The sequence below is a fragment of the Haliotis cracherodii genome, unplaced genomic scaffold (assembly GCF_022045235.1).
Source record: "Haliotis cracherodii isolate W230 unplaced genomic scaffold, xgHalCrac1.p SCAF_20, whole genome shotgun sequence".
Taxonomy (NCBI): domain Eukaryota; kingdom Metazoa; phylum Mollusca; class Gastropoda; order Lepetellida; family Haliotidae; genus Haliotis; species Haliotis cracherodii.
This window is the reverse complement of record NW_027266276.1, coordinates 3,170,666-3,242,754: the sequence shown is the minus strand read 5'-3', so window position 1 is coordinate 3,242,754 and position 72,089 is coordinate 3,170,666. Positions and strand designations below refer to the sequence as shown.

The 72,089-nt window shown below is 41.6% G+C and overlaps 3 protein-coding genes across 3 annotated transcripts; all 3 read right to left on the bottom strand.

Moving 5' to 3' along the window:
- Positions 1 to 410: 410 nt before the first annotated feature.
- LOC139470182 (cerebrin prohormone-like) lies at positions 411 to 16,481 on the bottom strand. The gene is made up of 4 exons (XM_071252491.1): positions 16,394 to 16,481; positions 3,420 to 3,545; positions 2,378 to 2,515; positions 411 to 759 (listed from the first exon to the last, which is right to left on the bottom strand). The coding sequence occupies exons 2-3, from the start codon at positions 3,540 to 3,542 to the stop codon at positions 2,381 to 2,383; spliced, it is 258 nt and encodes an 85-aa protein (XP_071108592.1). The 5' UTR covers positions 3,543 to 3,545; positions 16,394 to 16,481; the 3' UTR covers positions 411 to 759; positions 2,378 to 2,380.
- A 26,806-nt stretch (positions 16,482 to 43,287) lies between these two features.
- Positions 43,288 to 43,653, bottom strand: LOC139470439 (uncharacterized). Its single transcript, XM_071252847.1, has one exon. The coding sequence runs from the start codon at positions 43,651 to 43,653 to the stop codon at positions 43,288 to 43,290; it is 366 nt and encodes a 121-aa protein (XP_071108948.1).
- Positions 43,654 to 50,625: 6,972 nt separating this feature from the next.
- Positions 50,626 to 69,129, bottom strand: LOC139470438 (uncharacterized). The gene is made up of 7 exons (XM_071252846.1): positions 69,102 to 69,129; positions 67,947 to 67,981; positions 64,397 to 64,419; positions 63,679 to 64,183; positions 58,450 to 58,532; positions 57,054 to 57,351; positions 50,626 to 50,712 (listed from the first exon to the last, which is right to left on the bottom strand). The coding sequence occupies exons 1-7, from the start codon at positions 69,127 to 69,129 to the stop codon at positions 50,626 to 50,628; spliced, it is 1,059 nt and encodes a 352-aa protein (XP_071108947.1).
- Between the last annotated feature and the right edge of the window lie 2,960 nt (positions 69,130 to 72,089).

Here is a 72,089-nt window from a genome sequence, read left to right as displayed (position 1 = left end):
TCATAGGTTTCTGGCGTGTCCAAGGGACGCAACTCTGCACAGCGAATTGCGGCGCCTTAGACGACTGGGCCATCCGTGCCCCCGGTTTGCTCGTGACGCTGGGCTGTGATACGTGGTCCTGTGTGCAGCGTACAGGTCCAACATTTAGCCAATTAGGTGACGATGGTTGCGGAGAGTAGGTGTATGGGTGAACTCCTGAGAGTTTTTAAGGCTCTGACCTTGCGCTAGATAAATGCCTCTATTAACCCAGCAGCGAATGGGTACCTGGTAGGATGAGATGATAATGTGACTGTTAACCTTCACACGGCCGAAATGAGCCGAGTGGAGCCGAATGGCAGACATATAGCGCACACACGTGAACAAAGTTCAAGAAATCAGTAACGAACATGACTACAGATGAGATAGTGGTCTTTTATCAGTTTATTCTCAAGAAATTAATAATTACTTGGTCCAGTCATGAAAAAATAAAAGGTCTGAAGTAATGTCAAGTAATGTCACGTGATGCCATGATATGTCACGTGACGTTTATTTCACATGGTCACGTGGTCAGTGGTGCTATTTACACAACAGAATTCCTCGGGGTCAGGCATCAGTCGAGTGGTCTTCACCGATACGTCAACACTCGCCATCTCAGCTGCACATGTCAGTCTCAACCGGAAGTGACGTCAAAGACGGGAAGTAGGCGCTCAAGAGGTCACAAGAGCCATTTGTCGGAAATAACAAAGTCAGTTTCTTTTTCTGTGGATATGTTCGGTTCATCTGAAAGACACACATGTTCATTAGTCAATGGTGACATCTGGTCAATTGTGCTTCGGTAAATGAGGAACATTTCCGACAGGACTGAGAGTACTTGAAAAGCATGGCTGCCAACGTGTATCTATCTCAAGTATGAGCTTGGGATCATCTGCAGCTGAATAAGGATCCCTTGATATGCTGGGATGTTTTCTTGACCGTGGATGCACGAAGCCATTAGTGTTGAGTATTTGTGTAACAGTGAGTGAGTGAGTATGGTTTTACGCCGCTTTTAGCAATATTCCAGCAATATCACGGCGGTTGTGTAAACGTACAATGCATAAATTAAATTATTTCAAACACCACAATCTGTTTTGGGGAATGTTTTGATGATAAATAAATTCTTAGAAACTCTAAGGCGTTTGATTGGCTCACATAAGTCATTATGTTTTGGTTTACGTTTTCATAAATTTAAAACCATGCCACGCCCCTTAGCGGACTTAACGACATCGATTTCGTATTTTTGTGTTCAGTTTGTGTGTAAATGATGAAATAAGCTATGAAGTTATTATTGTTGACATGTATTTATAATAATTGAGTTCAATATGTTTTCTGTTTATAAAAGTATAATTTACGTAAAGCAGCGACGCGGATTTGCAGTGTGAACACAGGTCTCCACGGTTATACCCGCTTAAACGAAGAATGGAATCTTCTTATCGTCATCACTGATTGCCAGCACAATATGACACAACATAACACAATATGACACAACATCTCCAACAGGATGTGACAGAAGCATAATAGTGATTCGGCGACACACTGTTTGTCATTTTAAAAATGCAGTTTGGTATTTTCAATATACAGTCAATCACATTCAACTCACTTAGATCATAATAACAATTATTAAATAGAGACAAACATAAATTAATATTCGTTTTACAAAAGAAGTTCAATATCGTTGTCCTTTTATTGACAAACTTTAGATTAAAACGTATATCAAGTAACCTTTGTAACCATTTCTAGCTATTAATTTCTACTCCTGCTACTCCTCCTCCTCCTCTTCCTGCTGCTGCTGCTGCTGCTGCTGCTACTACTACTACTACTACTACTACCACCACTACTACTACTTCTACTGCTGCTGCTGCTACTACTATCACAACTACTACCACTGCTACTACTACTACTGTTCCTACTACTACCACCACCACTACTACTTCTACTGCTGCTGATGCTACTACTACTACTACTGCTACTACTTCAACTGCTGCTACTACTACTACTACTACTACTACTACTACTACTACCACCACTACTACTACTTCTACTGCAGCTGGTGCTACTACTACCACAACTACTACCACTGCTACTACTACTACTGTTCCTACGACTACCACCACCACTACTACTTCTACTGCTGCTGATGCTACTACTACTACTACTGCTACTACTTCAACTGCTGCTACTACTACTGTTCCTACTACTACCACCACCACTACTACTACTACTTCTACTGCTACTACTACTACTACTACTACTACTACTACTACTACTACTACTACTACTGCCGCTATTACTACTCACTAGCTGCTAGGTAATTCAAACAAATTACTACTATAACTCACATATACTAACTACTGTCACTCACGAGCTAGCGTCCGTTGTCTGAGAGGTCGGGTAGGTTGAAGAGAGAGTCGAGTGTTCCGCCATTGCGTTTGTTGGCCATCTCCAGCCTGGCTCCGTACATTGTCAGCTTGATGATCCGGGCGGCCAGGTGAATCACCTCCTGGTAAAGCAACAACCCCGGGGAGTGAGACGGTGGGTGGTAGAGTGGTTGAGTGAGACGGTGGGTGGTTGAGTGGTTGAGTGAGTGGGTGGTTGAGTGAGACGGTGGGTGGTTGAGTGAGTGGGTGGTTGAGTGAGTTGGTTACTGAGTGGGTTAGTGGACGTGTGAGTGAGTGAGTGAGTGGGTAAGTGAGTGTGTGTGTGTGTTTTGAGGGTGTTTGAGGGTGTTTGACAGTGGATGTTTATATATATTACATTACCCGAGAGGTGTATGTGTGTATATAAATAAAGCAAAATAGTGTTACCGTCGTGATGTTGCTTGAAATATTGCTAAAAGCGACTCAACACCATACTCACTCACGCTCTCGCTTCTATAGAAGCAAAGTACATCATAGCGAACATAAATGCTGTGAGGTTAAATCAAAAATAAAAATTACAGTATTGACGAACGAACGCCTGTCCCAATGGACTACTGTACCCGATCCTTATGTGTCTGTAACTTTCAGTATCATGTAAACGAAATGTTAAAGACATGTTCTATGGATTGACAGCGTCTTTGTTCTATTTCGACGTTTCGGCATAGATCCTTATACCGTTGGAGTGAGTGAGTGAGTGAGTGAGTATGTTTTTACGCCGCTTTTAGCAATATTCCAGCAATATCACGGCGGGGGACACCAGAAATGGGCTTCACACATTGTACCCATGTCGGGAATCGAACCCGGGTCTTCGGCGTGACGAGCAAACGCTTTTACCACTAGGCTACCCGACCGCCCCTTTAAGCAGGAGTAACTATACCGAAACGTCGCATCAGAATTGAATAAAGAAGTTGTCATTTATAAACTATCTTGTCTTTACTGTTACTTACCAACTTCTAAAATTGCCAATCAAATCAAAGAAATTGTTACCTGTCGGGCTTTCTCCTCTAACTGTGCCTGGTAGGGACGGATCATGGCCGCTGAGGAGTCACGTGACACACACGCGAGGAGGAGGAATGCCAAGATGAGAATGTACTTACTGCACGATACCATTTCCTGGAAAAAATATGAAAAAGAAATGAAATAGTGAAACCGACTTGTGACATTAGATGAACGTTATCGAAAACTGCTTCAAGCGCGTGTGGTGCCTCTTGTGACCAGGGGTCAGGGGTCACCGCGGATTGTTGCTCTTATTTCAGAGACATATGTTTCAGTATTATTGTTGTACGCTACTGTTGGCAAAATTCCAGCAAATAGGCGAGGGGAGGTGAAATCGAGCTTAACGTCGCGTCTAAGACAGTTGCACTTATAAAGCGACGTGCATGCACGTGTGTGTGTGTGTGTGTGTGTGTCTGCTTATACAGTCCGGACTAACGCCGAGTTTATGGTGCTAGCTCACTGAGATACCATACCGCAGTTTAACAGGGATACCCCACTCAGACACAGTATACTGACTCCGAACCGACCAGACCTAGTTTCCGTTCCTTAATGCCGAGCGCCAGGCAGGGTAACAACAAGTACCATCTTTTAACGTCTTTTGGAATGACGCGGCCGTGGATCGAACCCCGTACCTTCCGCTTTCACTCTATCACTAGACCACGGAGGCGGCCTCCAGCAAATATCACACATCAGTTATGGGATTCACCCATGCAAGGAACCGAACCCGGATTTTCGGAGCAACGAGTGAACACTTTAACCACTAGACTACCCCACCGCCCCCATAGCTAATGAATAGTCAGCTTAGTGTGCGAGTCATTCGTATCGACACATGGATACTTACCTAATGAGTCGGTCAAAATATAACATTTGGAACTCGAAATAATAATCATTAGGGTTCAACAGTCATTTAAATCCTTTGAATTTTTGAAAACATGAATCATTAAGAAGGGACGACTTGAGTTATTCGTATTTTCAGGCATGACATCCATCGATAGTGGGGCGAGCCTTCTTGCAGGTTACGGAAAGGGGCGAGTGGTTACGGAAAGACACGAGCGGTGACAAATATGTAAAACTTTGAGTGTAAATGTCGAACACGACTGAAGACAATGACAATGAATCAAGTCGTGAAAGAATAGCTACAATCCGTCTTGCAATTGTTCGGGAATTGCTAACCTTTCGACCAGAACATATTGTGAAGTGATCGGGAAAAGATAGCAATAAATATTGATTAGATTCGTAAAGTTGTCATCAGCATTCCACGAGATTTGACGAGATTTCACCCATGGCCTATCCCGCCCACGCCGTGTCATGTGATTGGCTGCAGGTTGGATGCCATTAGGCAGTGGAGATTGCCATTGAGAAGAAAACACAGAGCTAAACATGGACGCGTTGATCCTGTTTTGGACCACTTGATCCTCTCGCTGACAGTTCTCTTGTTTTTTTACGTTATTGTAAATTCCTAAATGTTATGATTTGAAAAAAAATGTGTGGATATTTTGTAACAATGCGAATATTCCGACAAACCTGGTTATGGGGCACGTGGATAAAAATGTTTTAAGCGATTTAAATTTCAAGATCCATATTTGACAACATTGTATTGTATTGTATATTTTTTTAATTTATTGCTTCTTTTTTTCTGGTTTCTTTTTTTATATATTTTGACAGAAATGTAATACCACGAACGCGTTTTCATTTAACCTCTAATTTCTCTCTTCGAACGTTTGTAGGGAGCTGAATTCATGATTGTTTTTAATATGAACTTAATTTTGCTGAAGGTTGAAAGCGTGCGATGTAATGTCAAAGAGTACGATATTGTAATGATCACCATATACTGAATAGTGTTATCCATGTGATAATACAATCCAATAAAACTGGATATCAAGATCCGACAAATATGCATTGAGGTCATCCAACAGGAATTGCTAATCATCTCGGGACAGAGATGCGATACAAACGTGCTCAAAACCTTTGCCTAATGTTCCCAACAATTTAGTCATGTTTCCCGATGTTAATATTAATTTTTGGAGATCCATTCATATGAGTTTCACCGGTTCTTTGCCTTTACGCCCAATGGAATCTGTTTCTTGGGACAATCGATTAGTCTCTAGTGTTGACGTGATATGTTTATGTAAACAAGCATGGCTTCAGCACTATGCGATACATAGGCGTTTCATTCAGGCATTGTAAGCTTACATTATTTCTACAGATACTTCGTTCGCTCGTCACGCCGAAGACCCGGGTTCGATTCCCGACATGGGTACAATGTGTGAAGCCCATTTCTGGTGTCCCCCGCCGTGATATTGCTGGAATATTGCTAAAAGCGGCGTAAAACCAAACTCACTCACTCACTCTAAAGATACTTTGGTCGATGAAAGTATGTCTTCAACTTCCATTATTTCAGGAAAGACATTACATGAAAGAACTTATTGTCCTTGGACACAGGTGGCCCAGTCACAGATGCAGAGCTGCGTCCCCTAGACTTTCAGGGAACAATATTATGGGTTCGAGTCCCAGGTTGGCCATAATTATGCCTGTTGGTGTTTCAGCACGCTATCCGTGCTCGTTAGTTTTACTAAAGTGGTTAACATCGAATTCCTGCACCAGTGCGGGCGTTTCTGCCACATGAAGCGGACACGCCGTGATATAACTGGAATACTGTTCAACTCACTCGCTCACTCATTCACTCACTCACTCACTCGAGTGCATATTCCCTCGTTTCTTGTTCCTTTACTATGGTAAAGAATAGAGTCATATCATACAGAGATTGTGGGATGATGATGATGACGACGTCGACGACGACGACGTCGACAATGTCGACGATGATGATGATATTTCAAAAGTACACAGACTCAACATCCGCCAGCTACATTAATAAGTTATTGTAACGCGCCAACACAATATGAAAAAAGATAAAAGAATTGTTTTTGATTACACAGTTTGCATCGGAAAAAAGCTTCCTTGGCAACGTCTGATTCTGTGACTCGAAGAGCCACGTCGGGTAACCTCTACCCATGAAGGCGACCGTGTTCATTAGTATTTCATTACGACAAGAAAGCGAGGACTATCCCACTGAAAAGGCGATCCACAGTTTGACAAACATACGTTGGGGGAGTTTATTATATATGAGCAAACATGCTGCGTAATAATCCCCCAGCCGTTCTATTTAGGTAAACCTACAATCATCTTCATATTGATATTACACTTTCTAATCACGCTGTCTCCCCCGCGTCAGCGTGGCTGACAATGGGACGCGGTTAACGCGATTGGCAAGGGTTAGTGAGGGAGTCCATTCATGATACATCACGGCGTGTCAGCTGATGGAGTGTTAGGGGGAGGGGGACGGATAGACGTCCATCAGTTTGTCGAAGCCACGAGAAGGAGACACGTGCTGACGAACTCCGGATCATCATCGGGGAGAACAATGGATTTGAACCGCCAAGAAGATTTGAAACTTTTGAATTAATGCCCAGATAGTATGGATGATCTTCTATATCACAATCATAAGTATTATCCTGTCATCAGTTACATAGCCAACTGCTTGATGCCACATCACGCCCGTGAAGACCCGGGTTAGAATTGGTCTTCAGCAACCCGTGTTTGTCGTAAGAAGCCACTAACGGTATCGAGTGGGCAATCACGCTGAATTGGTTGATGCGAGTCATCGTATCCCAATTGCGTTCATGGAGTTTATTATGTCAATCACTGAATTATCTGGTCCAGATTCGATTATTTACAGAACGCCGTCACGTAGTGAGTGCGGCGTTAAATAACGAACAAATGCATCTTAATGACACTCAAGTATCTTGAAACCTATCAGATATCAATAAATGTCAACCGTTCAGTGGTGTAAATATTGAATGTCTTCTGAGATGCATTTCAATCCTATAAACCTTTGAAACATGACTATACAAACTGTCAGTGTTGAACAAGCAGCATGTTAATGACCATGCCCTTTTACCTTAAACCGTAAGTTAGATGACACAGATACCTCCAATTTCAAATTCTGATATAAATAAGACAAACTACTGCTTTGACATTTTATTTGCTAAATGAAATATGAAGAGTTATATTTTTTGATAAACCCAACAACTGAGATTTTGTAAAAGATAAAAACAAAAGAGGCAGGCGATGAATGTTTTATAGTTTGTGTGGAAGATTGCTTAAAATTGCTTCTGTTCAAAGTGATGGCGGTCGGGTAGCCTAGTGGTTAAAGCGTTCGCTCGTCAGACCGAAGACCCTGGTTCGATTCCCGACATAGGTACAATGTGTGAAGCCCATTTCTGGTGTCCCCCGCCGTGATATTGCTGGAATATTGCTAGAAGCGGCGTAAAACAACACTCACTCACTGTTCAAAGTGACGTCGGTCCCAACTTACTCACCCACGACCTGATTTGTATTAAACCGTGTGACGGTTGGGCTACGCTACAGAGGGCCGTGCTCCCAGTATATAAGGGAGGTCCCATGTAGCCTAGTGGTGTTTTTCATGGAAGGATCCGCTCGTAATGGGTTCTACTCCCAGGTTCACCTCGCTTATGATCCTTGGTCTGTCAGTACCATGTTCGGTTGGTCGGGTAGCCCAGTTGTTAAAGCGTTCTCTCGTCACGCCGAAGACCCGGGTTCGATTCCCGACATGGGTACAATGTGTGAAGCCCATTTCCGCCGTGATATTGCTGGAATATTGCTAAAAAGCGGCTTAAAACCATACTCACTCACTCTCTCACTCCGTATCATGCTCGAGTTTGCCCAAGTGGTAAATGTCTACAACTTCCGGGGTTACCTGCCACATTGGGCTGACACTCTAATGGCGTAAAACTTAACTCACTCACTCGCTCGCTCACACAGCGAATAATACTATCACCACTTTATTGCGTAAAACATACGACTACATGCAATCCCAAAGTCCAGGCTAAATAAAAAATATATAAACATTCTGAGGTCTATCTTATTTTTTGTAGTATATATCGTAAGACTTACTAATAAAACGTGGTTCATTGAAACGTGTCTACAAGTTTCAGCTCACGGTGGTGCGAAAGTCGTTACCGTCTACTTCATCACAGTTGATACCCGTGATATAACTGCAATACTGTTCACAGTGGCATTAACCCATCTCACTCACTACCATGGTAACTACCCCGTGAAAAGGATCCAGGTTAGATTTTGTGCCTAGCAGCAATGCTTGTCGTAAGAGGCGACTAACATTATCGGGTGGCCAGACTCACTGACTTGTTGCATGTCATCGTATCCCAATTGCGTGGATCGATGCTCATGATGTCAATCACTGGATTGTCCGGTCGCGATTCGAGTATTTACAGAACGCCGTTGTGTTAAACAAACAAACACTCGAACGGTTAACAAACAACAGGAGTAGAAACCAGGTAACGGTAAAGTCAGTATTACAATATAATCACGAACTCGGAAAAATGTGCATATTTGTAGTTTCATGTGACATGAAACATCATTGTCAGAGACTAACCAGTCCCTATCATCCGGCGGAACAGACAAAATGGCAGTGGAAATTATATGAATGGTTCGCTGAAAATTAGTGATGAAACCAGCTGTTCGCGAAAATGGTAAACATGTCCCGCCCTACTGGTAGCGTACAGCGTTCGACACGTTGCGATTTGCCTTTGTATCTTTAATCACTATTATAGGCATTCGGGGATTTGAATAGCAAGTCTGGAGCGGTGTCATCTTTGGCAACAAAACAATTTCAAATTTATTGATGTGATATTTATTGTCGTGCAAAATGTTTTTCCTTCCTAGCGTTGTCTCGGTTTTAAGAACCCAACTGTATTTTGATTGTATTGGCTGGTTAAGAAATATCGTTTCTTCAATGGAGAGCAGTGAATACTTTATGTGCAATCTCCGGTGGTCCAGTAAGTTAGCGTCGTGGTATTGGAACTTGCCGTGTTAGGTATCAAGTCATACCACGTTGCACATTTGGTTAACCATGTAGACATTTCTTATCGGCCATTTCTAACTCCTTACAGTTCAGTAGAACTGTTGATAACAACGCCGTTATATATAATTATGAAGTATCAAAGTAGCACAAAACTTCAATGTGTGCGTGCGTGCGTGCGTGAGTGCGTGTGTGTGCGTGTATATATATATATGTTGACGTATCAATAAAGGCGACACATGACCATAAGCAATCTAAGAGTACATTTTACGATTCCGACTGTGTCATAAGCATGTGTTTAAGAATCACTTTTAAATAGTGACGATACCAGGTGTTCGCGAACAGGTGAGCGTATTCTGCCTAACCGATGGCAGGCAATTTCTTTATTTTTTTCAACATTGTGAAGAATAACTACTGAGATTTTGTAAAAGATAAAAACAAAAGAGGCAGGCGATGAATGTTTTATAGTTTGTGAGGAAGATTGCTTAACATTGCTTCTGTTCAAAGTGGGGGTGGTCGGGTAGCCTAGTGGTTAAAGCGTTCGCTCGTCAGGCCGAAGACCCGGGTTCGATTCCCGACATGGGTACAATGTGTGAAGCCCATTTCTGGTGTCCCGTGCCGTGATATTGCTGGAATATTGCTAAAAGCGGCGTAAAACCATACTCACTCACTCTCTCATTCCGTATCATGCTCGAGTTTGCCCAAGTGGTAAATGTCTACAACTTCCGGGGTTACCTGCCACATTGGGCTGACACTCTGATGGCGTAAAACTTAACTCACTCACTCACTCGCTCACATAGTGAATAATACTATCACCACTTTATTGCGTAAAACATACGACTACATGCAATCCCAAAGTCCAGGCTAAATAAAAAATATATTACCATTCTGAGGTCTATCTTGTTTTTTGTAGTATATATCGTAAGGCTTACTAATAAAACGTGGTTCATTGAAAGTTTCTACAAGTTTCAGCTCACGGTGGTGCGAAAGTCGTTACCGTCTACTTCATCACAGTTGATACCCGTGATAAAACTGCAATACTGTTCACAGTGGCATTAACCCATCTCACTCACTACCATGGTAACTACCCCGTGAAAAGGATCCAGGTTAGATTTTGTTCCCAGCAGCAATGCTTGTCGTAAGAGGCGACTAACACCATCGGGTGGCCAGGCTCACTGACTTGTTGCATGTCATCGTATCCCAATTGCGTGGATCGATGCTCATGATGTCAATCACTGGATTGTCCGGTCGCGATTCGAGTATTTACAGAACGCCGTTGTGTTAAACAAACAAACACTCGAACGGTTAACAAACAACAGGAGTAGAAATCATGTAACGGTAAAGTCAGTATTACAATATAATCACGAACTCGGAAAAATGTGCATATTTGTAGTTTCATGTGACATGAAACATCATTGTCAGAGACTAACCAGTCCCTATCATCCGGCGGAACAGACAAAATGGCAGTGGAAATTATATGAATGGTTCGCTGAAAATTAGTGATGAAACCAGCTGTTCGCGAAAATGGTAAACATGTCCCGCCCTACTGGTAGCGTACAGCGTTCGACACGTTGCGATTTGCCTTTGTATCTTTAATCACTATTATAGGCATTCGGGGATTTGAATAGCAAGTCTGGAGCGGTGTCATCTTTGGCAACAAAACAATTTCAAATTTATTGATGTGATATTTATTGTCGTGCAAAATGTTTTTCCTTCCTAGCGTTGTCTCGGTTTTAAGAACCCAACTGTATTTTGATTGTATTGGCTGGTTAAGAAATATCGTTTCTTCAATGGAGAGCAGTGAATACTTTATGTGCAATCTCCGGTGGTCCAGTAAGTTAGCGTCGTGGTATTGGAACTTGCCGTGTTAGGTATCAAGTCATACCACGTTGCACATTTGGTTAACCATGTAGACATTTCTTATCGGCCATTTCTAACTCCTTACAGTTCAGTAGAACTGTTGATAACAACGCCGTTATATATAATTATGAAGTATCAAAGTAGCACAAAACTTCAATGTGTGCGTGCGTGCGTGCGTGAGTGCGTGTGTGTGCGTGTATATATATATATGTTGACGTATCAATAAAGGCGACACATGACCATAAGCAATCTAAGAGTACATTTTACGATTCCGACTGTGTCATAAGCATGTGTTTAAGAATCACTTTTAAATAGTGACGATACCAGGTGTTCGCGAACAGGTGAGCGTATTCTGCCTAACCGATGGCAGGCAATTTCTTTATTTTTTTCAACATTGTGAAGAATAACTACTGAGATTTTGTAAAAGATAAAAACAAAAGAGGCAGGCGATGAATGTTTTATAGTTTGTGAGGAAGATTGCTTAACATTGCTTCTGTTCAAAGTGGGGGTGGTCGGGTAGCCTAGTGGTTAAAGCGTTCGCTCGTCAGGCCGAAGACCCGGGTTCGATTCCCGACATGGGTACAATGTGTGAAGCCCATTTCTGGTGTCCCGTGCCGTGATATTGCTGGAATATTGCTAAAAGCGGCGTAAAACCATACTCACTCACTCTCTCATTCCGTATCATGCTCGAGTTTGCCCAAGTGGTAAATGTCTACAACTTCCGGGGTTACCTGCCACATTGGGCTGACACTCTGATGGCGTAAAACTTAACTCACTCACTCACTCGCTCACATAGTGAATAATACTATCACCACTTTATTGCGTAAAACATACGACTACATGCAATCCCAAAGTCCAGGCTAAATAAAAAATATATTACCATTCTGAGGTCTATCTTGTTTTTTGTAGTATATATCGTAAGGCTTACTAATAAAACGTGGTTCATTGAAAGTTTCTACAAGTTTCAGCTCACGGTGGTGCGAAAGTCGTTACCGTCTACTTCATCACAGTTGATACCCGTGATAAAACTGCAATACTGTTCACAGTGGCATTAACCCATCTCACTCACTACCATGGTAACTACCCCGTGAAAAGGATCCAGGTTAGATTTTGTTCCCAGCAGCAATGCTTGTCGTAAGAGGCGACTAACACCATCGGGTGGCCAGGCTCACTGACTTGTTGCATGTCATCGTATCCCAATTGCGTGGATCGATGCTCATGATGTCAATCACTGGATTGTCCGGTCGCGATTCGAGTATTTACAGAACGCCGTTGTGTTAAACAAACAAACACTCGAACGGTTAACAAACAACAGGAGTAGAAATCATGTAACGGTAAAGTCAGTATTACAATATAATCACGAACTCGGAAAAATGTGCATATTTGTAGTTTCATGTGACATGAAACGTCATTGTCAGAGACTAACCAGTCCCTATCATCCGGCGGAACAGACAAAATGGCAGTGGAAATTATATGAATGGTTCGCTGAAAATTAGTGATGAAACCAGCTGTTCGCGAAAATGGTAAACATGTCCCGCCCTACCGGTAGCGTACAGCGTTCGACACGTTGCGATTTGCCTTTGTATCTTTAATCACTATTATAGGCATTCGGGGATTTGAATAGCAAGTCTGGAGCGGAGTCATCTTTGGCAACAAAACAATTTCAAATTTATTGATGTGATATTTATTGTCGTGTAAAATGTTTTTCCTTCCTCGCGTTGTCTCGGTTTTAAGAACCCAACTGTATTTTGATTGTATTGGCTGGTTAAGAAATATCGTTTCTTCAATGGAGAGCAGTGAATACTTTATGTGCAATCTCCGGTGGTCCAGTAAGTTAGCGTCGTGGTATTGGAACTTGCCGTGTTAGGTATCAAGTCATACCACGTTGCACATTTGGTTAACCATGTAGACATTTCTTATCGGCCATTTCTAACTCCTTACAGTTCAGTAGAACTGTTGATAACAACGCCGTTATATATAATTATGAAGTATCAAAGTAGCACAAAACTTCAATGTGTGCGTGCGTGCGTGCGTGCGTGCGTGCGTGCATGCGTGAGTGCGTGTGTGTGCGTGTGTGTGCGTGTGTGTGCGTGTATATATATATGTTGACGTATCAATAAAGGCGACACATGACCATAAGCAATCTAAGAGTACATTTTACGATTCCGACTGTGTCATAAGCATGTGTTTAAGAATCACTTTTAAATAGTGACGATACCAGGTGTTCGCGAACAGGTGAGCGTATTCTGCCTAACCGATGGCAGGCAATTTCTTTATTTTTTTCAACATTGTGAAGAATAATTATATTTTTCAAAATGTTTTGAGGGCAATTTATTTTTTTTCGATATAATTCCATTAATTTCGGCGTTTAACTTTTCTTGCTATATGTCATTTCCCCTTAAATCAAGTTTGTGTTCTTTTCAGATTAGGGGTGTTATTGCAAGGAATGCCAATTAATACGCGTGTTTCCATAAATTGAAAAGATACCTGGACAATCTGTAACTTACGTGAATATCCGTGTCACGGTACGTTACACGTGCTGAGGTGCAAGGGCAAGGTCAGGGGACCGACCAGTGAAGGCCCGAACCTGTTGATGCTTTGGATTAATTTGAATTTTCCTCCCCAAAACAAACTTGAAAAAGTAATCTGTCCACATGTTTTAGCCAAATCATTTGTTCGCTTAACCCACCATCGAATGTCCTGAAAATAGTGTATTGTGGACGCGTTCACAGAAAAAGCGTTTTGAAGCTCTGACCAAAACAATACCCTAACAAAAATCCCAAAGCAGAAAGATATAAATTAGGGGTCCCGTGGAAGACCAAAATCCGTGCGACTGTCAGAGAAAGATGTTTTACACTTAGCTTAAAAAGGTTATTTGTTAATAATTGTTAATGAGTCATTTATATGGTAATGGCAATAGTAACGGTATTCTATTTGAAGGCAGATCGTATTAACGGTAGAAACACTGGCAGAATGGTGTCACATTTTAACGGTAATGGTTAAATTGGACCTTGTATGGCATTCTGTCAAATGTCCATGATTTTGAGAAAAAGCAACGCGTTACAACTGAACGTGTTAGCCCTGAGCCTGTAGCGAGTCGCGGCATTTATTCACCAGGGACAAGAAATCCTAATTCCAAGACCATCGAAGCCTAATCTTCACATTACTCATATTTATATTAAGATACAACATTCAACCCTACAGATACATTTTACAGAAGATAGCCAATGGCGTTACGTGAACAACTTGTGACGTCATGAACAGTGGATGACGTCATACCGTTTTGTTGAAGTGACCAATCAGTATCGAGAATCGCTAAAGTGTATATGTGCAAGTATAGCAAAGTTATTAACTCGATCTTTCTGTTTTTATGGCTAATAGACCGCCTCCGTGGTCCAGTGGTCGAGCGTCCACCCGGAGAGCGGAAGGTCCGGAGTCCGATCCCCGGCCGCGTCATACCAAAAGACGTTAAAAGATGGTACTTGTTGTTACTCTGTCTGGTGCTCGGCATTAAGGGGCTAAAACAAGGACTGGTCGGCTTGGAGTCGGTATACTGTGTCTGAGTGGGGTATTCATGTTAAACTGTGGCATGGTATCTCAGTGGGCTAGCACTATAAATCGGCATCAGTTCGGTCTAGTACAAGCAGCCACACACACACACACACACACACACACACACACACACACACACACACGTACATGCACGTCGCTATATAAGTGCAATAATCTTGGACGCGACGTTAAACCCCATTTCACCTCACCTTTTATGGCTAATATCAAGTATTAACTGTTTGGGGTATTTTTTTAAAAATCTACGCTGCTTTTGTGACGTGGGACGTCAGCTGGAGTTTAATGTTCAGATGGAAATCATAATCACAAAATTTCTGTCGGACTTGCTTGGGTCTGCGAGCTGACGCGGAATAAGTTGGCGTTGTTTCATTCCTTGTGCTCCTTTCCGTGTTACAGGGATGCGGAAATGAAATGAGTGAGTGAGTGAGTGAGTTTGGTCTTACGCTGCATTTAGCAATATTTGAGCAATATCACGGCAGGTGACCCCACGAATGACGTATCGAATCCGGGTTTTCTGTATGACGAGCGCCTGGGACACGGACCTGCTCCCCTACCCCTGGAACCATGAACCTCTGCGGCTGTTGATAGGCAGTAATGCTTCATACCGAATATAAGTGTACGTTGAATCGCCTTTCTTTCTGTTGACACCCCTTCTCATTACACATTACTCATTTTGTTTGTTTGTTTGTTGTTTACCGCCGCACTCAGCAATATTCCAGCTATTCGATGGCGGTCTGTAAATTATGGAATCTGACCAGACAATCCAGTGATTGACATCACGAGCATTGATCCACGCAATTGGGATACGATGACATGCATCAACTTAGTCAGCGAGCCTGACCACTCGATCCCGTTAATCGCCTCTTACGACAAGCATAGTCGCCTTTTACGGCAAGCATGGTTTGCAGAAGACCTATTCTAACCCGGATCTTCACAGGTCCTGTTGCTCAGACCGAACAAAATAACGGATATCGATTTCATACTTCTATGTCATTCTGTATGCATTATTCTTTGTAAATCTATAGCCAATATAAATTTTATGGTCCAAAGTAATAAACAACACACAACCAAAAATTAAACATTAATAAGATATGTAGATATTTAAGAGAAGCTTATTTGCTGAAGGGAAGGAATTTACTGAAGTAGGATCCAGCCGTTACACATTCATATATTGGATTAAATAGTTTGTACCCGTTCACACGACAAGGCAATACCATGGCTTGGATTAATATCAGATCGCATTCATCTAACACTGCATGACATTAGCGTTGTTTAGGTGTAATATTGTCTCAATCAACCAGTTTATATGTCAGTCCTACATTGTCCATAAAAGAGGTCTTTGTCGTGTTTACGAAATATATTTTCAAAATGTTTTCCGCCACAAAATAAAACAAAACAAAACGGACGTGCCGAAAATAGGTACAATTACAAGAGAAGATAATTTACACTATGATAGGGCTTAATAACATGCAAATAAAAATATACAAAGAAATCGATATGTTGGTGTACACGTTATTGTGTTTGAGACACTATTGCTACTAATGAACTAATTCATTCTTCTATTGATGTAAATACTGTACATAAATGTGTAAAAACATATTTAGCTGTAATAATAAATTGATAAAAGATTACTTACCAGAAATTTCACTTTTCGTTCCCGTCCTGCAGAAAGTTCCGGCTACGGATCGTGCGATCTCCGAGTCCCCGTGTAACTTGAGGCTTTCCCCAGCCTTTATAGTCTCAGCCAGTCACCGCCAGGGGCTCCCACTGATGACGTACAACCACGTGACTCCAATTGCAACAGGTTTCAATGGTTGCGTGTAGGGCAACACTGATTAATGTCAAGATATCATTAAAGATATATCAACTCCCACGAAGCACCTGTGTCTGAAGAACTCAGTGGAATGGAAACATTTGGAGGACAGGCATGTCCATGTTCCTAGTATACCGTGCAAGGGTTAGGTTCTGGCGTCACGGACAGTGTTAAAATAGAGGCAATTAACACCATGTTCATATGTAGAATAGACGTATATAGTAAGAAGGGTTTCCCAGCAACGCAGCAGTTTGTAAGTCAGTTTGGTTCTGTTAATTACACATAGAGGAAAATTCAAATCCCGTTAGACTTAACACCCGCCTATCCGGACAATCAGTTGGTCTGGACACCGATGACGTTTACTGTAGGAATGTCATTATATCATTAAATCCTCACAGCAACGAACCCAGATTTAATTAATATAGACATTTGTACATTCGGGCAATGTAACTTAGAAAGACACTGCCTGGGTTAACGGGGTTTCAATGTACTCGAACATCGCACGAGCGATGACGGGGATATTATAGATGTAGCAATGTAGACATATATGTTTCTTTCTATTGGGGAAAAGAAAATTTTCTAACAAACATAACAAATTGATTAATTCCAATTTGCCATACTATTGAAAAAAAGAGGTCATATAAACAGAAGTCCTTGCCACATAACAGAAGGCTTGCTCCCTAAATAAGTGAGTTTAAGTAACTGTGACCTAGTATGTGTGTGATCCGCCCCGGTACGTCACATTTCAACTGATGCCAGCTTAACGCAGATGTCAAAAAGACTTTCCGGATATTCGGATTTCCGTGAAGGGAAAAACCGTGTATCACCTTTTAAAGATTTTGACCTCGCTGTCATATTCCGGATGTGTAACTTCCCTTGTATTGAAGTTTGGATTAGCGAGGTATCAGAAAGTGTCAGTTAGCGTCCGATCTGTCCATTACGCTAAGTAGCGAGCGCGATGTACCTCATGCCATCGTTTAGTGTCATTTCCCAGTTTTTGTTTGTGCACGAACATTAAAAGTTTTTTTATGATTCACAGATATATGTTTTTAGGCTTGTTGTGTACACAGTGTGCTGTAGAATACGGCGTTTCATACTAAAGGAACATAACTCCATATTAAATTATGAAATTAAACTGGTCCCATGCAGGACACAGGACATTTTTGTGTCCAAGGATTTGTCAGCTTTAGCTTCTTTTTAAAAATGTCTTTGACATTTGTGTTATACAAGTTACTTTTCTGTTGGGAAACGCTTTTAACCTCCAAAGCCTTATTAAACTTCATGTGGTTATTTCAATAAATGTCAACGAAATTCTTCAACATTAATTTAATTTAAACTATTTAAGAAAGTGTTTGAGTAGTGGGTATCCCCGTTATTGTTTTCTTTAAGAAGCAGTGTTTGTTTGTTTGTGTGTTGACGTTCTTTACAGATGGCAAGAGAACCCAATGTTAGACACAGCTCGCTAAAATGTCCTTTAATCTGACAATGTGGAGAGCGATCGTTTTGCCCTGGGATTCCGGGGACAAACCTGTCGATTAAGGGACAGACCATTTGATATTCTGGTCTCCGAAAACTCTTGAAAAAGATAATTCAGACTGTTGAAAACAAAGATATTGCCTGCTACAAAAGTGTATTGTTGCAAGGTGTTTTATTTAAAAAAACAAATCAGGCTGTTTGGAATAAAAAATATCTGGTTTTGTAGTTGTAGCTGAATTGTTTTTTTTATCTGGATACAAAATCGCAAAATCAACAACTGCTGAATAACACATGATCGAATGAACCCCAAATGATCTTTTCTTTCATTCTGTACCGTACGTCGTAAATAATGACAGTGAAAGCCGAAGACGTACAAGTTTTAAACTGAATGGTACAATTACCAACCACATCCATTTGCTGGGGACGTGACTATGTACAATGAGGTGTCATATTTCCACCCTTACTGACAACACAATGCAGTTCAATTGAGCTGACCAGTAATTATTCAGAATGAATGTCAACAGCGTGATGATAGAGAGTGGAGGTGTACAAGAACCAGTCAGGCAGTGAACGGTGGGGTTTAGTTTTCTGTGTTAGTGTTGTAGAGAGTCGAGGTGTACAAGAATAGTCCGGCAGTGAACGGTGGGATTTAGTTTTCTGTGTTAGTGTTGTAGAGAGTCGGGGTGTACAAGAACCAGTCAGGCAGTGAACGGTGGGATTTAGTTTTCTGTGTTAGTGTTGTAGAGAGTGGAGGTGTACAAGAACCAGTCAGGCAGTGATCGGTGGGGTTCACTTTCACAGCCATACTTTCACAGCCATGCTTTCATAGCCATACTTTCACAGCCATGCTTTCATAGCCATACTTTCACAGCCATTCTTTCATAGCCATACTTTCACGAGCATACTTTCACAGCCATACTTTCACAGCCATACTTTCACAGCCATACTTTCACAGCTATATTTTCACAACTACTTTTCACGGTGATACGCGAGTTGGCCATCATGGCGGGAGTCTCAAACGATTGGACACTTTTTGAAATAAATGTTTGATGAGCTGAGTCTAGACAGCATTGTAAAATTAATCTCTCGATAAGATAATGACTTTTATTTTTATTTGATATTGATCTGCATAAGACGGAAATATCGTGTCATTATTTGCTCAATATGTCGCCAAACTACTTCACGTCCATTACCTGCTGTATAATATCCGTAACAGTAAAGCTGTATTGCAAACAACTGACCACAAAGGAGTGACCATTCTAACGAGGTCAATGTAATCACATGTATATAACCTGTCCACGGTCAGCTAAGGTGTCAGTCATACGGGCGGTCAAGTAGCCTGAGGCACCGCCATTGGCTCTGCAGAGTTGCGTCCCTTAGATGTTCGAGGATGCACTGATAAGGGGTTCGAATATCAAAGTCGATCGATTATGATACTTTGACTGTCACCCCGTGCTTCTCGTTGCTCACTTTTTGATACATTAAGATACGTTTTAAAACGCTTTGATGCGTTTTGATGCGTTTAGATACGTTTGTATAAGTTTGATACTTTTGGATAAGATTAGATACGTTTTGATACGTTGCGTTTTGATACATTTAGATACGTTTTGATACGTTAGATAAGTGTTGATACGTTTTGATAAGATTAGATACGTGTGATTCGATTAGAAGCGTTGAAACCATAAGTCACCCCTCTTTTAATTGATACTACAGCTGCAAATGTTTAATCAAAATGGATACCTGATATTATTTCAAATGATATATTGTATTGCACGATATATTTCGATGCGCTTGATTCATTTTGATACGTTTGATACATTTTGATACGTTTGATTCATTTTGATACGTTTGATACATTTTGATGCATTTGATACATTTTGATGCGTTTGATTCATTTTGATACGTTTTGATACATTTTGATACGTTTTGATACATTTTGATGCGTTTGATACATTTTGATGCGTTTGATTCATTTTGATACTTTTGATACTTTTGATACTTTTGATTCATTTGGATACGTTTGAGACACTCAGATACGTTTGATACACTCAGATACGTTTGATTCATTTTGATACGTTTGATACATTTTGATACGTTAGATACGTTTTCATACGATAGATACGTTTTCATACGTTTAGATACTTTTGATTCGTTTAGAAACGTTGAAACCCATAAGTCACTCCTCTTTTTATTGATACTACAACTTCAATTGTTTGAATAAAATAGATACCTGATATCATTACTAATAGTATATTTGTTTTTTATTCACCGCGTGAGATTGAATTGGAAAGTCCAGGAATAGTCCAGTTGACATCTTAGCAAGTTTGGTCTTTGTTATTAAAAACCTAGTTGCTTGTCTGGCTAATCAGATATAAATTCTACAGTGTAGATCAATCCAACAGTTAACGCTTGCCAGACAATGTCTCAGCTTCACGTATGGCTCTAATCGTATCGTCTAGACGTTAGACGGCGACAATGGATGATAGTTCTTTTTTGAATTGACTGGGCACCTGTCTTTCGAAAAGGGTAAACAGGCAGTGTCGAATGAAAATTAATAGCGCACTAAAGTTTGTTTGTGAAGTAAATTGCTCTACCGAAAGTAACATCAGCAGAAGAGTTTGTTTCCTTTCCGTCATCCTTTCAAGGTGCAGACATGCCTCCAGGTTTATTTAAATTGCTATTTATGAGCGCTATGCATGCGCACCTATACCCGGATATGATTTGTGCCACTTTTGTAGCTGACAGTGAAAGCGCAAAAACGTGTTGCGCAACCCAACAGTGGCACCAGTTTACTATTCAGACAATCGCAATCTCATCACATACACTCTTTCGTTCGATTTTATTTGTATGGGTGTTAAGCTCAAATTTCAAAACTATAATCACATGCATGCCGTCTGTTTTGACAACCATATATTTAATCAGGTTGAGATGACATGCAGACTCTCATGTTTACTCATATGGACAAACACATATAGACATGACGATAATCATGTATGATTTCCAATTCATATTTCTCTCAATGTAATCAGGGTCCTCGTTGTAAATCACGGAGGTTCGAGATTTTGCGAGATTACTAATCACGTATGTCCGTTCCTTGTCCGCCATTTGCAATCTGTCACCAGGAAGCCTTGTTAGAATCGTCCACGTGAAAACATAGAGATCAGTTGGGAAATTCTTATTGGCACTGACAGCAAAGACGCTCGACTTTCTTATGTCCCACAGACTGATAATTGAGAGAACCCATATGTAGCAGTACAAAGAGAACGCCGCGGAGAGCTGGACCTTTTTCGTTTGTGATAATCACTAGATTCTGAAAATTAATTGCTGAATCCTTTTCTTCGTTTCCTAATCTTATAAGATGAAATTGGAAGAAATGTTTACACCAGTTTGGCCGTTTTTAAACGTGTTTTCTGCCATGTATCGTTGATGTAGACATACGGTTGTATTAGCGGGATGACATGTGAGAAGTGCGAGAAAGGGGAATTACTTTGTAGATTGATAAGCCAGGTTTGTACGGCGAACTCCCGATAGTCCGGACCTTGTTACTCCTGACACAACCCCCTCCGTGGTGTAGTGGACAAAGCGTTTGTCTGGAGACCACCTCCGTTGTCTAGTGGACAGAGCGTTTGTCTGGAGACCACCTCCGTGGTGTAGTGGACAGAGCGTTTGTCTGGAGACCACCTCTGTTGTCTAGTGGACAGAGCGTTTGTCTGGAGACCACCTCCGTGGTCTAGTGGACAGAGCGTGTGTCTTGAGTCCACCTCCGTTGTCTAGTGGACAGAGCGTTTGTCTGGAGACCACCTCCGTGGTCTAGTGGATAGAGCGTTTGTCTGGAGTCCACCTCCGTGGTCTAGTGGACAGAGCGTTTGTCTGGAGTCCATCTCCGTGGTCTAGTGGACAGAGCGTTTGTCTTGAGACCACCTCCGTGGTGTAGTGGATAGACTGTCTGCCCGGAAACCGCCTCCGTGGTGTAGTGTATAGAGCGTCTGCCCGTAGATACCGCCTCCGTGGTCTAGTGGATAGAGCGTTTGTCTGGAGTCCACCTCCGTGGTCTAGTGGACAGAGCGTTTGTCTGGAGACTGCCTGCGTGGTGTAGTGGGTAGAGTGTCTGCCCGGAGACCGCCTCCGTGGTGTAGTGGATAGAGCGTCTGCCCGGAGACCGCCTCCGTGGTGTAGTGGATAGAGCGTCTGCCCGGAGACCGCCTCCGTGGTGTAGTGGATAGAGCGTCTGCCCGGAGACCGCCTCCGTGGTGTAGTGGATAGAGCGTCTGCCCGGAGGCCGCCTCCGTTGTGTAGTGGATAGAGTGTCTGCCCGGAGGCCGCCTCCGTTGTGTAGTGGATAGAGTGTCTGCCCGGAGACCGCCTCCGTGGTGTAGTGGATAGAGCGTCTGCCCGGAGACCGCCTCCGTGGTGTAGTGGACAGACAGTTTGTCCGGAGACCGCCTCCGTGGTGTAGTGGATAGAGCGTCTGCCCGGAGACCGCCTCCGTGGTGTAGTGGATAGAGCGTCTGCCCGGAGGCCGCCTCCGTTGTGTAGTGGATAGAGTGTCTGCCCGGAGGCCGCCTCCGTTGTGTAGTGGATAGAGTGTCTGCCCGGAGACCGCCTCCGTGGTGTAGTGGATAGAGCGTCTGCCCGGAGACCGCCTCCGTGGTGTAGTGGACAGACAGTTTGTCCGGAGACCGCCTCCGTGGTGTAGTGGATAGAGCGTCTACCCGGAGACCGCCTCTGTTGTGTAGTGGATAGAGCGTCTGCCCGGAGGCCGCCTCCGTTGTGTAGTGGATAGAGATTTTACCCCTTTCCGGACAAGTAAATGGTTCGTTAGTCAAGCCTAGGGTGTTTGGTAGTCGGGATGAATTCACCGGAAAGGATTTTGTATTACAGACTGACGTGGTATATATGTGTACAAATTGTCTTTAAAAGAGTAATTTTCTGGTCTCACTATATTCGTTTAATAGTATTCGTATTATTGTCGTAGCACAAACTATTCTGATGTGATGAAATTGAAATGTTTTCTCTTCGACTTTTATTTGAAATATTTAAATTGTCAACATCATTATTCAAGTTGGAGCCATTTTGTTAAGAATCGTTTCTTGGGTGACAATGGTGCTGTGTGACCAATATCAACTACATTCTCCGGTCAGTTGTTTATGTGTGTCTATGTGTCTGTGTGCGCGTCTTTGTATGCGTCTGTATGCGTGTGTTTGTCTGTATGCGTGTCTGTGTGCCTGTGTGTGTATGCGTGTGTCTGTATGCATGTGTGTCTGTATGTAAGTGTGTATCTGTGTCTGTGTGTCTGTGTCGTTGGGTCTGTATGCGTGTGTGTATGTATGTGTGTCTGTGTGTCTATATGTATGTGTGTGTCTGTGTCTGTGTGTCTGTATGCATGTGTGTGTCTGTGTCGATGTTTGTATGCGTGTGTGTATGTGCGTGTGTGTGTGTGTATGCATGTGTGTGTCTGTGTGTCTGTATGCATGTGTGTGTCTGTTTGTCTGTATGCATGTGTGTGTCTGTGTCGATGTTTGTATGCGTGTGTGTATGTGCGTGTGTGTGTCTGTATGCATGTGTGTGTCTGTGTGTCTGTATGCATGTGTGTGTCTGTTTGTCTATGCGTGCCTGTATGCATGTGTTTGTCTGTGTGTCACTTTGCGTGTGTCTCTGTGTGTCTCTCTATGCGTGTGTCTGTATGCGTGTGTGTATGTATGCCTGTGTCTGTCTATATGTCTGTATGCATGTGTTTGTCTGTGTGTTTATGCGTGTGTCTGTCTGTCTGTATGCTTGCATGTGTCTGTGTTTCTGTATGCGTGTGTCTATGTGTCTGTATACGCGTGTGTGTATGTATGCGTGTGTGTCTGTGTGTATGTATGCATGTGTCTGTATACGTGTGTCTGTATGCATGTGTGTCCCTGTGTCTGTATGCATGTGTCCGTATGCAAATGTGTCTGTGTGTCTCTATGCGTGTGTCTGTATGCATGTGTGTCTGTGTGTCTGTATGCGTTTGACTGTATGTTTGTATGCGTGTGTCTGTGTGTCTGTATGCGTGTGTCTGTATGTTTGTATGCGTGTATCTGTATGTAGTGGATTTTGTATGCGTGTGTCTGTGTGTCTGTATGTCTGTATGCATGTGTGTCTGAATGCGTGTGTCTGTTTGCGTGTATCTGAATGCATGTGTGTCTGTGTGTCTGTATGCGTGTGTCTGTATGTTTGTATGCGTGTGTCTGTATGCATGTGCGTCTCTGTGTCTGTTTGTGTGTGTCTGTATGCATGTGTGTCTGTGTGTTTGTATGCGTGTGTCTGTATGCATGTGCGTCTCTGTGTCTGTTTGCGTGTCTGTACGCATGTGTCTGTGTGTATGTATGCGCGTGTCTGTATGAATGTGTGTCTGTGTGTCTGTAAGCATGTGTGTAAGTGTGTCTGTATGTGTCTTTCTGTATGTTTGTATGCCCGTGTCCATGTGTCTGTGTGTCTGTATGTCTGTATGCATATGTGTCTGTGTGACTGTATGCGTGTGTCTGTGTGTCTGTATGCATGTGTATCTGTGTGTCTGTATGCGTTTGTCTGTATGTTTGTATGCATATGTCTGTATGTTTGTGTGCGTAAGTCTGTCTGTTTGTATGCGTGTGTCTATGCGTGTGTCTGTATGCATGTGTGTCTCTGTGTCTGTATGCGTGTGTCTGAATGCATGTGTGTCTATGTGTATGTATGCGTGTTTCTGTGCGTCTGTATGCGTGTGTCTGTGTGTCTGTATGCCCGTGTCCGTGTGTCTGTATGCGTATGTCTGTATGCATGTGTGTTTGTGTGTCTGTATGTCTGTATGCATATGTGTCTGTGTGTCTGTATGCGTGTGTCTGTATGTATGTGCGTCTCTGTGTCTGCGTGTGTATGTATGCATGTGTGTCTCTGTGTATGTATGCGTGTGTCTGTATGTTTGCATGCGTGTGTCCGTATGTCTGTATGCGTGTGTTTGTGCGTCTGTATGCGTGTATGTGTCTGTCTGTATGCTGTAGTCTGTGTGTTTGTATGCATGTGTCTGTATGTTTGTATGCGTGTGTCCGTATGTTTGTATGTGTGTGTCTATGCGTGTGTCTTTATGCATGTGCGTCTCTGTTTCTGTTTGCCTGTCTGAATGCATGTGTGTCTGTGTGTATGTATGCGTGTGTCTGTGTGTATGTATGCGTGTGTCTGTGTGTTTGTATGCGTGTGTCTGTATATCTGTATGCATGTGTCTGTGTGTCTGTATGCATGTGTGTCTGTGTGTCTGTATGCATGTGTGTCTGTATGCGTGTGTCTGTATGTTTGTATGCGTGTGTCTGTGTGTCTGTATGCATGTGTGTCTGTGTGTCTGTATGCATGTGTGTGTGTAGGTATGCGTGTGTCTGTGTGTTTGTATGCGGGTGTCTTTATATCTGTATGCGTGTGTCTGTGTGTCTGTATGCATGTGTGTCTGTGTGTCTGTATGCATGTTTGTCTGTGTCTGTATGCGTGTGTCTGTATGTTTGTATGCGTGTGCCTGTGCGTCTGTATGCTTGTGTCTGTGTGTTTGTATGCGTGTGTCTGTATGTTTGTATGCGTGTGTCTGTTTGTCTGTATGCATATGTGTCTGTGTGTTTGTATGCGAGTGTCTGTATGTTTGTATGCCTGTGTCTGTGTGCGTGTGTATGTCTGTGCATTTGTATGTCTGTCTGTATGCGGGTGTCTGTGTATCTGTATGCGTGTTTCTGTATGCATGTGTGTCTGAATGCATGTGTGTCTGTGTGCGTGTGTCTGTATGTTTGTATGCCTGTGTCTGTGTGCGTGTGTATGCTTGTGCATTTGTGTATCTGTCTGTATGTGGATGTCTGTGTCTGTATGCGTGTGTTTGTATGCATGTGTGTCTGTGTGTCTGAGTGTCTGTGTGTCTGTGTGTGTTTGTATTCGTGTGTCTGTGCGTCTGTATGCGTGTGACTATGTGTCTGTATGTCTGTACGCGTCTTTGTGTGTTTGTGTGTCTCTATGCGTGTGAGATTTCAATTTTAAAGTAAGAATTAAAATTGGTACTTGAGTTTCAGTAACACAAGCAACGTGGTGAGACGATGATAGTCCTGGGGTAAGACAGGTGAGACGATGATATACTGGTATATCAGTGGTAGCCCTGAGTGAGGTAGGTGAGACGATGATGTACAAGTATATCAGTGGTAGCCCCGAGGGGTGACAGGTGAGACGATGATAAACTCGTATGTCGGTGGTAGCCCTGAGGGATGACAGGCGGCTACTGAAGGATATTCATGCACCCTAACATTCTCATGGACATGAATAAGGGAACACGGTGAGACGATGATATACTAGTATATGTGTGTCTGTATGCGTGTGTCTGTATGCATGTCTGTCTGTGTGTGTATGTGTGTATTATATACTAGTATATCAGTGATAGCCCTGATCGAGGGGTTATATATACTAGACGATGATATACTAGTATATCAGTGGTAGCCCTGAGGCGTTATATATACTAGACGATGATATACTAGTATATCAGTGGTACCCTGAGGGGTGACAGGTGAGACGATGATATACTAGTATATCGGTGGTAGCCCCGAGGGGTGACAGGTGAGACGATGATATACTGGTATATCAGTGGTAGCCCCGAATGATGACAGGTGAGACGATGATATACAAGTATATTAGTGGTAGCCCTGAGGGTGACAGGTGAGACGATGATATACTAGTATATCAGGGGTAGTCACTGGGGAGGCAGATGAGACGATGATATACTTGTATATCAGTGGTAGCCCCGAGGGGTGACAGGTGAGACGATGATATACTAGTATATCGGTGGTAGCCCCGAGGGGTGACAGGTGAGACGATGGTATACTAGTATATCGGTGGTAGCCCCGAGGGGTGACAGGTGAGACGATGATATACTCGTATATCGGTGGTAGCCCATAGGGGTGACAGGTGAGACGATGATATACTAGTATATCAGTGATAGGTGAGACGATGATATACTAGTATATCAGTGATAGGTGCGACGATGATTTACTCGTATATCAGTGGTAGCCCAGATGGTGACAGGTGAGAAGATTATGTTTCCAGGTTTGTCAGCACCATACCCGTGCTCGTGGGTTTCACCAAAGTGGTAAACGTCTTAGACCTGCATCACTTCGGGCTTTCCTCCCACATTAAGCTGACACGCCGTGATATAACTGGAATACTGTTAAAAGCAGCGGTAAACCCAACTCACTCACTAATGTTGTTGTTTGTGTGTTTGTTATTTAACGCTGCGGTCTGTAAGTTATCGAGTCAGGACTAGACAATCCAGTGATTGACATCATGATCATCGATCCATGCAATTAGGATACGATGACATGCATCAACAAAGTCAGCGAGTCTGACCACCCGATCCCGTTAATCGCCTCTTACGACAAGCATGGGTTGCTGGAGATTTTAACCCGGATCTTCACAAGTTGAGATCCCGGAAATAAAATGTCAATATTGTGAAAATAAATCATTCCACGAATTTCATCTAATGTTTATCACTATTTTGCCTTTTACGCCCAATCGGAATCTGTTTCGGCGGATAATTGAGACAGATTATTCACTGGCGTTGACATTTTATATTTTTTCCAAATTTAGCACAGATACGATTATACATAAAGTCATGAACGTGTATTTCGGTGCAAGAGGCCAAACCTGAACTTGTCCATGTTTCCCCACACATTCCTATATCTCTGGATGATGCTTTGTACCGGGACAGTTTAAACTCAGTGCTTAAGGACGTATTTAACACGCGTCGCAATCTGATTGGTGGAAGAAAAACGTTGCTGAAAGTGAGATCTGGACGAATCATATCGCACGAATGCATATCCTGCCAATTTTGCTCTTTAATATTCAGAAAATGTGTTTTAGCCAAGTCCACATCGATCAGAATTTGACAGTAACTTTTAATTGGTTTCTCTCTGCAATCTAATTGGACGGTTTGGTTCACGTGGCAATGAGTAGCATCACTCATAGCCGTGGTGACGTCACTTCATGTAAATATATCTTTTTTCTATGCTGTTTGAATAAACGTGAAAACAAAGCAAAACAAACAAAAACTTACGTTTTTATGCAAATTGTGTGAGTTAATGTAATTGTCACCTCTGTTTTGCCTTTTACGTCCAAATGGAATCTGGTTCGCAATATAATCGAAAGTGGTTATTTTCTGAGAAATGTAAAAAATGTTGCAAATGAACCTTCAGGGGCTTCAAATTCTCAATAAAAGCCTCAAATTTTAAAACATTAAACGTCATCATTTAATTTAACAACCTGTATAATGAAAGACACCGTTGCTGTCTTATGGGTATGGGTAACTTCATGGTGCTTGAAGGTGAAACCATCTAAGGTGCTGGAGCACCATGGTTGTCAGAGCGTCATCCGAGATCTAGGTCAATGTTGACAACATCATTACTACCGGCATGTGGACACGGGCCTCTTGACCACGTCAACCTGTCCACGCCAAGGAGTCTCCCAAAGCAGCAGAAGCATGTATTCTGCCAGGGTGTGTAAGGTTCAGAGATGCCCGACTCGTCTCTATAAGTGTGTGTCATTTGATCAAACGAAATGCCCACCAGATTCGTAATGTCAAGTTTTGATTGTCGGAAATCTTGACTTTTCTACCACAAAAAAACCCGAACCAATTAACCTAAAATACAATCTTGAGTTGTAGCGCAGCTTTTACACATCCTTCTTGTACCGAAGTGCAGTCGCGCCGACATGGAACGTGAACATTTTCTGAGGACATTATATTCCTGTATGATGATTCCGTTAGAATATACCACCATTGGTCGTACCCTCTGGGTCTTCAGACCTCCCCTTGGCCTTACTGATATAGCAAAGCTGTTGCTGACTGCGGCGTTAAACACCATTAAGTGGACTCGAACCTACACTAGAACGTTCAACATGAAACGTCAACACCAGAAAATAACCAGTTTAGATTATACACCGACACAGATTCCATTTGACGTAAAATGCAAAATCGCTGTGAAAATTATTTGACTTGATCGTTCCGCAATGACACCAGCTGTTCGACTCTCCTGTCCTGTTTAAAACTATGTATATAAGTTGCAATATCGTAAACATGGGTTGGTCAGAGGTGGACGGTTTCAATGTTCTCGTCTTTAACGGCAGGACTGTTCAGCCTATGTCTTGATATTGGCACCAAAACTTCTGCCATTTCGAACAGGATAACCTATCCTGTAATACCAAGTTTTATTGCCCCAGTCAGTATGTAGAAATATCTGTTACATCGGTATGTCGAATGTATCACTCCAGCTTGGACTCAACGACGTGTCATATTGTTTATTATAGTCAGTGTGGTTTTACGCTATCTTAACCAATATTCCTGTAATACATTGTAGAGGGACACACGAAAGGGATTCACAATTGCTCTCATGTAGGGAATCGAACCCGGGCCTTTGGCGTGGCGAGCGAATGCTACCCAGCGGTCCCGTGATTACTGTAGCTCATGTGACTCTCGTGTAACGTATCGAAGACTGTGCAAGTAACTTCACGCATTGTTCTGGAACGGTCACACACATGTGCACATACATGCACACACACAGAGACACACACACGCACACACAAGGTAAGTTTGGAACCCCTTCTATCTGAACGGACATTGCTCCATAATTAGATTTCGTTTACACTTACATTTGTTAGTTACTGAAGTTAATCCTGTCTGGATAAGAGCGTTTTAATGTCGCCCCCTTCCACCTCCACACACAGACACACAGACGCACGCACACACACGCACACAGACACACACACACACGCATTCACACAGACACACACAAACACACACACAAACATACACGCACACACACACACGCATACACAGACACACACACACGTATTCACACAGACACACAAACACACACAGACACACGCACAGACACACACAAACTCACACACACACACACACACACACACAAAACACTTCACAAACTCACACACATACACATACACTCACACAGCCTACACAAAAAGTCAACGTATTTGAGAATGGCGAAGTGACAATGGAAATGACGAAAAATATGAAAGGAGATCCTTCATCTCAAACTATAACCTTTCCATACCGTGGCCCCTAAGAACGATGGCTGTTACTCCATATTTGTCATTAACCCCAAGCGTAAAAGTGGGATTTGTCGTATACCCTGTGTGAATTAATAGTTTGGCAAGTGTGCTCACGATGACGGCATGAAGAAGACGATAAGTGCAGGATAACATCCTTATATAGAATACATCCTGTCAGAAACCATTTATATCACATATCGTGACTAGACACATTTCCTAAATTGGATATTCTATAAAGAAAAATACTTCAGAGAAAGTGTTGTAATGTTATAAAATAACATAGCTTCCTAGCGCTTTACTGTGCCAATGACCTCTTTCGTAAGCGTTTGTATTTGTGTGGCAGGTCCTATCATCATCATCATCATCATCATCATCATCATCATCATCATCATCATCATCATCATCGTCGTCGCTCACATAGTGATCCGCAATTCGATGATCATTACCAGGATCCTCTGATCGTGGGTTCAAATCCTCGATTCGTTCCGTTCCTGAGCTGTGTTTCAGAAAGTGGAACGCGTCTCTAAAAAGCGTCAATTCAGACCTTCCTCCAACATTAAGCTGACACACCGTGACATCACAGAAATGCGTTATATCGTCCAAGACAAGTTATAAAAACAACGTTGAATCAAAGGTTTTTGAGCCAACGAATGTATGCAGCGTTATATCCTGATTTTTACAACGTAATCAATTCACGTCATCACCAAGGGGCCAAGTCGTCTCAGGCGCCGCAACTCGTGCCAGGCACTTCTGATCGAATCCCAGTTCACCCTGCTGATGTTCTTAGGTTTGTCAACACCATTCCTTTGCTGGTGGGTTTCAGAAAAGAGGTAAACGTCTTCCTCCCCTATCAAGCTGACACGCCGTGATAGAACTGATCTATTTGGTTCATGGAGGAAATATAACTGTGGCGACCTATTAATTAATCGATCCCTCTCTAACAGCGTTTGTCAATATTAATGCCGTGGAATACGGAATGGCAGCGCCGTTTCAAGACCAGTAAAAAGAACTTGATATGCTGTTCGATCAATAATTCATTGTTCGTTGTGTACCGGTAGCGCAATTCACACACCCGCTGGAAACCATGACAGGTTCAATTTCATTGGTTAGACAATTCCTTCTGCTTTGTCAGATTATGTGGTTAAACAGTCATTGAAAGGTTAATTAATCATATCAGATATACAAAACCGAACAGTAAGATATACAGTAAAACCCCATAACATTGGAACCCCTTCTTCCTGAACGATTACTACCAGTATAGACCCGTGAAGATCCGGGGTAGAATAGGTCTTCAGCAACCCCTGCTTGCCGTAAAAGGCGAGTATGCTTTTCGAAAGAGGCGACTAACGGGATCGGGTGGTCAGACTTGCTGACTTGGTTGATGCTTGTCATCATATCCTAATTGTGTGGATTGATGCTCATGTTGTCAATCACTGGAGTGTCTGGTTCAGACTCGATTATTTACCTACCGCTGTCATATAGCTGGAATATTGTTGAGTGCGGCTTAAAATAAAAGAAGAAGAAAAGAAAAAAAGAAGTATAGTTCACGTGCACAACGACATTGCTCCATCATAGTATTTCGTTAACCCGTATACCTGTAAATAACTGAAAACAATAAACAACACTGTCTGTACTAGGAGGATTTTACTCCACACTCATATTCACACGCAAGCACGCAAGCACGCACGCAAGCACGTACAAGCACTCACTGTCTTACGAAACGAACATATTTTTTAAGCGTTTCTCTTTATTTGGAAGCAGCAGAATATCTGAACTTGTACAGAGCAGGCCTATTTAAAAAATTAACATATCGATTTTAGTTTCAACAAAATCGGGACCCGCGTTATTGTGTCACTGGATTGTCTGGTCCACACTTTAACTGGATTCGACTATTACTTTGCGGTGTCAGGCAATAAACAAACGCTTACTTTTGTTATGAGATTGTGTGAGTGGCGGGGACCAGAACACTTTTACCCCTTCACGAACCCTACCATTTTCAGTCATACGTCATGTAATTGTCATTGCTATGTATGCCGTGATATAACTGGAATAATGTTAAAAGAGGCGTTAAACCCAACTAACTCACTCACTCATTGCCATGTTGTCTTTATCGCACAATGGAATTGGTTTCGACAGAAAATCGAGACTGATTATTCTCAGGTTTTGACTTTAAATATTTCACTGTGTGGAGTTTAACCTGTTTTGGACTTAATCCCCCTGCTCCACCGGGGCACCCGTCACAAACAAATGCAAAGGAAAGTCAATTGTTCATCTGAAAGAGCACGGGAACATATGGTAAAAATCAAAATTTGGAATGGCATCGGAAATAATTTCGCTCACAGACACGTCAAATTTCGAAATGTCCTCCACATGTCTACAATAAAACCTTTAGAGGTCTTGCTTGTTGTATACCTGATCACACAACTTGATCAAACACACAAACAATAATCTAATTGTTTTGCAAAAACATTTTTTTTTAAATGTTACTTGTCTATGTGTTGATAGCGAAAAAACAAAACAAACCCAAACTGTTATATATAGTACTATTATGACAGACAACAATATTCTTTGCATTCAGAATGAATAGTTCCTTACTTTGGCTGTGGTCACTGTGGTTCCTGTTTTCATGGCCGAACGGTCGATGTGCAGAGATGTATTCCTCGGTCATGCCTGGAGCCGATGTGTGTGTGTGTTTTAATCCCATATTCCCTGTTTAAGAGCCTTGGTTTGTCTGCACCAGACACGTGCTCGAGTGTTTCACTAACACCCAATACCTGCATTGTTTCGGACTTTTTCCCCACACCACGCTGACACGCCGTGATATAACAGAAATACAGATGAAAGCGGCCTTAAACATATCTCGTCCACCCTCACTTTGCATATGAAAAACAAACAAAACCAGTTCCATACTCATAAGAATCTCAAAAAGTCGATTTCGACTATATAATAAGCATGTGTTTAGAAAGAGAGGTGAAATGAGATTTAACATCGCGTCCGAGAATATTTCACTAACACAGCAACGTGCTTGCACGTGTGTGTGTGTGCTGGTCCGGATTGATGCCGATTTGTAGTGCTAGCTCACTGAGATACCATGCCTCAGTTTAACATGAATACCCCTCTCAGACACAGTATACTGACTCCGTGCCGACCTGTCCTTGTTTTAGCCCCTTAATGCCGAGCGCCAGACAGGCTAACAACAAGTACCATTTTTTTACCGTCATTTGGTATGACGCGGCAGGAGTTCGAACCCCGGACCTTCTGTCTCCCGACGGCTGCATGTGTTTATAAAATGTGTTGACAGGCATCCCAATATCATGGTTTTGAAACCATGTTGCATTAGTTACCATGGAGACTGAAAGTGTTGACACATATCTCGCGTCAGTTTCAATCAATGCTTTGAACAAAACTTTCTAAAAGGTTTCAATTTAAGTGGACAAAGTAAAACAATTCACAGTCTCAGGATAATCTCATCATGAAGTTGTCATGTTAGAAAAGAAATGATATAGGACATATTGCTTTTGCGTAACCTGTTTTCGCGTGAAATGTTAAATATTAGTGATGGCTGTTAGCCCATAACGCACTGCCGTGGAGAAGTTAAGAATAATCACGACGCTAAACTACAGCCAAGTGATGAAGCCGTGGAACTGCCGAATGCTACATCACTTGTATGGCCGTCGGAGAGTGAACGGCTCTCGTACATATGAGGTCAAACCGTCTGTTTGTACAGTTAGAAACACTAAAATTACTTTTAAGGGAGCGAGCCATCTGTTATCTGTCAAGGACCCATGTTTATATGACCTCCCTCATAAGAGTATGGCATTTTCAATAAACAAAACCATAGAATAAATTATGTATTCACATCACGTTGAAGTTGTTAGAAAGTGTTTATGTCCCCAACAGAAAGAAACATATATGTCTACAGTGCTACATCTATAATATCCCCGTCATCACTCGTGCGATGTTCGAGCACATTGAAACTCCGTTAATCCAGCCAGTGTCATTCTAAGTTAAATTGCCCGAATTAACAAATGTCCATATAAATGAAATCTGGGCTCGTTGCTATGCCGATTTAATTATAAAATACCTTTTCAGACAATACATGTCCGGATAGAGAGGTGTCCAGACCAAGGGGTTGTCCGTGATTTGTATTGTACCTCTATGAGTAATTATAGAACCAAACTGCTGCGTTGCTGGGAAACTGTCCCTTCTATATACGTCTATTCTGAATTTGAACATGGTGTTAATCGAATAGTTTCATTTCCCCAACAGAAAGAAACATATATGTCTACAGTGCTACATCTGTAATACCCCCGTCATCACTCGTACGATAATCGAGTACATTGAAACCCTGAAACCCCGTTAACCCAGCCAGTGTCTTTCTAAGTTAAATTGCCCGAATTTACAAATGTCCATATAAATGAAATCTGGGCTCGTTGCTATGCCTATTTAATTATAAAATACCTTTTCCCACAGTAAACGTCCAGATAGAGTGATGTCCAGACCAACGGGTTGTCCGGATAGAGATGTGTCCAGTCTAGCGATATTTGTATTTTACTTCTGTGTTAAATTAACAGAACTGACTTACAAACTGCTGCTTTGCTTGGAAACTCTCCTTTCTATATACGTCTATTCTACATATGAACATGGTGTTAATCGAATAGGTAATAATGACGTCTGAACCTAACTCATGCTGGTGAACACTGGGAACGTGGACAAGCACGTCAAATAGTGACGCCGCTAGGTGAAGGTCAATATATTCCTTGGTGGAATCATAAACCACAACCCTGATCCTCCAAGATACGGCGTTATCTATCAAACAAACGGAGCCACGACGCATACTGCTTGTGTCGAACTACAGCGTCACTACATTGACGCCACGCCATTTCATTAAAAAAAAAATCAAGGGATGTTTTTGTACTTTTTCTTCTGATTTTTGAAAAAGTGAGCGCATTAACATCTAATTATTATTCTGTGATCCATATATGGTTAAAATATTTAGAAAAGTTAAAAAAAACTTTACTTTTATGGTAAGCGCTGCGACTGTTGGTTTCTGTGATACATGGGGGCCGTCGGGTAGCCCAGTGGTTAAAGCGTTCGCTCGTCACGCAGAAGTGCGGGGCAATTCCCGACATGGGTACAATGTGTGAAGCCCATTTCTGATGTGCCCCGCAGTAATATTCCTAGAATATGCTAAAAGCGGCGTAAAACCACACTCACTCACTATTATTCATGGACATAATGCACACACGGATGTATTGGGGTTAGGTCGCCTGTTCCAATTAAAAAAAACATGCTCTCACTGAGATACATGGTAGCGGCTGTGCCGATCAGCTGTTAAACTGAATACGCTTTTGGGGGTTTACTGGTTTAATCAGTATAAACACGGATAGGAGTTTATACATGAACGTGTTGTGAGTAAGTGAGTGAGTTATTCCAGTTATATCACGGCGTGTCAGCTTAATGTGGGAGGAAAGCCCGAAGTGATGCAGCTCTCAGACGTTTACCACTTCGGTGAAACCCACGAGCACGGGTATGGTGCTGACAAACCTAGAAACATAATCGGGGCGAACCGGGATTCGAACCCACAATCATAGGTTTCTGGCGTGCCCAAGGGACGCAACTCTGCACAGCGAATCGCGGCGCGACGACTGGACCACCCGTGCCCCCTACATGAACGTGTAAAAATCCAACTGACTCACTATGGCACACCATAACAATGTTTAAACCGCTTCTCTCACAGCATTGTAAGGTCTGGTTCCCTTTTTCCACAAACTTTCCGGACACTTCACCTTCCCTTTGGGATCCTGGAAATTTCCGGAATTTTCACGGAACCATTAAACATGAAAAACATTGGGTATTTGTTTTGAATTTAGTGCAAAACACAAAAACATGAAAATGTCTAAAATAATTGATGGTTGGTATAGGAATCCGGAGGGATTCCGTAATGTATTAGGAAATTATTCGGGTGCAAAATGTCTGTGTTTCGAGAAGACAATGTCAATCTGGGTGTATGAGACGACGGTACACTGATAGCGCCCTCTAGAACTTAGGGGTGAGGCGTAGGGAGGGTGTGTATGCGTGCAGGATTAAGGGGGTCAGTGTCGAGGGTGTGCGTTGAGACAGAAACAGATCGATAAAGCTGTGTGGGAGAACAAGAACTTCGTCCCCAGACGCATCATGATTATCATATCAATAATTGCTCCCATTGATGTGTCCACTTTCTATAGCTTATAATGACCATTGTCTAGTCCTATGAATTATTTGAATATTCTTCTGCCTCAGTGGCGCCTAGTTGGGTTCACATTACATTAAACGCTGAAAAATGCATGGCGGATTTGTCATTCGGAACATTCGGGCTTGGACCATAATACAAACACTCCGATATCGATATATGCTGAAGATGTATCTCAACCCATCGCTGTGTATGTCGATCAGCGATCCAGTTCGCGCCACGTGATATCTCAATACCTATTAACGTCACCATTGACAACGTCATTACGACGTTGACGCAGGAATGGAAGCACCAAAAACGCCTGCTGGAGGCGGCTTGTTAATAGAGCGAAATGAGCCCCACAATTCCGACCAAATTTCCCGTCTGACTTGCCACGGAGGATGGAGAAGCATACAAGCGTGCTCGGCTTGCTGGGGTACGGCTTCTGGTAATGTCTTGCTTTGTTGTCCACTGTTACATACAGGACGGACGCCACTTGACTGCCGGGGACGTTTGTCACGTCATGTGACGGGGCCACGTTACATAGAAGATTTACAAGAACCTTATAACTTCACAGGCATATCGAAATGTATTTGATGAAGTTGGGTTATACGTGTTATTGGTATAGCACCATTTCAGATTGAGCGAATTGGCTGTGTAACTTTGACTTGTCTATAACGTTTGTAAAAGTTTGAATATAGTCCCGCTTTCCTAAACTATGTGTAGTGTTTCCTTTTAGACACTGAAGCGTTCGCGTATACATTTAGAAAAGTTTGTGCACAGTTAATATATTATAATATTTATATGTATTGTTCTTTCTTTGTCTTTTAAATCTGAAAGAAAACAATTGTCGCTTTATGTACAGATACGATTAACATGATAAGGTGTTCGTGCGTTATAACTTCAATGCATAGGAAGACTACATTTACAACCATGCCCTTATGTGAAACGTTATACTGTTGTATGCAATGTCGACCTATGGAAGGCTTATATATTCCAAACACATCGGAAGCAGGTTATGGATTTAGCGCCTTTAATGTTCAAATTTATTACTGCTGTCGTAAACCAATAGTCTATACTATGCTGCCGTATTGGTATTGATTCAGAATTAATATTACCACAGTCGCCGGATGTTATAACCAACTCAGTCGTATCTGTCGCCCTATTCGACGTTTCTAGGTGTGTCAGCTCCATGCCCGTTCGTTTTGATTTCACTAACCATAATCCATTATTAGTCGCCATTAAAATGACGAAAAATAAACAAAAGCGTGCTACGTCGTGCCGCCATGCATTGCCAACTGCGCCCTCTACTAACTAAGGGGAGATAATTCTGAGCCACTTGGAACAAAGAATGCAAATTTGCGGTCTAAGCGGAATAACTCTTAGGTACACCGTCAAAATATATTTTAAATAAGCCCAAACCTAACCCTCATCCAAATACCTGCATCAATTCGGGCTTTCCTCACTCACTCACTCACTCACTCACTCACTCACTCACTCTATTTGATACATCATGATGCAAATAACCGAACTACTACTACTACTACTACTACTCGTCACGCCGAAGGCCCGTGCTCGATTTCCCAAGTGTGTACAATATGTTAAGCTATTTCTGGTGTTCCCCGGTGTGATATTGCTATATAAACTGACGTCCAAAAGAAACTTTACCAGAGTTTGAAATCACTCTTGCTCAAAAGCAACAAAACATACATGCATGATGTAAAGTGTATTGAGAAGATCAATATATCAACATAATCCACACGAAAATGACAATCATACCGCGACCGAGAATGACGTCAGAGCCCCCCAAAGTTGGGTGTGGTACAAAACTCGAGCTTTAGAATCGTGGAGAATAGGCAGAGTACATAAACAATCGCTCACGTTCAGTAACAAATTATAAGTAGAGTGTGTGACCACCAAATGCCTCAATACACGCACAGAAAAAGTCAGTTGTCTGTTGAGGTCGCGTGGGATTTGACGCCATTTTTCTTTGAGGGCCAAGATCAGTTCTTGCCAGTTGGCTGGAGTGTATGATCGTTGTCCAGCACGACGATCACTCAAGTCCCAGAGGTGTTCTTTGGGGGACATGTCGGGTGAACGTGCAGGCCACGGCAGGACGTTGACGTTGTTGGCTGCGAGGAAGTTAGTGACAATTCTGGCTGTATGGGCTCTGTCGTTGTCATGCTGATATATGACACTACGTGGCTGCTGTTGGAGAAATGGTAGGACAACTGGCCGACGAATGTTATTCATGTAACGGTGAGCTGTCAAGTTTCCGTCAACGATGACCAGCGGTGTCCTCTCCTGCCCACAGATCCCTCCCCACACCATGACACTCCCTCCACCATATGGTACGACCTCCTGCACGCAACACCCCGACGTTCGTTCACCCCTTTGCCGCTAAACACGTTGTCTTCCATCAGCCCTAAACATACAGAATCGACTTTCGTCAGTGAAGTCAACCCTCTGCCAGTCACGTCGTTGCCAACGTCGTACATTCCGGGCCCATCTCAATCGCAGACGACGATGTTGCACTGTCAAAAGCTGTCCTCTGTATGGTCTAAAAGCCCTGATTCCATGAGCCCTGAGTCTCCTGGCCACTGTCTGTCGACTAACCGTGTGACCTAAGGCATTTGTCGCCGATGACGTCACTGTCATGAAGCGATTTCGGAGGTCCAAGGTACGCAAGTACCGGTCATCATGGGGCGTGGTCACCCTGGGTCTGCCTGTTCTTGGCCTGTCAGCTGTCCGCCCTGTCTGTCTGTAACGTTGCATCAAGTTGGTAATGGCAACACGGGAGCAACCGAAGGTTCGTGCAATATGGGCGTGGGTGGCTCCCATCTGTACCATACACAAGGCTCGTTCACGTTGTTCGACTGTGAGACGAGGCATTTCTTTTGTGTGTTTTTTATCACTGTGGATGTCTGACTTACCGTTGCAATCGTTTTATACCCTTACCCGCACGTGCATTTGCAGTTGTCCGTGGTGCACGTGTTTTTCACTTTTTCGCGTGTTATCTCGCAAACATGTAACAGATGATAAATGTTTTCTGAATACAGTATTGTTGTATTTAGGTTATGTGTTTTAGATTTACTTCATCGAAAATTGTTTTATACTTTGACTGAAATTAATATCTTCAGTTGGTAAAGTTTCTTTTGGACGTTTTTGATTAAAATATGTATTATTATCTCTGGTTGTCTTGTCATCCCTTCATTCAGTAAAGTGGACTGTTCCAAATACCCACATTACCTAATTATAAAACTCATCCAGGCATGGCATACCCACATCACCTAATTGTATTTTGGTACCATGTGGGGAGAAATTAGGCGATCTGGGAGGACTCCGTACAGTAAACTACGGTTATAACGAACCCGGGGAGACCACTAATTTTAGTTCGTAATAACCGTAGCTCGTTATAAGCATCCATACTAGCATATATACGACAAATGGTCCGGACTAAAAAATAAGTTCGTTGTATCGGCTAGTTCGTTATAAGGACGTTCGTTTGAAACATTGTTTACTGTATATGGTCCTCATTCAGCTCCCAGCTTTCCATATAGTTAGAAATGTCTCAAGGTATTATTATTTGCATGATTTTACCAATGTGACATAACAACACATGGTGAACAAGTATTTGCATATAATACCAATAAAGGTAGAATGATCACGTGTAATAACTTTCCGATATTTGCACTTGGTCATATTTGCCGTACTCAATTCTGACTGGTCATTTGAAGCTTATGACGTCATTCTTCATGAAGTCAAAAATGATTACCTTACGTCATGAGTAGACTCGTTAACGCTATTGGCGTTCCGCAGGTCATTTCTGAGTGTGGTGGCAGTCACGAAGTGGAGACGTCTTGGTGCAATCAGGAAAATCTCCCGAAACGTCTGGTTTCGATTCTATGTCCTGCTGACACTTTGGCTGACACCAAAGACCTTTGCAAAGTGGCGTTGTGTCGACCCAGTTTCAAGCATGCCTTTGCATCTGCCTAAGTCTTCGGTCGTCAAACGACATTTTTGACACTGATAGGACATAAGTGCATTCAGTTGTCGCAATCCTCAATAGCACATGTTCTTAACTATAGTGGAACCCGTCCCAAACACATGCAAAGGCACGTAAATTGTTCACCAGAAAAAAGGCATGGGACCATATGGTAAAAGTCAAAATAGGGAATTGCATCAGACATGATTTTGGTCACTGATGCGTAAAATTTAGATATGTTTAGCACAAATGTCAAGTATAAGATGGTTGTACTGAGACCTTGAATGTGGTAACAAATAATCTTTGGGAAAGAAATCTTGGCATGCTCGATTGTTCCTCAAAAGTGAAATGTAGACACAAAAGGCTGGAGCTTGTGCACTATTGCTCGTTATAATGGGTAAGTTGTCTGTTTGGAGAGGAGAAGTCTTCCCTCTTCGTCATTCAGTATTGTGAAGGTTTTTTGTCACCCTGAATCTCTATGTATAGATCTAAATATAAAAACGGATGAGGTGGTTTTACTTGTCTCTTTTCTTTCTAGTTCAGGTGGGTAAATCAGCGGAAGGGAAATGGCTATTTGATGGTTGTTGGGCGATACCAGATCATCCATATACATGAAGCTTAAGTTCAACTTCTTGGCAAAATTCCCTTGTTTTGATTTTGCTAATGGATATTCATAAGCATAAAGAAACAGATCAGCAAGAAGTGAAGCGCAAATGAAACCCTTGGGGATGCCTACCTCTTGCCTAAATGTCTTTAGGATCCAGTACAAACTGGAACTGGACACGATGTCTTCAGGGGTCAAATCAAATTAGTTGGTTGTTCTGATATGTGGTTTTAGCTGATTTCTTTCTCAGTGAATATGCTGGCCTTTCCTAAGCTTATTCACTGTCCCTGGCTTTAGCTGAGTTTACATTGCATGTCGCCTATGTGACTAATAACAGCTGTCTTCCTCTAATGGCGTCCTGTTCGTTCTCTTTTACAGGTTATTTCAGACAATGCTCGTATACAGGTGGCGGTATTCCAAGTCAAATATTAATATAGAGTATATGAATAGTTCATAAAGATTTTGTATTTGAAATTATACTTGCCAGTATCTGTTCGAATGCATTACACGCTCATATCAAGTTTGACATTAATTTGTACAAATTGCAATTCTGTTCTGTTCTGTTTGTTGAAAAGGACAAGTAGATCTCGTTCTACTACTTGGAAACAATAAAAGCTTTTATCCAAAAAAATCAATTGTCCCCGAGAAATCCTGAAAAAAATAATTCTGCTTAAGAGTGTACCTGACAGACGAAGAATTTGCCTGCCACCAAAATGATATTGTTATAAGGTGGATTTTTTTTATTTGAAAAATCAGGCTCATCCGTTTAAATAAAAAACATATCTATAAAAAAATGTAATATAATGTAGCTGCAACTGAAATAATATCAAATCTCCATACAATATCCATGCAATATAAACAATCCGTCCAAAAGAAACTTTACCAACTGACGATATAAATTTCAGACAAAGCATAAAAAATTTCGATGAAGTCTATCTAAAACACATAACCTAAATACAACAATACTGTATGCAGAAAATTTTAATCGTCTGTTACATGTTTGCGAGATAACACGCGAAAAAGTGAAAAACACGTGCACCACGGACAACTGCAAATGCACGTGCGGGTAAACGTATAAAACGATTGGAACGGGAAGTCAGACATCCACAGTGATAAAAAAACACAAAAGAACTCACAGTCGAACAACGTGACGAGCCTTGTGTATGGTACAGAATGGAGCCACCCACGCCCATATTGCACGAACCATCGGTTGCTCCCGTGTTGCCGTTACCAACTTGATGCAACGTTACAGACAGACAGGGCGGACAGCTGACAGGCCAAGAACAGGCAGACCCAGGGTGACCACGCCCCATGATGACCGGTACTTGCGTACCTTGGACCTCCGAAATCGCTTCATGACAATGTCATCATCGGCGACAAATGCCTTAGGTCACAGGGTTAGTCGACAGACAGTGCCCAGGAGACTCAGGGCTCATGGAATCAGGGTTTTTAGACCATACAGAGGACAGCTTTTGACAGCGCAACATCGTCGTCTGCGATTGAGATGGGCCCGGAGTGTACGAGGTTGGCAACGATGTGACTGGCAGAGGGTTGTCTTCACTGACGAAAGTCGATTCTGTATGTTAAGGGCTGATGGAAGACAACGTGTTTAGCGCCGAAGGGGTGAACGAACGGCGGCGTGTTGCGTGCAGGAGGTCGTACCATATGGTGGAGGGAGTGTCATGGTGTGGGGAGGGATCTGTGGGCAGGAGAGGACACCGCTGGTCATCGTTGACGGAAACTTGACAGATCAGCGTTACATGGATAACATTCTTCGTCCAGTTGTCCTACCATTTCTCCAACAGCAGCCACGTGGTGTCATTAATCAGCATGACAACACCAGAGCCCATACAGCCAGAATTGTCACTAACTTCCTCGCAGCCAACAACGTCAACGTCCTGCCGTGGCCTGCACGCTCACCCGACATGTCCCCCAAAGAACACCTCTGGGACTTGAGTGATCGTCGTGTTGGACAACGACCATACACTCCAGCCAACCGGCAAGAACTGATCTTTGCCTTCCGAGAAGAATGGCGTCAAATCCCACGTGAAGAGTTTTTGCGTGTATTGAGGCATTTGGTGATCACACACGCTACTAATGACTTGTTATTGGACGTGAGCGATTGTTTATGTACTCTGCCTATTCTCCAAGATTCCGAAAGCTCGAGGAGTATCAACAACTATGTGTCTCTGATTGATCAATGTGATTTCCAGATGCACACCAGTTAGTTCCATTCACCAAGATTGTGAGCAACCAGGTCAACATAGTCCATGATTGAAATGGTACCAGCATTCAAACTGGCTTAAGCCCTTCTTAACCGTTGGTCAATGGCCATGTACTTTCTTTTCCTTCTTGGCTCACGTCCACGTCACGTCCACGTCCAACCAGACATTGTCGATCTGATGAAGGGGCACAAGAGGAAGAGCCTTAGCTCTCTCAACTAGCTTCCGAAAGTCGGCATCATCCTTGTAACGAGAGACAAGTCCAGGGTGCTGAACTCTCCTCCACAGAGCCTGGGAAAAGTGAAAATAACATCCACGTATCTGAATGATATCAAACACAGCTAATGCTGCATTGGCGAAGGCTTTCTCAAAATCTATCTGAAGATTGTGGGGCTGGAGGTTGAGATGCAGTCTCTCAGTTTCTGTCTTCAGTAAACGGAAAGCTGTTGTGTAGGTTTCTGGTGACTTGTTGGGCAGAAGAAAGTACACTAACGGATGCATTCCTTGAACCTCTGCATGGATGGAGTATGTTTGTAGAAACAAACGAGGTTTTTAAAAGAAAGTTCCGACAGCATACATGATGTGCTCATTACCCAAATGTTCTAAATTCTCTCTTGTGGCAAAGATAAGAATCTTGTCATCTTCTCCATGGTCAGCAATCAGAAACTGTTCTCCTGCGTCATTTCTTGTCCAGCCTTCTTCCAAGTGAAATGTTGATCTGGTCTTTCTCTGTACATAGGTGACCTCATGCTGTCAAAAGTTGGAAAATGGCTGAGATATTCCCCAGGAACTTCATCCGCATGTCGTCTGAGGTTGGCTAGTTCATCAGCATAAATACGTGGGATAGGAGTAGTCTCAGTTCTGGCACGATCAAGAAGCTTGCTTCTTAAGGCATCAACATGACGGAGATAAGGAGCTGATTGGTGATTGTGGTCTGGGCCGATCTTTACTAGTCTGTCCACAACTGTCATATGTTTCCCTTGCAAGTAGCCTCAGTACACCCCCAGTAGACTGCATCATTCTTCTTTCTGTTCACTCTAAACTTGTAACCTCCATGATAAGCATTTCTACCCTCCCGAGGATGAGGTAGAAAGGAGACTGCCACGAGAACATTTGCCATTTTGATTATGGACAACAGCTTGTTGTTTGTTGTTGTTGTTGCATTAAGCGTTTAAGAGGTCGCCTTCTGCCTAAGCAATTTCGGCTGACCTGTCCCTCTTTGGGACTACTGTGTGTGAGTAGGGTACACATGTCTATTGTGAGTTTGTTAGTAACATAATTTCTGTTTTTGTATTGATATGATTTCTATTTTCTTATATTGATATGATTTCATTTTTATCCTTGGCTGCTCTGTTTATATACATTCGAGTAGCTGTCCATCTGTCAGAAATAAAGTTAGTTTGGCCTTCGCTATTGCATCTCTTGGCTTTAGGAGATCTATGACAGATAGCGGATCTAACTGCAATTCTTGTTTTAACCTAGCCCGGGCTGGGGCATGGTCTTGACATTCTAGTAACACGTGATCAATGGTTTCAGCCTGATTGCAAGATGAACAAACCTTAGTCAAAGTGCTTTTTGTGACTGAGTCTGATGCGTGAGATAGCAATTTCAATTTTCCTTTCATTTGAGTATGAGTTTGGCTTTTGTTGGACCTTGGGTTGAATTTTGTAAAGCCATCTGCCGATCTTACTTGCGTCCCATTGGGCTTGCCATCTTTCTGCTATGGAGGCTTTGATTTTGCTTTTTATCTCTAGTTTACTAAAGGGAATAAGCTGTATATCCGCTTTGTCTAGAGCTAGCTTCGCCAGTGAGTCTGCTTTTTCATTTTCATGAATATCTTAGTGAGAGCAACAGCTCCACCTATTGCCCTTGGTCCGATAGTTTTGTATATTCGTATAGAATATTGTTGACTGTGTTTGGTCTGGAGTTTGAGTTTCTGCCACTGATGACTTGAAGTGCACTTAGCGAGTGTGATAGGATGACTGCCTTTGCTTCCGGAAGTTCCGGTATGAGTTTGAGTGCATGATGAATTGCCTCCAATTCAGCCGTGAATACTGACTGACCATCAGGCAAGCGAACTGAATGTGAACTGAATAGCGGAACTAACTACAATACTTGTTTTAAACTAGCCAACAGGACTGACTGACTGATATAGGAGATTTAACGTGCGCTTTCCGACAAGACATTTTCTTTTATATCTGTTTATATCCTTCTCTTCACTTGATAAAGGCAACATTTACTGATCTCTCTATCTCAGTGGTTTAAGATTCTTTACTCATGGGAAAGCTATACAACGCTAATATTCCAACTTAAGAGCAATGTTGGTTTAAGGCTTAATCAGCTCTGACTTCCCCGTTGCTCACCATGGCCTACTCCGGGAGAGTGCATGGATTAGTGATCACACAGATTAGGCAATCTGGGCTGACCAGTAATTAGACAATGTGGGTATCAGTTGGTTTAGGAGATCAGACAATCTGGGTATACTCCTACTGTACTGGTAGATCAAAGAAATAATCATGAGTACATCAACTAGTACCACTATCACAAGGACCGTCTCAATGGTCTACTGTATAGAGCGTCTACTCGAGGAGCGGCAGGTCTGTGGCTAGATCCACGTCACACCAAAATGGTACTTGTTGTCCTTCATGACGCCCACTAAGGTATTTAACAAGGATTGGTCGACTTGGAGTTCGATACTGTGTCTGAGAGTGGTATTCATGTTAAACTGCATGTTGGTGTTTCAGTTGACAAGCACTATAAAACCGGCATATGTGTTACACGCAGTCACACACACACACACGTGCATGCACGTCGCTGTTATTATATGGAAGTGTAATTATTGTTAAACAATGATTATTTGTCATGAATGTAGTAGTACTTAATGTAAGCAGTGGTGAGGAAGTTATTATATTTAGATGCTGGGATTATTTATAAACTTCCGGAATAGCATGGATTGATGTCAAGCGTTATAGAAACATGTGGAATATTCTGTGATGTTCAAGTGACCCTGATTTGGTCTGGCACTGTGTAGAAAGTGCTGAAATCTGGTAAGACCATATAAGTGGAGCGGGCGCGTCCCTCTCTCTTATAACATCTCATCTCACATTATATCTACACCAGCTTTTTGTGTGAAGATCACTTTTCACCGTGGTGTTCAGCCACGGCCTATCTCAGAAACTTGACCGATGCTGCGGCGAGTGCTTATTATTCTTGTCATTGTCATTTCCACTGCTCTCACATTTTATACTGCCACTGGATATTATACTACCACTCTATTGTGTACTGCCAATGTAAATGATGTGCAGGAATTTGTATTGATTATAAACATAGTTCATTTTGTAATATAATTGTTGACTGTATACCATTTGTTGGTTGTTTCTTGGTTTCACACTAACTTCCGTTGCGAACATATTTCTGAGTGAACATATTGTTTCAATTTGGGAATCGATTCGTTACACTATATTCGTTAAACCATTTTGAGCCTGGCCTTAATTTCACCTCACCCCACCCGATCATAACATGACAACAGTTATTTTGCGGAACAAAAAACAACAATAAAGAGTAAACGAAATAACAATTCTCGGGTAAATATTTGCTCGCTTATCCTCGTGCCTCATCATGTGTTCCGTGGGTTACTTTATAAAGCACGGCGACCACTCAGACATCTTATCCAAGGGTAACCTCGCTATCCGTCTTCGCCCTGTACATGAATCCTTTATTCGTAACTTGTGGCAGTGGGGTAGCCTAGTGGTTAAAGCGTTCGCTCGTCACACAGAAGACCCGGGTTCGATTCCCCAGATGTGTACATGGTGTGAAGCCCATTTCTGATGTCCCTCGCCGTGATATTGCTGAAATATTGCTGAAAGCGGCGTCAAACCACTCTTTGTAACTTGCTGATGGTGAACATATACTGAACCGCAAAAGAAACGTCACCATGGATAGATATATGAGAAACCTTATTTGTCCAAACACTGTAAACATACTTTGAGACATATTGAAAAGATGAAACTTGGTAAAACTGATCATCAAGGTTGAAATTAAAGTGTCAAATGTTCTTAAAGACAGTGAAACACAACACTAGTCTCTGAGAAAATTGCATCACAGGTCAGTATCTCGTGTGTCCGCCATGTGCATTGATGACTGCCGTGCAACGTCGATACATGGAATGGATGAGGCGGTTGATGAAGACCATAGGCACTTTTGAGTCCACACTCTGAGGAACCCCTGACAGGTGCTAAATGGGATTCAAATCGGGACTGAGGGCAGGCCACTGCATTGTTCTGATGCCATTCTGCTGGAGGAAGTCTCTTGTTGCTCTCGCAGTATGGGGACAGGCATTATCATACAGAAACTCGTGGTTGCGGCGATGTGCCGATTGAGGTATGGCGTGGGGTCTCAAGACGATCAATGTACCGAGCTGCTGTGACACCATTGCCTGTCCCTGGACCGATGTTCTGGAAGACCACAGGGTCGACCATCTGTGCAAGACCAATTCCAACCCACACCATGATGCTCGAACCACCCCACGAGTCTCTCTCAACAACATAAGCATCCGAATAACGTTCCCCACGGCATCGCCATACTCTCTCTCTGCCATCTGCTATTGAGATACAGTAACGGCTCTCGTCTGAGAAGAGGGTTCTTCTCCACTGTTGGTGGCGCAAATGCTGGTGTTGTGTTGCCCACTGAAGACGGTCCCGGCGATGACGTTGTATCAGAATGGGTCCTCGGTGTGGTCTGTGCACGTGATAGTGGAGGTGTCTGCTCGTCAATCGTCGACGCACGTTGTCCGCATTTATGTGTCGCTGGTGTGTCCCCATGGTCTGTCGAGCAGTATCCGCAGCAGTAACAAAGCGATCTTGAAGATGCTGTCGCATAATTTGACGATCCTGACGTCGGGCGGTTACCCTTGGTCTGCCACTACGTGGTCGGTCATCTGTAGTGTTGGTGGTCTGGTCCCGTTGCTGGAGCATGTGTATGGTCCTTACGTGGACTTGAAATGCATTGGCTACTTGCCGGGCGGTTTGTCCAGCTTGCAGTCGTCCCAGGGCTTGGTGTCGCTGATTTCTTGTCAATCTTGGCATGCTGTAGCAATTCAATAACGAATAAATGTTATCCGATCTGGGTGGATTTTTATAGGGCAAGAAATGGGGGGACGCATGTGCATTTCAATTTGCACGGAACTAACGTGCATCGGGCTACCATGGCCGCTGCAGTGATGCGTTTAGGCGATCGGTTTTATTGTCATCTGCTTTGTTTTTTTTTATCAAATTTCATTTTCCGGGCAAGGTACTGTTACATTTAAGAAAATTTGACAAAAGTTACTCAGATATTTAAATGACAACTTTTCATGCAATGTTACTTGGGATGACGTTTCTTTTGCCGTTCAGTATATAATGACTGCATTTACTGTCTGACAGTTGTCTGCTTGACATCTCAGACAAGGAAAGTTGCATCTAAGTAATAACCTCTCGCTGCCTGGAGACTGTAATAGGGCGCCCTACTTGTGCAACGTATGACTTTGACACATTCACGCAGCACATGACACTTACCTTGTTCCACATCTATGTATTATATAATTACGCACAAGTGCCAAACAGCAGGATATGCAGCTTTAAGCAGGAAGTAGTTGAGAAAATGATCTGATGTTACAATAATAGTAAAATGTGTACACAATCAGTATGAACTCGAACCAGAACATGCCAGAAAAGACGCAAGTGCACAAAATACCTGCTCACTTCTTACAAAATCAGCATAAATTGTACCACATTTTATGCTGAGATGGGTATCAACTCGTTTTACTTCGGGTTTAACTAAACACAATGTCTAGTTTCTTGAATTGTTATAAAGACATTACTTAGAAGCTGACGGATGACAAAGTAGACACAATTTATGGATAACAACGACTTTAAGTACTGTAAAGGCGAATTGTCGGTATAGATCCTTATACCGTTATAAGGATGTAGATTCTATACCGAAACGCCGCTTTACAGTAATTAAAGACGTTGTTATCCATAAATTGTGTCTACTTTGTCTAGTTTCTTGTTCAAACATAACTTACAGTATTAACCTTTTCTTAGGTTGGTATTTTCAAATCTTAACTAAACTTTCCAGTTGCTGAAATAAACATGGCAATGTGCATTCTGTTGAACTATCCGCAATTATTAACCATAGATACATATAGGGAACAAACTCAGCGTCTTTACTGCTTTACATAAAAGGATAATTAAAAGTATGTAACCTTTTACAATTATTAACTTCTTTGCAATACTCAAACTTTAATGTAGATTCATATGCTTTGTCTTTGTCTTTGACTGTCTTTGGACATAAGTCGCATCTGGTTATTATAACGCTCGTGTTTGGTGCTGAGAGGGAGGTACGGCGGTTACTTTAGGTCTTCCAGTCAGTTCCGTGACCTGTTATTGTCTGACGTTTACGCTTTATTTGTATATAACATACAAAGGCAATAGGCCAATCTGAGACGTTTCATCTTTTGACTTGTACCATATGTCCCCTTGTATGTTCAGCTGAACACTTGCCTTGCCTTTGCGTGTGTTCTTGACGTGTGCGTGGATCCTAACACCTTTATCAAGCAAGTGATGAATAGTGCTAAACAACATAGGTATATATACTTATTAACATCAAAGTTTGTACAGTAAATTGATTGATGGACACGGAGAGCTGATTAAGATAATTGGAAGCCAGTGGATAATGTACTAAAGGTCTGGTGTTCTTTTATTCTAATGGGTAGGAGCCTGAATGTTTCTCCTAAAGAGGAGTCGCCACAGTCACATTGTATGTGATATACGGCACCAGCTGGATCTTCTTTCTTTGATGTAGGGGGCTTGCCATTGGCACTGAGGATGTTCTGGATACTCCTGCCTCTCTGGACTAATGGCTTCCAATTATCTTAATCAGCTCTCCGTGTCCATCAATCAAGTTACTGCATAAACTTTGATGTTAATAAGTACATATACCTATGTTGTTCAGCACAATTCATCACTTGCTTGATAAAGGTGTTAGGATCTACACCGAAACGTCGCACTAATTGTAATAATGAAGTTGTTCATCCATAGAACTCGTCTTAATTCATCACACCAACTTCTAAATGCCACTGAAAGGGGTTATTAATGTGTTACCCTGTATCTGACCAAATTGACAACAAACTGATTAAAGACGTTGTATGTGGTGTTCCGACGATCAAGTGAGATATTTTTACTTTATCGAGAAGAATCATGGGCTGAAAAAGTACGGAAATGGTTTCATTATCAGTGCTGACCGAGGGTCGTTGCTGTCCAAGGAGATCTCAAGGGTCCATTGACCTGTCCAAGGCGATCTCAAGAGTCCATTGACCTGTCAGGGCATGGTGTTCGTCGCTGTCATCACACCCATGTATGGGTTTATTCATATATGAATAAAGATTGCGTGTGAAGTTTGTAGTGTGCGTGTGGAGGCATTTAAATAAGTTCAGGTTTACGGTGTGGGTGAGGGTGCGGCAGTGGGTGTGCGTGTGGGCGTGGGCGTGGGCGTGGGCGTGGGCGTGGGCGTGGGCGTGGGTTTCTGTTTGAGTCAGTAATCAAATCTTTGCTCAGTACTGGTTGGGTATTTATATCACTATCTCTTCCGGCATTCGATAGAAACAGATATGGAGAACAAGTTTAATATTTCATATTTTATCACTTTTGTGGACCACCAACATAATAATTGCTCATTTTTGTTTGCACAAATATACTTGTTACTGACGAAAATATAATACCAGATCGCATAAATGAAAAAGGGAAATCAACGGTCATGACTTGAGTTTGAAGTTTGATAATTGTTGTGACTTCATGGACTCGGACGGCTGTCTGACAGCGTCTGGGCGTGCTCTGTATCAAGGTCCTGATGGTAGACTTGGGCATCCTCTTGCACAGCTGCATAATGCTAGCCCAGAATGTGAGGCGTTACTTGACGTTGGAGCACACGAGGTCCACGGTCACCCCCCACGTGTTGATGAAGTTCAGGGATAGAACTACAGCTTTAGGAACTGTGGCTACACCGGGTGGGGATCTGAACCTTTTGTTCCTAAATGTGTGTGGTCGGTAAAAGCGTTTTGTATAATCCTCCTGGTTGAAATCATACGACTCCAAAACTCTCTCTGATACATATTGGCAACCTTGGAAAGCGGATATTTCAAATTCACGTCAATGCTGAATATGCGGTACTTTTTAAATCGCCAATAAACTTTACACATATTTGATAAACATCCCGCCCCTTATCCTTTAAATTGCTATTCTTTAGGCCATATTGTCACCGCCTGCCGATAGAAACAGGAAGACAGAATAAAACTCCGTTGAATGAACATATATGCAAGTTGTGTGATAGTTGTTACTTCATTTATCGATGCACTCGACCTGAGAGAAAAAAGTGCTTTTCTTTTCCGTTCTGTTCTGTCCGAAGACTACATGCCCCTGAGGTTATGGAATGTACCTCGAATTACGAATGAGATCAATTCAATTGTATGAGTATCCGGGTTATAAATTGTTTTGCAATAACAGAAACACTTATACCTATAGGAGTGAGTGAGTGAATATGGTTTTACGCCGCTTTTAGCAATATTACAGCAATATCACGGCGGGGGACACCAGAAATGGGCTTCATACATTGTACCCATGTCGGGATTCGAACCCGGGTCTTCAGCGTGACGAGCGAACGCTTTAACCACTAGGGCTACCCGACCGCCCCTACCTGAAGGAAGTCAGGAGATACAGCAGTTGCTGTGAAAAACGATTATATAAATATTTCCATGGAATAGATGAATACTAGAATATGTTACATGGATTTTTAAATCCAAGAAATGTTAAATGTGACGTGCAATGGAAATGTATGTCTTGGCATTAATTCCCACCAGGAGGACCCCTTAATATTCCGATGAAACATTTCTCCAATTACACGATGATATTTCATGTATACTTTCGTCAGATAGTTACAATGGTATATTTTTTGTTGACGATCTCAATGCAAGAACACGAATTGTATCAGCTTTTATAAAATAAATTCAAGTAAAATCAACCGAGATATTATTCCCATTGACTTGTTGGATTATATGAAGGATGTTGAAAACTAACGCAACAGAGATTTGTAGGTCTTGTCAGGACATGAGCAAGCCAACATGGGCCATTGTTTTGAGACATCCATTGTCCTTTTGTTGGAGCATTAGCTGAACGCACTATTGTTCACATTGATCAATCGCGAGGACCAAGCCCAGGTCACGATACAAGCTCCCGACAAGGAAGTGGGACAGGAGTGCTGCCACTGAATACGTCCTCGCTATTGGTAAAGATGTCATAATGACTGTAACTCAGTTGATGTTATAACAAAGGCAAATGACGAAGTAAGTAATGTACTTTTTGCATCCGCGGGCAACGTATTTGGATGTGTTGATAAAGATGACACAAACCTTGCGTCTCGAAAACGTAGGAAGCCGTGATTTAGTCAACAAAGTAAACTCTCCTGGAAGGTATTTTGAAGCCAAGCGTATTTTAATATTTCAGCAAACTTCTCAGAATAAAAAAAGATTGATGAACACAAGTAAATGCTATTAGAATTATCTCGTAAAATATTAAAAACTGTATAATGTTGAAACAACAGATCCACGATCATTTTGGAAACTATTAATGCAAGACAGGCTGGTGATGAAAATTTACCTGACTTTGAATTATTATTTATTTGTTTCACAAACATAAATGGGGAATCGGCAGACGATGATTCTGTTCTCGATAATTAATATAAACTCGGAAGAAAGCATAACACTTAATAATGCGATAACACGAGATGAAATAATGGATTGTGTCCTTAACTAAGATAATAAAGCTTGATAACGTCATCAACGAATATATCTCAACCACCATTGATATATTCATGGATATCTATGTTACACTTTTCAATATCGTTCTTGATACTGGTGTCTTCCCAGAAAAAAAATGGTTAACAGGTGTAATTAAGCCAGTATAAAAGACAAAAAGTGGATCCAAAAGAACCTGTAAATTACAGACCAATTACCCTGCTAAGCTTTTTTGAAAACGTTTCACTTCTATTATAAATACCCGTTTACAACAAAAAATATTGAAACAAGTTCTATCTTATCTGAAGCTCGAGCAGGTATTAAGCGATCCTTGGCGAGTAGTGCTCGAAATATCGCTTCCCATCTCTCTTTAACATTACCTAAATATTGCAAGTTTTCCTTTATACTGCGTATTAATATATATGACATCCGTAGGTAAGTGATGTGTCAGTATTAGAGGGACAACAGTCGGTATAGGTCCAACGGAAATCTGTTTCTTATACAGTGGCGTAACTAAATATAGGCCAAAAACAATTGCTTACATACATTGTTTCTATTTGCCTTTCACAATCCACCAGTCTATCCACCAGAGCAACTGCATAGGGAAGTTACTCTAACCCTAGTCTATGAGACGTCACGTTTGTTTAGAGTCTGCCTGTCCTATCATAACGTTACGGAGAGCAGTCAGCGACAAAACGACCAAATATAACAATTCGGACGTGTTTCGGCCAAATCCAGCTATTTTAATTAGGGGATTCCGCAGATTCGGAAACTGATCCCTCTGGGCTTGTGTCCTCGCTAAATTGTTTTGCAATTTACATCTCCAAAGTTGCCAAAACTTGTGTTGTAAAATGCCTTAGCTACGTCACAGTTAGACACAGGGCTTCAGTATATTATGATAATGATAGCAATTATTCCAGTAGTTTCTCCAGATTCCCGATGGTTAATTTTGACTCAATCCCCGAATGACAAACATTCGTTATAAAACACTGAAAGTAGTCCCTACTTCACCTTTGATTTTTGAATCTCTATCCGCATATGACCCCAACGGATATCTTATTTATCTGGTGGCTTTATCCTGCCACCTAAATCCTAAATGATATTCAGTTACAATCCTGGATATCTGAAAGAGATCAATCTTCCAAAGGATCCATGTGAAGAAATGTAAAAAAAATGGCTGTTTAGATTTCGAAATCGTTTGGAAATCTTTACGTATCATCCAATTACAATTTACCAGTTGATGGAGGAAAATGCCCACTCTTCCAATTGTAGGGGGCGGTGTCCTTCATTTGAAAACAACTCATTCATAAATATTATCAAATCAAACCTAACATGTATAAAATTAATTTATTTTTTAACAGCTGTTTAATAGTGATGTAAAATAATGAGGATCAAGATCAAACCTTGAAAGAGTGTTTCATAAATGTTTGTACATTTTTTTTCTGCTGTGTTCTGTACCTGATCCGACTGCTCGGAAAAGATATGAATGACATCGTAATATTGTCTCCACGTACACACATTTGGTATAATCATTACTCGAACCGTATCTCTACTGTCGGTGCTGGCAACGAGATTGTAATAAAGTTCAATTAAGTTGAGTTTTTCCCATTCCTAAAACAATATTGATACCCAAAACACGAGAGAGTGTGCGTTATTATATTGCAAATAAAGCGATAAGCAGTCCGCACAAAGGGCACCACGACCTGACCTGACCTGACCTGACCTGACCTGACCTACCTGACAAAAAGGGTATGAATAGATCAATGAAAATCAGGTATGACATCAGTTGTTCGCGAAAGGGGTACGCATATCCTGCTCTACCGGTAGCATCTGCCACTCACACAATGTTCATTAAGTAAAGATAAGTGTTGGTTGCCTGAAACCTCACAGCAATATTTCGGCCACGCGACGGCGGCCTGTGAATAGTCGACAATCCAGGCATAGTCTGGGCCAGACAATCCAGTGACACGATAACGCTTTCGCTCATGTTGTCGAAACTAAACACGATATGTTCATTTTGAATTACGTCCTGCCCTACCGGTAGCAACCGCTTGTCTCCGAACCCAGCAATATTCCTGCCATACACCATCCGCCAAAACAAATCTGGTACCATGCCACGCTGTCAACTAAGCAACTAAGCCACCAGGTCAGACCACACGATCCAGATAGTGAGTTAGCAAGTGCGAAAACTATCTATTTAGGTCTACCTCGATTCGTCAAAGAACACGCTGCGACGACGATGACGCAACTGCCTGACGTCATGACGCCGTTCCAACTTCATTCTCAAACATCAGTGATTACGAATCCTCTTCTTGCCAATAGCTGGCAATGTGCGACGGCTTTTAAAATTCTTTCAACCGACTGGGCACACTGACTATACTTATTCAACCAGCGGTTATTCAACATCATGATCTTAATCAAGGCCTTAAGTCTATGATCCTTTATCACACGTGTCCCAGAAAATGTTTGAAAAAACCCCAATTATACATTAGGCTGTTGAAAAAAGAAATCGTCTGCCAAACAAAGTACATTGTTGAAATATGTTTTTAATTATTATTCCCTGTGATTAACTTTTGTTGTGTAACAAGTCACTCCTCTTGGCCACTTGGCCACACTATAGATGGCATTATATAGCGAGCCCAAGGATTGAGTGTCGTGCCAAAAAAATGACTAAAAACTGTTTCTTGCTGCTCGTGCTTACAAATAGAAAAATGACAGGGACGGGGGCGATTTTATCGGCAGGTACTTATGACAAGACATATGTTTGAACACTTAGGGTCTATCTAAACACTTCAAAATTATAATTAGACATCGGGATCCGAGTGGTCTAATCTATTTACACCTTGGGTAAGAACCTGAGGACCGTATGTTAAGAGATTCAGGACTCTGGGCACTACGACAGCCGTGTGTATCGCCTGTGGCGCTATGATGCTGAAGCCTGTGGGACTGAGATTGTACAAGGTATTTAAACAGAGCTACAGATAAGCAGCGTATTTGCGTAAAATACCCCCCCCCCCCCCCCCAATAAAAACAAAGAGAATGAAAAAAGAAAAATAATATTCAAAACCCAATTACGTTCAATTAACTTGCGAACAGGAACGCATGCATTAAATGAAATACTCAAATGTATAAAAACAGTTTGCGCAAATATCCAAGATGTTTTTTCAACAGAGCTAATTTCCGAAACACAATTACGAGCTAATATACTTTCCGAACCAAGCCTTTAGTTAGAACCCTTCTATACATCTAAAACATTATTGTATTTTTGTTTCGAAATCTCAAAATGTTACCTCATTTTCGAAAAAAAACCAATAGAGTGATGAATAGATGAGTGAGAAAATCTTGGTTACCCAATGAAAAATGTATTAACCCAATCAAAATAGAACCCTTCGAGTAAAAACTCAATTGCTAAAAAGGTTATCTGGAGCTCTGAATGGTACATGCTTTACATACTATTAAAAGGTGGAATTCATCCTCAACAGAACGTTTTCAACACAGGCATAGTATACTCCTGCTTTCGTGTACTCCATCGTCCCTCTTCAGTCGTAGTGTAGCCAATCGCAATCTAACTGACCGACCATCTGTAGGGCCGGGGGGTTTATCGAACTAAATAAATTGTCTCTGAAAATTTCTTGACAAAAATAATCATACTTAAGACTGTTGAAAAAAATGGAAATTGCCTGCCACACAAATGACATTGCTCGAACGTGTGTTTAAAACATCAGGTTAATAGTCTTAAATTAAAAAAACACACACATGGTTTTGAAGGTGCTGAAACAGTATCGAATCTCGATGCTAAACCAGCCTAACGTATATATTTCAAAGCTGATTGTAACCAGTACTTAAATTAAGTTAATTAACACAATGGCAACAGTAATAGTGACACAGAAATACCTGCACTAAATATTACTTTAAACATTGCTCAACAAGATATGAAAAACAGTAGCCCTTATTTATGTTCTGATAGAATGTGCATCCTAAACTGTGTGTCTGTATTCAGATGTGGGAGTAGTCTTTGCACCACAAGTACAGCGGTAAACAGGCTTGGTGATACTCACAGTATATTGGTCACACCCACAGCATTGGTCACACCCACAGCATTGGTCATGCCCACAGCATTGGTCATGCCCACAGCATTGGTCATACCCACAGCATTGGTCATGCCCACAGCATTGGTCATGCCCACAGCATTGGTCATGCCCACAGCATTGGTCACACCCACAGCATTGGTCATGCCCACAGCATTAGTCATACCATTGGTCATACCCACAGCATTGGTCATATCCACAGCATTGGTCATATCCACAGCATTGGTCATATCCACAGCATTGGTCATATCCACAGCATTTGTCATACCCACTGCATTGCCATACCCACTGCATTGGTCATACCATTGGTCATATCCACAACGATTGTCATACCATTGATCATACCCTCAACATTGGTCATACAAACAACTAATGTCGGACTAGATTAGGGGATAATACAACTAGTCTAACGGACTAAGTGAATAGCGGTCATGGTGACCATGTCGAACGGTGAAGATATCAATTGGCATTAACCACTGCATGTGTTGAATATCCAAATATTCACAAAGTTACAAAACACTGGGATAAACTTATAAATATTAAGACCAAATGGAACAATACACTAACGCAGTCCGAGATATACACTTCTGCTTCAGAGTAAGTGATATTATTAACCATTTCTCACACAATATTGATGTAAAATTGTAAGAAGTGTTTCATGCCATAGCTATTATAGATTGCATGTGAGTCAGCCTATCACAATTCGTACTTTCATTGCTCAGATACAGGTCCATATTTCCTCTCAACAGCACCTGTAAGTCCCCATGGTCCCTGGTATGGTGATCTCCCTTTAGTTAAGAGACGATCTCTAGCCCATTTGTGTTGTTCCTTAATACTTAATGCTTTTAAATGTTCTGCAACTAGTTATAAATCTTATCTGTGATATTCTAGTTATCATACTGTCCTCCGATGACAGATTTTTATAAAGTTTAAATATATGTATATTTCATGCATAACTTCTCGTCACGATATGGCTGACATATTGCCGATGTGACGTAAAGCATAAACTCACTCACTCAACAGCACCCTCTGGTGTATACGAGTCCATATTGCTGCTCAACAGCACCCTCTGGTGTAAACGAATCCATACTGCTGCTCAACAGCACCCTTTGGTATATACGAGTCCATATAGCTGCTCAACAGCACCCTCTGGTGTATACGAGTCCATAATGCTGCTCAACAGCACCCTCTAGTGAATACGAGTCCATATTGCTGCTCAACAGCACCCGTTGGTGTATACGAGTCCATACTGCTGCTCAACAGCACCCTTTGGTGTATACGAGTCCATATTGCTGCTCAACAGCACCCTCTAGTGTATACGAGTCCATATTGCTGCTCAACAGCACCCTCTTGTGTATACGAGTCCATACTGCTGCTCAACAGCACCCTCTTGTGTATACGAGTCCATACTGCTGCTCAACAGCACCCTCTTGTGTATACGAGTCCATACTGCTGCTCAACAGCACACTCTAGGGTATACGAGTCCATACTGCTGCTCAACAGCACACTCTAGGGTATACGAGTCCATATATGCACTATTTCACCCCTTTTACACCTTTCAGTGGAACAAGCTTGTTTGTGACATCTGCAATGAACGAACAATGTCTTCAGAGTACAAGTAGGATCTTTATCCTGGGTCAATACGGAATCAGAAATGTCTCCAGGAGAAGGACAATGAGTTGTTTGTCTCGACACTAGAGTTGCGAAAACACCCTTCATAAATCCATGGGCACTTGTTCAGCTTGTTTTAGTTGCATATTGACTAAATCTGTGTCAGAGTGTCAAAGACTTGAGTCAGCAAAGCGGGGATTTCCGTCCATTCTTCTTAGCTTGGAAGAATTTCTCAAGTGTCATTTCCAATGCTTAGGTGTCCGCGTCTTCCCATAACTTGACAGGACCATGATATTATGTGCAAAAAAACAGGAGTATATTTGCAGTGCCAGATCCAAATGAAACTATACCTCCTAGTTGATTTTATCATGTTTGATTTTCAATTGAAAATATCTTAAGTTAAATAAACAAAACAAGAACTGTGCTGCCGGTAAGCACTCAACGGATACCTCCACATAGTTTTGTTTATAGAATCCGATTTAAAACTTTTACAAATTTAAAAATAATTCCCCACAATACACAACTACTGATGGTTATCTTAGACATGTTACATTTGAAAATAAACACATTTGATTTTTTCGGCACAAAGCTACACGTCAAACATTGTAGAGATCATGCATATTGTTTCTTACCAAGTCTTTATTGTTTTTATAAAATATTTTTTTTATTGTTACACAAAATTATTAAGCCACAAATTATTTTTAAAAGCAGGACACGAATGAATAAAGGCCTAATAGACATATCAAATTTAAGTTCTAATTAGTAGTGACAGTTCTTTCATTTTTTCTGTGCCATAATTCAATTACTTTCTGTTGCCTCTAGCTTACGTGGAAAGTGATACCATAAAAAGCGGTTACCGCTGATGAAAAGAAATAATCCCCTGCAGTGAAAGTTATAAACCATGATATCACAATTCCTAGTTTTGCTGAAAACTTATTGGTTTGTCTTTCCTAGACTCAATCATTTATAGGCAGAACGATGACTGGATCGCTGCTGCTTGTAGACAAACATCACTAGCCTATTTCATGCCCCAAGAAGAATATTTGCGCGTTCAGTTTGACAACTGTTGAAAATACTACATTGAAATACAGCACAACAACAAAGGAAATATAAATCAGTACTTAATCGGTACTGAAACATAACCACCATGCTTATTTGGGAAATATAAATGGGGTATTTTACGGTTGTTTCAGTGTGCTTGCAACTCGAGGGTTCTTGGATTGGGGGACGCCAGCCAGCATGGCGCGTGCCAGGGGAGACAATGTAAGTGGATAAAGCTTCGTAAAATGGCATTCGTCACCACTCGCCCCTTTCCGTAACCTGCAAGAAGACTCGTACCCCTATCGATGAATGTTAGGTGCGAAATTACGACAAACCAATCAGAATGCGCGTATGATTTCAAGTTCTTCGTCAAAGAATCCCTCAGGAATAATTTTTGAATTCACATATGTCTTGCACCTAAAAATATACCCAAGACACAGTTAAATGTGTTCAATCATACTGTATAATTCCGCACGTCCCGATGTGCTTTAAATTGCATCTGAAAAATATATAATATATGGGGAAAATGTGTGAACCATTACACAACGAGTTGACAATAGTTTTAGGTATGCCCGTTTGCGGTAAGGCGGAACCCGGTCGCAAAAATGGCCACGAGAGGGGCACGAGTCGCTATTCGGCTTGTCCCGGAGTAACACGAGTTGGTCACGAATGCGTAAAATGGATGAACCATTTCATCGGAAGGAGTGAGCCACTTGGATTTAACGCCGCTTTTAACAGTATTCCAGTTACATCACGGCGTGTCAGCTTAATGTGGGAGGAAAGCCCCAAGTGATGCAGGTCTCAGACGTTTACCACTTCGGTGAAACCCACGAGCACGGGTATGGTGCTGACAAACCTAAAACATAATCGGGGCGAACCGCGATTCGAAGCCACAATCATAGGTTTCTAGCGTGCCCAAGGGACGCAACTCTGCACAGAGAATCGCGGCGCCTTAGACGACTGGGCCACCCGTGCCCCCTCTGGAAAGTGTTGTACCTGATCTCTCAGCCGATCCATTAACCTGTTTCCGATGTTGTTGGTTCGTTGAGGATGCTTAGCGTGTTCACCAAACAAACGACGGTACTAACATGCACAGTGACCTTAATTATGAAAGTAAAGAAACATGGAGACAATCTGTGGGATTTAAGATTTTCACAAACATTTTTCGTCGACACCCTGATTAAATAATACTACCAATGACTACTGTATACGATTTCGACTATACCATGAGCATGTGCTTATGATTCACTATCAATATATCGATGATAGCACGTGTTCGCGAAATGCTGAGCGTTACCTCCCCAACTGGGGCCACCTGTCACAAACACATGCAAAGTCAAGTGAATTGTCCACCGAAAAACAACAACACGGTGACATACGGTACAGTTTTGTCAGTGATTGAACAAGATTTCCAAAATTTGCCCCGATAATGTTCTAGGTTCGTCGGCACCATACCCATGTTGGGGTTCACCTGCTTTACACAGGGCTTTCGACCCTGAAGATCCGGGGTAGAACAGGTCTTCAGCAACCCATGCTTGCCGTAAACGGCGACTATGCTTGTCGTAAGAGGCGACTAAGGGGATCAGGTGGTCAGGCTCGCTGGTTGGTACATGTCATCGATCCCAATGGCGTGGATCGGTGCACATGATGTCAATCACTGGTTTTCCTGGTCCAGACTTGATTATTTACAGACCGGCGTCATACAGCTGGAATATTGCTGAGTGCGGCGTCGAACAACAAATAAACAAACAAAATAACTTGGGGCTTTCCTCACACATAAAGCTGTGATATAACAAATAATGCTCAAACCTCACTCCCTCACACTCACTCACTTGTAGGGTGGTATTGCAACGTATTCAGAGTCATGATAAAGGCATTTTTTATGAAAGTAATGTGATACTGAATTGATAACTACTAGTATTCAATATGAGCATGATATACTGAACAGCATTGAAAACGCACCAACATGAAAATGGATGTATTTTTATCCGGGCTTATGTCATATGAAAGTATATAATTGCATGAGTAATATACGACGTTCTGGACGAAGCGTGAAGAAGAACAGCTCGTCAAAACACATTCCTATTTTTTTTTGCTAGCGACAACGCCAAAACGCAACAAATTGCGTGCGCATCATGGAAAAACCTGTTTTGTTTCACGGGAAGCATGCAGAATAGGGCTATAAAAGACAGACTTTTAAAAAGCCACATCACTTGTTGCTGAAGACGTAAAGGGTACTGACCAAAGAAATGCCAAGATTAACAGCAGAGGAACGTGAACGTGCCTTTGGAAAGCTTCAAGTTGGTACGTCAAGTGGAGTCGTTGCACAACGGTTTCAATGCCATTATTCAACAGTCCTCAGGCTACTGAGCAGATACCAGCAGGCAAGAACCACCAGAGATCGACCACGTCCGGGTCAACGTCATGCAACTACACCACGCCAGCAAGATAATGCAAGAGCGCACACAGCACGTGTTTCAACACAGTACCTAGCGAACAATAATGTACCTCTGCTTCCATGGCCAGCCCTGTCACCCATCTATCGCCAATTGAACATCTATGGGATTACCTGGGTCAACGCCTCTCACGTCGTCCGCAAGTACGGAACCTGAGAGAACTTGAAGATACACTACGTCAAGAGTGGAATTCTATCCCACAGAACACTATTCACAGACTTATTCAATCAATGAAAAGACGTTGCATGACCTGTGTTGCTGCCAATGGCGGACATATCAGATATTGACTTTTCATTCTTACACTGATGACGTAAATGTAATTACTGTGTGGTATTCCTGTTTCCTTTGTCGTCTTTCTTAATAATCCGTCTATGTCTGTTCTAATGAAAATCGATCATTGCTCAAGTTGTTTTTGTAATATTTTAAGATTTATTGCTGGTGCGTTTTCAATGGTGTTCAGTATATTTATTCTGATATAGCTTTCCATTAAAATGAATCCATTGCCGGTTGTGATAATAAAGATAAAAGCGAAGTGAACGATTAAATGAAAGATTGTAAAACCATGCATCAGTTATAAAACAGTCGCTTGAAACCTCAATAAAATGAGAATTATAATTAATATTACATTGTAAAATAACCATTTATATTCAAAAAAAGGGTTTTTTTTATTAATTGTTCATTTTTACGCATGATGTTGTTGACTGATGATTGGTATATTCTTCTTGATTTATTACCTAAACAAAGCGAATTGATGGCACACAAACCAACAGTTGAAAACACAAGCGGCGTCAACATCGACGGGTTATGTGGATAGACAAATGTAACAACCCGATTACCTTTTCAGTGTTGTTGATACAGATATATGAGACCTACACTGATAGGCAATGCCCCGGGGAATAGCTTTAAATAGATAATATATATGTATTATCTACATATTATTGTACAATTAGAATAATTTTCACAAGGTGTCACAAGGGCCCAGAGAAACGTTATTGGTGTTGATAGTGGTGTTGATAGTGGTGTTGATAGTGGTGTTGATGGTGTTGTTGATGGTGGTGTTGACAGTGGTGTTGATAGTGGTGATGATTGTAGTGTTGATGGTGGTGTTGATGGTGGTGATGATAGTGATGTTGATAGTTGTGATGATGGTGGTGTTGACGGTGGTGTTGATGGTGGTGTTGACAGTGGTGTTGATAGTTGTGATGATGGTGGTGTTGATGGTGGTGATGATTGTAGTGTTGACAGTGGTGTTGATGGTGGTGATGATGGTGGTGTTGATAGTTGTGTTGACGGTGGTGTTGATGGTGGTGTTGATGGTGGTGTTGACGGTGGTGTTGACGGTGGTGTTGATGATGGTGTTGACGGTGGTGTTGATGGTGGTGATGATGGTGATGTTGATAGTTGTGATGATGGTGGTGTTGACGGTGGTGTTGATGGTGGTGTTGATGGTGGTGTTGATAGTTGTGATGATGGTGGTGTTGATGGTGGTGTTGATGGCGGTGTTGACGGTGGTGTTGATGGTGGTGTTGATGGTGGTGTTGACGGTGGTGTTGACGGTGGTGTTACTGGTGGTGATGATGGTGGTGTTGATGGTGGTGTTGATGATGGTGTTGACGGTGGTGTTGATGATGGTGTTGACGGTGGTGTTGACGGTGGTGTTGACGGTGGTGTTGATGATGGTGTTGACGGTGGTGTTGACGGTGGTGTTGACGGTGGTGTTGATGATGGTGTTGACGGTGGTGTTGATGGTGGTGATGATGGTGATGTTGATGGTTGTGATGATGGTGGTGTTGACGGTGGTGTTGACGGTGGTGTTGATGGTGGTGTTGATGGTTGTGATGATGGTGGTGTTGATGGTGGTGTTGATGGCGGTGTTGATGGTGGTGTTAATGGTGGTGTTGATGGTGGTGTTGACGGTGGTGTTGATGGTGGTGTTGACGGTGGTGTTGACCATGATGTTGCTGGTGGTGATGATGGTGGTGTTGACAGTTGTGATGATGGTGGTAAATAATCTGGACAATTGTCATTTGATGTTTTCATTTTTAAGATATATATTCCCAAATTTCAAATGGATATTTGACTGTTTTAGATATCCCATTGCATCTCACAATAGATGAATAGTAGTGTAATGCACACGGTTTATAGCGTCGTTGTCATCATTGTCATCATCAACAAATATGAGGCAAGTATTTAAAAGACAATTAAAAAACTAAAACAAAAGTTACCCTGAGCACATGGAAGTAGCTTCCTGAAACAACATAGTACTGTTCGCATGAAATGACTCCCATCTGTATTTTGTCTTTAATGCCCGATGGTGGATAATCGACTGATTATCTTTTTGCGTCCATGTTATATAGTTTTCATAACTATTTGTTACCTTTCCAATGGACTTCGTTGTATGGCAGTGTCATTTATTGTTGAACAATGATTGTAACTATTACATTGTTTCTGTTCAGATTCAGAAGAAGTTCATTGCATTGTATATGGACAATGATTAGTTGTCAAGAATGTAATACTATTTAATGTAAACAGTGGTGAGGAAGTTATTTTCAGAAGCTAGAATTATCTGCAAAATTCCGAAATAACATGGGTGGATGTCAAGCGCTATAGAAAAGTGTGGACTATTCTGTGATGTTCTAGTGACACTGGACTGTTCTCGCACTGCGTGGAAAATGCTGGAAGCTAGTTAGACTGTATCAGCGTGCGTGTCTCAGCTCAAATTTCATCTGACATTACATCATGACCAGCGGTTGTATGAAGATCACCCCGGATTCCAAGCCTAGGCCTATCTCGGAGGCTTGACCACTGTTGCGGACAATGGAATATCATTATAACTGAACTTTTTGCTATCACCACTGCCATCATATTGTGAAGTTTTTAATCATCACGCGTCTTCAATGCTCCGCCGCTGGCTCGTCTGTATTAACGTAAATTGTGGCCACACCCGATATTGACATTGTAACAGAGGTGTTACACCTTCCTTGCTTTCGGGCGTCTTGTTCTGTCTCCTGTCACCAGGTATGGATTTAAGCAAGGAATTCATTATGATAAAACATTGATCAGACGATTGACCAAATATTTTGTTGTTCTTTTCAATAACAAAAAATTTACACCACCTTATATGAATCAGAGTTACAATTTCCCGCTGGTACATATAAAACAGGCTCTTCAAGTGCAAACACTGCACCTTATCATGATGGTCTCTTGTTATATTAATACTTTTGAGGGTAACCCTGCAGCCATCTTACACTGTATCAGGTACTGTTATATATCGGTTTTAATGTCTAACCAACCCTAGAGGTACATTAACAGTGGCATACACGTATTTGCAGTGAAAATACGGATGAATATAAGTTGCACGCTTTTTTTAACCAAACATGTATGGGCATTGTTAAGATCCGGGGTAGAATAGGTCTTCGGCTACCCATGCATACCGTAAAAAGCGAGACTAACGAGATCGGGTGGCCAGGCTCGCTGACTTGGTTGATGCATGTCATCGATCTCAATTGCGTGGATCGCCGCCTTACAGCTGGGACATTGCTGAGTGCGGCGTTAAACAAACAAACAAACAAACAAATAAAACAGATGATACAGTCCTCATATTGCTGCCAGCCCGTTGGTCATATAATCAGAGGTGATTTACCTATTGCTGACAAAAACAACCTTCGTCAGCTATTTAAATATAGCCGACAATATTGTGAAGTTGCTATATATTTGGATCACAACTTCAAAATAGTTGTCACAGCCAAGTGAAATGTTTCAGTGCATGATGTTGTCATTTGTAGAATGAACAAACTGGAAAAGAGTACACAGAATTCGAATGAAGCCATTCTGACCCAGCCATCTGTTAACCAAAGCGTACCTGCTCTACATGAAGTTTTGTAGTTGTTTCCACTGACAAGGCCTCGAATGAAATAACCAGTATATGTAAGAAAGCATCGCCACACTAACTGTATGATTAAAGAATATGGCACAAATTACACATCAAATAATGCCACATGTAAATAAAATAAATAAAAGCGCCAAAAACCCTTCCATATTCATAAGAATTATCTGCCAAAGGCAGAGTCGATTGTACGATTAAGACCATATCATGAGCATCAGTTTATTAATCACTATCAAATAGTGATGATACCGGGTCTTGCAAAAAGGTTTGGCGTGTCCTGCCGAACCGATAGCACCCAACACAAATGCATGCAAATGAAGTCAATTGCTCACCTTTTTGCGAACACCTGGTATCATTACTATTAGATAGTGATTCATAAACACATTTTCATGATATAGTCGGATCGTACAATCGACTCTGCTTTATGCAGAGATTTCTATTGGATATGGATTTTGTTTTTTCGCCTTATTAAAAAAAAACACGGGAACAAATGGAGCAAGTCAAAATAAGGAATAGCGTCAAACATCATTTTTGTCACTGATGAAATCCTGGACTTCAATTAACTACAGTAAAGTACGGTTATAACGAACTCAAAGGGACTACTAATTTTAGTTCGTTATAACCTTATTTTGTTATAAGCATATATACAGCATAACTAAAGTAAATAGTCGGGACCAAAACGTAAGTTCGTTATATCCGTCAGTTCGTTATAAGCGTGTTCGTTATAACCGTAGTTTACTGTATAAGCATGATAAGTGGCTGACCTCCCGTAGTCATTTGAACATCATCTAGCAAAGAACACATTTGTATGAACAGCATTTCACAAGTATAATTGTCAAGCTGTACATTGAATTTTTTTTTTTATACACAAACAAACAAACAAACAAATAATTCTTTTTCAAAACAGATACAGAATTAACCGATTGCCTTATTGATCGGATGTGGTTTGAATTTTCATCGTCATCAACAATCCTTAAAGGGATTCACTACTCCTGGGGTGATTCAAACTTGAAATATGTTGTTTGTAAATGACAGCGACAAAATGCATTCCATTATATTATGAAATCTCCACTAAAAGAAGAGACCATTTTCTATGTTGACCATATCATGAGCATGTGTTCATGAACACTATCAAATAGCGATGAAGCCACCTGTTCCTGAACACGTGAGTAGTTATCAGGCCAGGTTGTTGCAAAACGTAAATAATACTTATTGCAAGTTGGCTACAGAATAAAAAAAACATGAGTCAATACAGCATTAGGTGCATCATGTGTCCTATCATCAGGTTAAAACAATACATACATTTAAAGGTCCGTGAGGGAATTGTGACAGCCTTAGTGTAGAAATACATGCAGGGTTTATTAAACTATCAATCTGATGAACAATCAACAGCCTTACGCATCCAAAAAAACTAATATTCTTAGTCCACTAGTCCTTATAATGATAACACAAAGCAAACCTTTTACAAGGGAAAATTTCCACTAGTCCTTATGATACCTTAACTATTGGGTAGTTTGGCAAGGAGTATAGTTCCAATTTCTGACACTGCATTATGGTAAATATAATGTGTCTATCTGTTTCATCTGTAACATCAAACTCTAAGTGTTACTGCATTCTACTGTTACTGTCCATTTCCAAATTGAAACAGTATGGTAACCAAGGAATCTGTATGTAAAAGTTGTGAAACCAACAAATAGTATATAATGTATCACAAAATGAAGTAGGTTTACAAATCAATACTAATTACCACACAGCAATAACAATGCCAGTACACATTAGAGAGGATGTACAATATTCAATGACAGTATATTTTATGATGACAATGGTCAGTATCATATGCAAAAATACAGTGGTGATAGCAAAGGTCAGTGAAAATAATGTATATTCACCCAGCGGCGACAGCAGTCAAGCTCCCGAGAAGGGTCTAGGAAGGGAATCAGGGGTGATCAGAGATCCTCACACGAAAGCTGGTCTTGATTTTTTCTCAGATGGAAATGTGTGAGAGATACGTAAACACGCTCTTGTCCCCTTATATATAGAGCCAAACAAGCAACTGGAAAGTTCTACACTGTGCCCTCACCAATCAAGCGGCACTAGGACGTTACAATAGAGCAAGTGTTTCTTTTTCAAAGATGGAATAATTTCTTTGATGTTTGTTAAATTTGCATGAATAATAACAAACAGGATGATCAAAACCTGATGTAATTTCCTGCAACAGGACGGACCGTGATATCTAGCACGTGATGGTTGACCAGGGATTGGCCAAAACACTAAGACTGATATTTCTCTCTTGAGACTTTCGGTCATAATGTACTTTAATTTTGTCCTAAGGCTCCTTCAAAGTATCGCTAGCAACTTCGCTTTGAAAGTCTAGCCCGAAATGATGAGTCATACTCTAACAACTCATTCAGACCTGTCACTAAGCAAGTGCTTTAAAGGTCCACGGACAGTATTGTCAAAGACAAGGTCAAAAGGACTAAAACCTAGGGACACCTGAACTGCCTTCATCACAGCAAACTATGAATGCCTTCATCACAATTCTTTTCAAAACAGCAAGTCCATTTCCTATTCTTCAGAGTCTGATGAAACCCTCTAAAGCTCCTTGAGGTTCGGGATGATATGCACCAGACTTAATCTGAGTTAGGCCAAAGTGGTGCCTAGCCTGTTGGAGAACATCTGACATGAAGTAAGAGCCCTGATCTGACTTGATAGTCTAAGGCAAACCAACGATGGTGAAGGACTTCACCAAAGCCTTGACAATCACCTGAGCTGTAATGTTGTATAAAGGAATAGCCTCTGGAAACCTCGTGGAAGCACACATGAAAGTAAACATGTACTGACTGATCCTACGGCTGGATTTTTTCTGATTAGGGTTACCAATCATTAGACACACACGGCGTTTTGCAAATTTCAGCCACATCATGCCACAAAAGCAATGGCACAAAGATCGCATCCAAACACGGGAGAGATATGCTAATTGGTACGGAGAGAAAAGTTACAGGTAACTGACGTGAGGATTGTGAGAATATGCGGGAAATACCCACCTGAGCCTAAAATGGACTTGTCCGACATTGTCGAGGTCTGATTCTATTGTAATACGGGTAAATATCTTTAAAGCATGTGCGTTTTATCATCATTTTACTTAAGAAATGTTAAAGGTATAAAGACACTACAAATTATTTGTCATTCCGCCAAATGAGCATTCTATGTCATATACACATTGACTGTCCGGGAAATTATTGTATAGCTGATTCTATACGACAAATTGACGGACGTAATTATTCGTGATAATGAAACTGGTGCTGTGACTTAATAAATGGCGTATAAATGTTTTGGCAGGACATTAAAAAGTTAATTAATGGAAGGTGTCCGACAATAAACGTCAGCTGTACAAACAATGGATGTGATATTGACAGCGCCGCTATTGAAACTGTTAATTTCTACATATTTACAAGTCGCGATTGCCATCCAGCTTGTTTGTGTCAGATGGGAGGCACGTTTTATGATTATGATTATATGAAGGGAAGGGTAAATGGGCAATGAAATTCGAGCAATGGTTGTAAAGGACACCGTATAAGTTGATACGTTCCATTTGCATGTATTGTGACGGGAAGCAGGGAGAAGATGCAGATGTGGTAAGGATTGTGCTTAAATGACGTTTGGATTACAAATACACACGGATGTTGAAGCTGTGAACAGACAAAGTAAGAAACGTGAAAATAACACCATATTGTGGCTTCGTTCATATTTAGGAAACAGCAGCGATGACGCCCATTTTGTGTATTACAAATCGTACTCCGTTTCCCCAACAACATTTCGCGGGTGTTACCTCTGCGGTGTTACACAATACCTGCTTTTTAAGTCATTCAGAAGACAACCAGGGTCACTTTGAGTCTGACCAAGACGTTAATAGTCGACGTCGTATGGCCGGAATATTGCTGATTAGCGTGTTAACATTCACTCTCAAAATGTAATGCTGTTCCTTGGAAGCTTACATCGATCTGAACACTCACCATCGGTCAGATGCGCATGGTAGTTACTGCTATACAAAACAAACAAAACATTACAACGATGACGAAAAGGCGGGGATGGTTCTACACCACCTTTAAAGTGTAAGAAGTGAAAAATGCAGAAAATAGTTACAGTAAACTCCGGATATAACGAACTCAAAGGGACCGCTAATTTCAGTTCGTAATAACCGTAGTTCGTTATAGCCATGTATACATCATATATACAACAAATGGCAGGGACTAAAAAATAAGTTCGTTATATCCGTCAGTTCGTTATAAGCGTGTTCGTTATAAAAGTAGTTAACTGTATTTACTTTTTGGATGATAACTTCTTTTAGTGGTATTTATAACAAGGGAGATGGTTCCTATTGGTATTTATATTTAGTAGCTGGTCAGATGATGGCAAAGAAAAGGGTAATGTATTGCATTCACCTAGTGATGACTGGATCCCCTCGCCTACAGGGAATTCACATGTGGCGCAATATTCCTGCAGCTCCAGTCCCTGGTGTTTACATTTCACAACATTTGAGGTACAATCGAGCATACTCATTCTTCCAAGATTTCAAAGAGCATCCTGCATCCTGCTCATATTTGATCAAGGTTACAACATTCAAGGCATCAGTAAATGTATGGTAGACATATAGAGGCCGGTGACAAACGTGATGTCCGATACAATTCCTAATTTTGGTGAACAATTGTCTTGTCTTTGCATGTGTTTGTGACGGGTGCTACCCGTGGCGCAAGATACGCTTACCTTTTCGTAAAGACTTGGTATCATAACCATTTGACAGTGATTCATAAACACATGTTCATGGCATAGTCAGAATCGTACACTCGACTATGCTTTAGGCAGAGATTTCTTATGAATATGGAAAGGGTTTTGTCGTTATTATTCAATGAAACTGAAGCATAACATATATCATACATCCCTGTTGAATTTTAAAAAAAACAATACCTCCTGCCTATGTTTGTGTACAGTCTTCGTAAGGTTGACACGTGCTCATGATGCAGTGTCAATAGAAACGGCAACTAAAACCATAATTATTCAGGAATTGTTTAGTTGTTTGCAAGTTTCTTCTGGAATATTGATTATTAAATAACCAAACACTTGATGTAGATCTATAACATGTACATCGTTCTTACAGCTGTTGTATTGGTGACATTAAAACTAACATTTATCGTTGACCACTACCAAAACGAACGTTCTGGTCAGGGTTCCTAAATGAATGAAACGTGGGTATTCCGACTTCTAAATTCTGTGTCAACACCAAAGAAGTAAGGGTTAAAGCAACACTTATGCAGGTGGTTATTAAAATCAAACTGAAATTTGGCCTTGAATACCTACGTACTTCCCTAAGGGCTTTTCGTGTCAAATCGTAGCAATTTCTCCAGAATGAAAGTGTCCCAAAAGAATAGGAAGAACAAAAGAAAACAATGACGTTGTCTTGATATGCCTCCATGATGACATTTACTCATGTGGACAAAACCCGTGTTTGCACAGGGACAGTCATGGAGGTAAGTATGTGGGATTATCAGTGACGTTTCTACCAAGGTCCATAGAGTAAAGTTTAACTCTGTACCAGGATAAACACTTTAAGAAGAGAATTGTCACCCGTGAATCGCGAATATGACTGTGCTGTTTGTACGACATGATCAAACCTAATTTCAATGCATATGAATATGTCAGGAACTATTAGTATGTTATGTGTACAGCATGACCTGACTGGTACAAATGCAATGTTTAAAGTATAACTATAAATGATGTTTCATTTTCGAGCTGAAATGGAAATATTATGTAACGCTTATGAATCAATGGAAACGATTGGCGTCACTTTAGATAATTTATTATGTGTCATATTTCGTGGGGTTTCAGATGTTCCTATTCAGCTTACCTGCAAATCAGCTGTTTAAACGCCACACACCGCAATCAAGATTAAGAAAACAGATACAAGCGACACGATGATAGACATGATTTTACCCTTGTACACATCAGACTCAGCTTATGTCCACGTGGGAAGAAGT

Excerpts from the sequence above, each read along its gene's own strand:
- LOC139470439 (XM_071252847.1), bottom strand. The coding sequence starts at position 43,653 with ATGCATCCGTTAGTGTACTTTCTTCTGCCCAACAAGTCACCAGAAACC.
- LOC139470438 (XM_071252846.1), bottom strand. The coding sequence starts at position 69,129 with ATGTCGGACAAGTCCATTTTAGGCTCAG. Across the intron at positions 64,420-67,946 it reads TTGACTGCTGTCGCCGCTGG|GAAGCTACTTCCATGTGCTC; the intron begins GTGAATATACAT and ends ATGTTGTTTCAG. Across the intron at positions 50,713-57,053 it reads CTGTGGGTGTGACCAATGCT|AAACCCACGCCCACGCCCAC; the intron begins GTGGGTGTGACC and ends TGACTCAAACAG.
- LOC139470182 (XM_071252491.1), bottom strand. The coding sequence starts at position 3,542 with ATGGTATCGTGCAGTAAGTACATTCTCATCTTGGCATTCCTCCTCCTC. Across the intron at positions 2,516-3,419 it reads TAGAGGAGAAAGCCCGACAG|GAGGTGATTCACCTGGCCGC; the intron begins GTAACAATTTCT and ends TTGCTTTACCAG.